Source organism: Tripterygium wilfordii, chromosome 11 (genome assembly GCF_013401445.1).
Source record: "Tripterygium wilfordii isolate XIE 37 chromosome 11, ASM1340144v1, whole genome shotgun sequence".
Taxonomy (NCBI): domain Eukaryota; kingdom Viridiplantae; phylum Streptophyta; class Magnoliopsida; order Celastrales; family Celastraceae; genus Tripterygium; species Tripterygium wilfordii.
In genome coordinates this window covers 8,882,224-8,937,442 of record NC_052242.1, presented here as the reverse complement: position 1 = coordinate 8,937,442, position 55,219 = coordinate 8,882,224, and the positions used below count along the sequence as shown (strand labels likewise).

The 55,219-nt window shown below is 37.4% G+C and overlaps 4 protein-coding genes and 1 non-coding gene across 5 annotated transcripts; 1 reads left to right on the top strand and 4 right to left on the bottom strand.

Moving 5' to 3' along the window:
• Positions 1–11,308: 11,308 nt before the first annotated feature.
• LOC120008749 lies at positions 11,309–12,013 on the bottom strand. Its single transcript, XM_038859125.1, has 2 exons — positions 11,638–12,013; positions 11,309–11,403 (listed from the first exon to the last, which is right to left on the bottom strand). Exons 1-2 carry the CDS (start codon positions 12,011–12,013, stop codon positions 11,309–11,311), a joined length of 471 nt encoding a protein of 156 aa, XP_038715053.1.
• Positions 12,014–13,367: 1,354 nt separating this feature from the next.
• LOC120008748 lies at positions 13,368–13,880 on the bottom strand. Its single transcript, XM_038859123.1, has one exon. It carries the CDS (start codon positions 13,878–13,880, stop codon positions 13,368–13,370), a length of 513 nt encoding a protein of 170 aa, XP_038715051.1.
• Positions 13,881–18,226: 4,346 nt separating this feature from the next.
• On the bottom strand, positions 18,227–19,877 carry LOC120009006 (phosphoenolpyruvate carboxylase kinase 2-like). The gene is made up of 3 exons (XM_038859428.1): positions 19,441–19,877; positions 18,960–19,353; positions 18,227–18,857 (listed from the first exon to the last, which is right to left on the bottom strand). The coding sequence occupies exons 1-3, from the start codon at positions 19,828–19,830 to the stop codon at positions 18,811–18,813; spliced, it is 831 nt and encodes a 276-aa protein (XP_038715356.1). The 5' UTR covers positions 19,831–19,877; the 3' UTR covers positions 18,227–18,810.
• Positions 19,878–25,764: 5,887 nt separating this feature from the next.
• Positions 25,765–25,837, bottom strand: TRNAR-CCG. The gene has a single exon. It is a non-coding gene; the product is annotated as a tRNA-Arg (tRNA).
• Positions 25,838–25,917: 80 nt separating this feature from the next.
• LOC120009536 lies at positions 25,918–39,650 on the top strand. The gene is made up of 10 exons (XM_038860159.1): positions 25,918–26,068; positions 26,397–26,493; positions 26,603–26,707; positions 26,873–26,950; positions 27,988–28,043; positions 33,873–33,930; positions 34,598–34,723; positions 34,851–34,946; positions 38,469–38,540; positions 39,344–39,650. Exons 1-10 carry the CDS (start codon positions 25,956–25,958, stop codon positions 39,404–39,406), a joined length of 864 nt encoding a protein of 287 aa, XP_038716087.1. The 5' UTR covers positions 25,918–25,955; the 3' UTR covers positions 39,407–39,650.
• Positions 39,651–55,219: the final 15,569 nt, after the last annotated feature.

The window sequence follows — 55,219 nt, the reverse complement described above, 5'->3', positions numbered from 1 at the left end:
TATCTCTTTCTTATATTTTTCTTTGTTGATTTCTCTTGTTCCAGGTAACATTCCTGCTCTACCAGATGATCTTAGCCCGACTGTGAATAAAGTTCTTAGTGACTCTTACTCAAGCTCTAGGCCTGGTGGAAAATTTTGGAGATCTGCTCCAGTATTGTTTGGCTACACGTCTTCCTACCGTGGTTTCTCGTGCCTTCCTTCTGGTGTATCTTTGGAGGCAATCTGACAGCATTTTCATATTTCACCCTCCAAATCATGCAAGAGCAAGTGTTCTACAGTATCAACTTCAACTCTATCTCCCGTGGTCTCGATAATAGCTTATATAGAGTCTGAGAGTGAGAAGGATGAAGAGGATGAAGACTGCCCGGATACTTCCAGCAAGTATTCTCTTTCCTTAAGCCATGATACGTCTTTCTTTACTTAATTTTCTTTGTAATTGCATAGTCTTAATTGTGTAGTCTTATACACTTACCACTCCTTTCGTTATAGATGCTCTTCTTACGAGTGGATCTTTGAGAACCGTGTCCATTCCCAATCTGCCTACGCCTAAGTTTAACCCCTGGGTAGTGCATTTGGAACTCCTTAGCCTCTTCTTTCGGCTGAAGTATCTTTTGTCCTCCGTCATTCAAATGTTTGGTAAGTGATCCTCTGAATATCGGATATTTCCCTTTCTCCATTGAGAAACTTCACTCTACTATCTCCAACGACGATAGAGAATTCTTTAATAAACTTCCCAAAGGCGAGGATTTTGGCTTGCATATGCTTCTTGGGGTATTCCTCTTGCTCACTCTTACTTATTAAATATGTGTGTATGTGTGAATTAATTTATACTTACCTTTTCTTTGTCTCTGTCAGGGTTCTTAGATATGCCTTCATTATATCTTCGACTTAAAGCGTCAACTCCTTGAGTCAATGATGAAGCTGTCAGACTCGAAAGCAGGTAAGCTGATTTTGAGAAGATCGTTGAGGAGAAATCCATTCTTGAAAGGAAGCTTGCCAAAAAGAGATGGAGAGGACCCGAGGCGAGCTTTCCAAAACTTTGGCGTAGCAGAGTAACGAAGAGATGGAAAGGACCCAAAGCCAATGAAGGTTGTTGAGGCAAGCATAACAAAGTGCTACGCAAAATACATGAGACTCTTGCCAATGAGTCCAACCAAAAATTTGGACTTGGGCGTGGCTATACCCTCATGGCTCTCGATATTCCTATGGAACATGTTGCTTGGTCGGAGGATTTCTTCTAGTGGCCCCCGTCTGCTCATCCTCGTCCGAATCTAAGAAACATATGTGGTGAACCCGATAGCAAGAATTTCTCAGATCCGGCTCTAGGCGATACTTCGGTCGAGGACCCCCTAGTTAGTAGGGATTTGTGTTTTCCTTTAAGAACTATTCTCTGTTTTTCATTCAGTATTAGCTTAATGATAAGATTTTATTTCTTTGGCATTTTGCACTAGTCTCTTTAACTAGTAATAGAACTTAGCCTCTTCAATATTTTGGTACTAGTCTCTTCAACTAGTAATAAAACTTAGCCTCTTCGGCCTTTTGTTCTAGTTTCTTTAACTGGTAATGATTTTAGCCTCTTCGGCCTTTTGTACTAGCCTCTTTAATTAGTAGTAAAATTTAGCGCCTTCGGCCAAGAGTTAAGACCCACTTAGTCTTTTTCCTTTACTAATGTCTTTAATTAGTAAATTGAAGCAGCCTCTTCGGCGATAAAAGAAATACACATAATCATATGAAGAAAAAGACTTAGTTATTTATTGAAAATAACTAGCCCACAGGCATTACACATAGAATTTCCTTAGGTTGGAGACATTCCAAGTCCCATGAACATTTTTGTCATCCTTCTTGATTAGCTTGTAAGCTCTTTGGCCAACCTTCACTGTGACTTGGAAAGGTCCTTCCTAGTTGGGCCCTAATTTCACATCCATTGGATCCTTAGTCTGGGACAAGACTTTTCGCTGGACAAAGTCTCCAACCTCAAAGCTCTTTGCTTTGACATTCTTATTGTACGACTGTGATAGCACTTGTTGGTAAGCAATTAAGTGGATCATAGCCTGATCCCTTCTTTCTTGTAATAGGTCCAAGTTTCTTCCCATGGCTACATCGTTGTTGCCTTCCTCGAAACTCTGTGTTCTAAGAGTTAGAAGTCCCACTTCTAGGAGAATAACTGCTTCTGATCCATAAGCCAAAGCAAATGGTGATTCTCCTGTGGATCTGCGTGGAGTGGTACGATATGCCCATAGTACTGATGGGAGCTCCTCTACCTATCTTCCTTTCAAAGCCTCCAGCCTCTTCTTAATTCCATCTAAAAATGATCTTGTTGGAAGCCTCCGCTTGGCCATTACATTGCGGGTAAGTAGGGGTTGAGTAAAGATTTTTTATCCCATAACCCCCAGAAATTCCTTTGCCATTGGCGTTGGAGAATTGATTACTGTTGTCACTGATCGAGGCATATGGAATTCCAAACCTAGTTATGATATCCTCCCATACAAACTTTCTTGTTTCAATGTCTCGGATTGAGGCCAAGGGCTTTGTCTCAATCCATTTAGTAAAGTAGTCGGTAGCGGTAATCAAGAATCTTCTATTACCAATAGCTAGTGGCAGCGGCCCTATGATGTCTAACCCCCATTGAGCAAAAAGTCAAGGACTTATAAGAGGACAAAGATCTCCGGCTAGTTGGTGGAGGATAGGTGCAAACGTTTGGCACTTCTCACATTTCTTCACGTACTACGTAGCATCCTTCTGCATATATGGCCACAAGAAGCCTTGGGTGATTGCTCTGAAGGCAAGTAATCTTCCTGCTGCATGTGCTCTGCAGACACCCTCATGAATCTTGTAAAGTAAGTCTTCTACCCTACTTGGGTGGACACATAGTAAGTAATGTCCTGAGAAAGACCTCCTATAGAGTTTTTGATCAGGAGACAACCAGAAGCAGGCTACCTTAACTGTTAACTTCCTTGCCTCCTTCTTATCCTGAGGGAGGATGTTATCCCTTAGGTAAGAAACGATTGGATCCATTCAACTTGACTCCTGTTGCTCTGCGCATCTCATCTCCTCTGGTGAATCCTCTATGCTTTGCCTTTCGAGTATCTACACCTAGATAACCCTCTTCACCCCCAATGGTTGGCAGAAGTCAGGGTTGTCAGGGCATCTGCATGTTCATTCTGCTCCCTTAGGATTTGATTATCTTATAATCTTACAATTGGCCGAGCAACTCTTTAATTTTCTCCAAGTAAGTTGTCATTGTCTCTGTCCTCCCATAATATTGCCTAGTGATTTGGTTAACTACGAGTTGAGAATCTGAGTAGATAACCAACTCATTCGCTCCCAGCCTTAAAGCATCAAGATTCCCTATAACAGAGCCTCGTATTCAGCCTCATTATTTGTTGTTGGAAATGCTAAACTATGGTCATCTCTAGCACTTTTCCTTCTATAGCAACAAGTACAATTCCTGATCTGGACCATCTGGACCCCCTCTGTGTCGAAAAACCATCAACCTGCAACTCCGAAGGATGTGGTGGCGTCACATGCACCGTCCACGTATGGTGTATGCTCTCATGTTGTTGTTCTGCCAGGACTTGTGTTTTGATGAATGTCCTCAGGACAAATTGCAAGTCATACTGTGCCAACTCGACAGACCACTTGGTAACTCTTCCCGATATATCTGTCGTTCCTAACAGAGCCTTCAATGAGTATTATATTATTACCACCATAGGGAATGCTTGAAAGTAGTGGTTCAACTTTCTCGAAGCCATCACTAATGCTAAAAGAAGCTTCTCCAAGGCAGAGTAACCAGTTTCAACATCCAACAATGTTTTGTTGACGTAGTAAATTGGATGTTGGTGATAAGCTCATATATTCTCTCATTTTAGTACTCTTTAAACTTGGTTTTTGTTAGAGGATTGGTTTTAAAAAAGACTTATTACTTTGTTTTCCTCATTTTCAGTTTTCTCGAGCACTTGGATGGTTTTTGATGGAAAAGGGTATATTTTGAGTATTTTGAAGAACCGTCAATTGGAAAATAAAGCTAAGACCTTGACGAATGTTGGAGAATATTTTGGGAATTTTCGGTGAAGCCAATTAACCCAGAATTTGAAGACAAGTTGACCTAAAATATGATCTCGACAGAACTGCACTATCTGTGAAGAAGTGGGTCTAGAAGATTCCACATAATTTTTCTAGAGACGTGTGAGATAGCCCTGGAAAGCTAAGACATCAAACTTCAATTTAGATATTTTTGGAGATTTTTCTAAAGGGCGTAACATGGGAAAAACGTCCGAGACATCCAGCAGTCCAGTTTCCTAATCAAAGAAGAAGTCAATCTCTTTCCTTTTTGTTGGGTTTATTGTTTTGGAAACCAAGGGTAAATTTCCTTGGAGTTTTAGTAATTGTTGTAGAGGAAGTCTAGGGTTTGAGAGAGCTATTTAAGGAGGTCCTCATAGGATTCTGAGGAACTTTTCGGGGGTTCAGACACTCAGATATTCAGCCGACTTTTTTAGTGTGTTCTCCAACCTTTCTTGTGGTTTTCATTCTTGACTATGTGTAACTAAACGCTTTGGCTAGGGCTTGATGAAGTCTTAATATGATTCTCTAGTTTGTTTATTGTTCTTATCTTTGATTGCTCTTTGGATGTTGGATTTCTAATCACCGTGCTATATACTTGTTTGATTGCTTAGATGATTGGCCACCAACTAAGTTTTCAATTAAGTAATTTGATGCAAGCTCACGTAGATACCATACGGGGTTTGGGACCAGCTTCTTGTGATTAGGAATTGGGAACGCCTAGGGTAGATACCATACTCCTAGGGTTTGCATGGCATGTTAATGAATTCTTGAACTTAAGGACATCTTGCATGTTCATATTTGAGTTAGATACCATAACCAAATTGCATGTTAAGATAAAAGGAATTAACCTAGATACCATAGGTAATTCACGCCTTAGTGGATTCGCCAACAACATCGATTGAGTGGATTAAGGATGAGGTAATCAACAACTAGAGAGGATTATTAAGATGGATTCATTGTCCTAGTGCTTTCATAAATTTTCTTTCATAATCAAAATCAACAATTTTGTATTTTCTTTACTTCGTTACTTTGATTTCATCGCTTGCTATCTACAATCAACCATCTCTCAAGAATTGTTTCTTTTGCTAAGTTTAGTATAGTAGTTAATCGTATTGTTTTTCCAATCCTTGTGGTTCGACCTCGTTCTTGCATAACCTATTCTACTACGATCTTGTGCGCTTGCGAGTATTTTAATTTGGGATTTTTGTTTGCTGATTTTAAGTGATCAAAAATTGCTATCAAGTTTTTGACGCCGTTGCCGGGGATTGTGTTATTCAATTTGATTAATTATTTGTGCTTTACTTAGTTTTAATTTTGTTCAATTTTTATGTGCAGTTTACAGAATCAGTGCGTGTTAGCTCGAGTCAACACTCTGTAGCTCGAGCTAAAATAGCTGACAGACAGATTTTTTTTTTTTTTGGAGACGAGCTGATCAAATTTGAACTTGTGATTGAGTTTAACTTGGTGGCATAAGAAAGAAAAAAGGGCTAAGAGAAGAAAGAGAAGAAACTCTTGGGAAAGGTACAATGACTTGTCTCTATGAGATTAATTCTACTTCAGCTTTAGAAGTAGAGGTGGCAAAATTGAGACATGAGCTGAAGCTACTAGCTGGAAAGAAAGAGGTTTGTGCCTTGTGTTCTAGCACTATGCATACTATTAAAACTTGTCCACATAATCCCGTATGATAAGAGGTGACTGCATCCCGAATATATTCACAAAATAGAGTTGGGTACTCTAACATGTACAATACGAGTTGGAGAGATCACCCAAATTTTTCGTGGACAAATCAGCTAGGACAGTCCTCAATGATTCCACAGTTTGATCAACCAACTGAGCCGAAGAAGCCTTGCCTCGAAGATACGTTTGCCCAATTCATGCACGTTACACAAGCTTCAATTCAGAAATTATGTACACAATTGGGACAGCTAGCTAATGTGGTGAATGAAAGGAGTCAAACTGAAGCTAACCCAAGAGTTATGGAGCATGTGAAGGCAATTAGAACTCTTCGTAGTGGCGTATCATATGGGAGAAAAGATGAGCATGTGACTTTGGGGAATAAGAGAATTGAAGTTTCACCAGTTGTGCCTCCAACTTCACAGGAGAAAAGTGACCAATTAATTCCTCCTAGTGCACCACCGATTGCCCCATTGAAGGAGAGAGTTTACATACATCCTCTACCTTTTCCTCAACAGTTTCAGAAGCAAAAGAAAGACAGACACATGCTGGATATCATGGAATTGTTCAAGAAAGTTCACATCAACATTCCACTATTGGATGCAATTAAACAAGTTCCATCATATGCCAGGTTCCTCAAGAATGTTTGCACGAATAAAAGGAAGTTTGCGGAGCATGAGAGGGTGATGCTAAACGAAGAGTGTAGTGCTGTTCTACTTAATAAATTGCCACCAAAGTTGAAAGATCCAGGGAGTTTTACAATCCCTTGCGTTATTGGCAATTTACGATTTGAAAAAGTTTTGATTGATTTGGGTGCTAGTGTTAACTTAATGCCTTTATCTGTTTTTCAGCAACTAGGTGTTGGAGAGATGCAATCAACGTCAATAAGCTTACAACTCGCGGATCGGTCCATCAAATTTCCACTTGGAATTATTGAAGACGTGTTGGTTAAAGTGGACCGTTTCGTACTTCCGGCGGATTTTATTATACTTGATATGGAAGAATGCCGAGAAGTTCCCATCATCATGGGTCGTCCATTCTTGGCAACCGCTGGCACTATTATTGATGTGAAGAAGGGCTTGTTAACCATGAATGTTGAAGGAGAGTCGGCGAAATTTCGAGTATTCAAGGCAATGAACAGACCGGCGGATATGGAGGAGTGCAATCGGCTGGACATTATTGAGAAGCCTACACACACCAATTTTATTTCTCAAGTCGATAATGATGCGCTAAAAACCAGCCTAGAGCATCTAAAGTTAATACAAGCTATTGGTGATGATGTTTTAAACAAGGTAGTTATGTTCAATTCTGCCCCAACTCAGCGACGAAGATGGAGACAAGCTACTGAACTTTTGGGGCCACCTACGAGACGACTTTTGCCCTCCATACAAGAAGCTCCTAAACTGCAACTTAAATTGCTGCCCACTCATGACATGCCAATTGGACTGAAAGAGTTCTCTTCGGGCCACAAAGTCCTTTTGAACAACTCTACGCTCAAGCTATTTCCATGGAAATTACGTTCAAGAAGGCACGGTCCTTTTCAAGTTACTCAAGTTTACCCCAATGGAGCTATTCATAGTCCAAACTTGGAGAGGGACAAAGAGTTTAAAGTTTACATGCATCGTCTCAAACCATATCTTGAAGTTGGCTATGATGCTGCCAAGTCCATCACTTGAATGAATGCATTGCTCTACATCTTGCCTAGACGTTAAATAAAGCGCTTCTTGGGAGGCAACCCAAGCTCTTTTTCATTCTATTTTTTTTTATTTCTTTACTTAGTGCTTAGATATAAATCTTGATATTTTGATTTTGTTTCTTGTAGGATCTATTGGATAAGGTTAAAATTAGCTCGAGCTACGAAACTTTCACTTGATGATTCATTGAGACAGCTGCAGATTTAGCTCGAGCTAAACATTTTTTCTTGGAGGACTTGAATGGAAAGCTTGTCCAAAGACCCCTCAAATATCAGGTTGTATCTGTTCCTTCCCTTCTTATTGTGTGATTGTGATTTTATTGTGATCAATTGCATTGAGGACAATGCACATTTTAAGTGTGGGGGTGGGATACATTATGCATGAGAAAATTTTCGAAAAAAAAAGAAGAAGAAAAATTTATTGTCATGTGTCATCTCTTTTGCAAGTACATATGAAGTAATTTTGTTTTGTTATCACACAGATGAATTCAAGTTAAGAACACGCATTCTTATCTAGGTTTCTTTAAACTGAGTCTTGTTTCATTCTCTCTTTTTAGTTAACAATTACACTTGCACATTACACATGTTTGTGGGGTGTGCCAATTGAGATTAATCATGAATGTTGCTAGTGTTTTAAGAGGAGTTGGAATTTATTCAGTTAGATACCTTGGCATGAAAAAGAAAAAGAAAAAAAAACAGAAAAGAAAAGAAAAATCAATAAGTATATGCAAAATAATTGTGTGTTTGTCTTTGGTTTTTTCTACTGAGTAACCGGGCCTCTTGCCTAGCAAGCAGTGAGTTTCGCGTAAAAAGGTAGAGAGACCGAGATAAATAATTGCATGACAAGCGAAGCCTCGTAGCCCTTTTGACTCGAGTCATTAAACTCGTAGGGGTGTCTCTACACCTAATGCCCTAAGCCAAGTGGTTGGGAGTCATTGGTTGAAAGCTCGTTACATGGGTCAATTAGAAAGCTTAATGAGGTTTAGCATTGCACAAGTCATGAGGAAAAAAATGAAAAAAAATCTGGAAAAAAAAAAGTGAAAAAGAAAAAAAATATATGCCTTGGTATTTCACTTGATGGTTCCAATGATTCTTGTGATACTGCAATACTTGTGTTATGATCAATTGAAAGTCAAATATTCATGTGTGATTCATGCACAAAATACATAATGACACTAATGGAGTAGATGGTATGAGAACTTGGTTGAAGTGGCTGAAGATGTGAACTGTGGAGTTTGAATGCTTGAACTAATTTGTGTGAATACATCTCTAAATTATCTTCTGCTGCTTTTAGATGATGACATTATGATGATTTGTGTAAATAAATGTTTGTGGGTATCATTCTGGTAAACCCTCACGAGACTATAACTCGTCCACTAGGGACACCTAGGGGTTTAAAGGCTTGTTACATACGCTGAATGTAACAGTGATTCCTACGAAAATGAGTTAAGTTTTTTTTAATTTGTTTGATTTATTTTCTTTGCTCTAGGACTAGCAAAAACTAGGTTCGGGGGTATTTGATAAGCTCATATATTCTCTCATTTTAGTGCTCTTTAAACTTGGTTTTTGTTAGAGGATTGGTTTTAAAAAAGACTTATTACTTTGTTTTCCTCATTTTCAGTTTTCTCGAGCACTTGGATGGTTTTTGATGGAAAAGGGTATATTTTGAGTATTTTGAAGAACCGTCAATTGGAGAATAAAGCTAAGACCTTGAAGAATGTTGGAGAATATTTTGGGAATTTTCGGTGAAGCCAATTAACCCAGAATTTGAAGACAAGTTGACCTAAAATATGATCTCGACAGAACTGCACTATCTGTGAAGAAGTGGGTCTAGAAGATTCCACATAATTTTTCTAGAGACGTGTGAGATAGCCCTGGAAAGCTAAGACATCAAACTTCAATTTAGATATTTTTGGAGATTTTTCTAAAGGGCGTAACATGGGAAAAACGTCCGAGACATCCAGCAGTCCAGTTTCCTAATCAAAGAAGAAGTCAATCTCTTTCCTTTTTGTTGGGTTTATTGTTTTGGAAACCAAGGGTAAATTTCCTTGGAGTTTTAGTAATTGTTGTAGAGGAAGTCTAGGGTTTGAGAGAGCTATTTAAGGAGGACTTCATAGGATTCTGAGGAACTTTTCGGGGGTTCAGACACTCAGATATTCAGCCGACTTTTTTAGGGTGTTCTCCAACCTTTCTTGTGGTTTTCATTCTTGACTATGTGTAACTAAACGCTTTGGCTAGGGCTTGATGAAGTCTTAATATGATTCTCTAGTTTGTTTATTGTTCTTATCTTTGATTGCTCTTTGGATGTTGGATTTCTAATCACCGTGCTATATACTTGTTTGATTGCTTAGATGATTGGCCACCAACTAAGTTTTCAATTAAGTAATTTGATGCAAGCTCACGTAGATACCATACGGGGTTTGGGACCAGCTTCTTGTGATTAGGAATTGGGAACGCCTAGGGTAGATAACATACTCCTAGGGTTTGCATGGCATGTTAATGAATTCTTGAACTTAAGGACATCTTGCATGTTCATATTTGAGTTAGATACCATAACCAAATTGCATGTCAAGATAAAAGGAATTAACCTAGATACCATAGGTAATTCACGCCTTAGTGGATTCGCCAACAACATCGATTAAGTGGATTAAGGATGAGGTAATCAACAACTAGAGAGGATTATTAAGATGGATTCATTGTCCTAGTGCTTTCATAAATTTGCTTTCATAATCAAAATCAACAATTTTGTATTTTCTTTACTTCGTTACTTTGATTTCATCGCTTGCTATCTACAATCAACCATCTCTCAAGAATTGTTTCTTTTGCTAAGTTTAGTATAGTAGTTAATCGTATTGTTTGTCCAATCCTTGTGGTTCGACCTCGTTCTTGCATAACCTATTCTACTACGGTCTTGTGCGCTTGCGAGTATTTTAATTTGGGAATTTTGTTTGCTGATTTTAAGTGATCAAAAATTGCTATCAGTTGGCGTTTCCCTTCCTTTCGAAGGATAGTGGGACTGACATCATGATCTGATACTGCCTAGTAAAGTTAAAGTATGTCTCTTTCCCTGGGCGTGGATAGTAGTAGGGGCTTCTGTAAGTAACTTTTGATATCAAGGAAGACCTTCTCGCATTCCCAATCCCATTGGAATGCCCTGCCTAACTTGAGTAGTTGGAAAAAAGGTCGAAACCTATCCGATGCTCTGCTAATGAACCTATTTAATGTCGTTGCCATACTAGTCAGCTTTTAAATCTCCTTTACCTTAGTTGGACGTTCCAGACCTTGGATGGCCTTAACTTGCCTTGGATTAGCCTCAATTTCTCGTCGAGTAATAAGATGACCCAGAAATTTGCCTGTGCTAACCCCGAATACACATTTGTTGCATTCAGCTTTAGATTATTTCTTCTTAAGATATCGAACACCTCCTGGAGATGCATTAAGTGGTCCCACCGGAATTTTCTTTTCACCACCATGTCGTCTATGTACACCTCCATAGTCTTTCCGATCAAAGGGCCGAAAAGCTTCGTCACCATCCTCTAGAATGTAGCACTTGCATTCTTTAAACCAAGAGGCATTACTTGGTAAAAAATATACCTTTGGGTGTAATGAATGAGGTTTTATCCTGATCAGATGGATGCATTGGAATTTGGTGGTACCCCCGGTATGCATCCAAAAAGCTTATCCTTGCCAACCCAGACGTTGTATCCACCAACTGATCAATTTTTGGAAGTTGTAACAAGTCCTTTGGGCATGCCTTGCTCAAATCCATGTAGTCAACATATACCCTCCATTTTCCATCTTTCTTTTGAACCACGACCGTGTTAGAGAGCCAATTTGGGTATTGCACTTCCTTTATAACCCCTTGCTTCTAGTAGGTTCTCAACCTCCCGGACCACTACCATTGTATGTTGAACTGTTGATCTTATTGCCTAGCTTGACATTCAACTTATGGGTGGCTAATTCTGGGTCTACTCCTGGCATCTCATAGAGGGGTACATGGAAATACCGCCACATTCCTCCTCAACACACCAAATAAGGACTCATTTTCTGGTGTGGGAAGGCTAGCCCCAACCAAAAATTATCTATCTGAACTCCTAGGTACTACTTCCACTTTCTCAAGATCTTCCACCGACTTGGTAGCATGTTCCTTCCCAACCTCCTCAAGAACATGAGCCTCTTCTTCCATCAGCATAACTTTTCCTACGGACTTGACTTTTGCCATGAAGTGTTATTTTGATGCAAAGGGTCTCCTCTTATCTCCACCACATTGTCTTCATAAGGGAATTTTTGCATCTGGTGATAAGAGGATGGTACAGCCTCCAGCATATGCAGCCATGTCCTGCCCAAAATTGCATTGTATGTTGAAGGTAAATCAATAACAAGGAAATCTACCTCAACCATAACCGGACCAGCCGTCACTGGCATCCGTATCCTTCCAAGTGGCCAAACTGAAGTCGCATTGAGTCCTATCAAGTGTGATAGAACAGGAATCAAATCAGCCTGTGTTTTCCCCAGCTTCTGAAAGAGGGAATAATACATGATTTCTACAGAACTGCCTTGGTCCACCATTATCCTCTTTACCATTGCTACGTCAATTTCAGGGGTTTAGTGCATATAGGTCACTGAAAGATACCCCCGTTTGCAATTAGGTCTTGCGAAGATAAAATTTTTAATTTAAGTCACTCAATGTTCTAATTTTAATCAATTAGGCCACTCAAGTCCAGTTTCGGCCAATTGTTTGCCGGAATTTGCTGAGTTGTCATATAAATGACACTGTAAAGGCGATTACGTGGATTTTTTTATGATGTGGCACATACATGTCATTTTGGAAAAAAAAATTGAATAAATAATTAAAAAATGAAAAAAACAAGGAAATTAAAATTCTCCAATATTCTCTAGAAATCGTGCTCTATCTAGTTTGAATCGAACTTCTTCATTAACTCATCATTCGGCTTCTGTCCACAAAACATGAATCAAAACCAGAACAATCAAGCCCACACAGCGAAACCTTCATTCCACCGACTATGCTCCATATCCGAAGCTCGACCCAAAAGACGTGGCTTCGGCATCGGAGAATTGGACCAACGTGTCTATGGGTCCATCTAAATCTCAACCCAAACAGGCGAGTGCTAACCAAGGATCGGCACCAATTTTCGGCAGTGCCGCGACCACCATGCCGTCAGAGTCTAATCCCCACGTCACTTTTTCGTGACTTTCATTTTTATTTTAATTTTAAATTCCATATCATTTTTTAATTCCACATGACATTTTTTTTATTTTATATCATATTTCGACAAATTTGTGACATGTCAGCAAATTCCGATGACTAACTGATCGGAATTAGACCCTCATGGCCTAATTGCTTAAAATTGAAACATTGAGTAACCCAATTTAAATTTTTTTTCTTTTGGTAACTTAATTGCAAATCGGGATATCTTTCAGTGACCTATTTGCACTTAACCCCAATTTTCAGAGAGATCACCAAAGCATCATTATGTGGGAAGATCACGTCTGCTACGTCTTCCTTGTTGAAAGTTACTGCGGCTGCCTCCTTTGGTCTCTTTTGTCCCAACTTGGGATCAAAGTCCATACACATGACCTCCTACTGGCATCGGACCCTTCTATACTCCGTTTGCTTCAATCCTTTATTGACAGAAACCTCGGGCATCATTGCGTCAATGAAATTGACCACATAGTGCATAGGATCTTGCTCTTTTGGATGGGGTTCTACCTTCTTCTCTCCAACAGTCTTCTCTTTGTCAATGAATTCTTTGAGATGCCATTATCGCACCAGATCCTCCAATTGCCGCTTAAACTCTCTGCACTCCTCCATTTTATGGTCATTGTCCCTATAGTAAGAACACCATTTGGATTGATTTCGGGCCGACGGATCTCCAGTCATCTTGTTGGGTCACCTAAAGAATGTCTTGTCAGCAATCTAAAGAAGGATTCGGTATACGGGATCTCTAAATATTGTCTTCATCGCTTCGTATGAATTGGGTTTAGGAGCCTTGGACGATTCCTTCTCTTGTCCACTTTTCTCTGGTCTTTTGTTATCTTTCCATTGGGATCCTTCTTGAGTGTTGGGGAACTGACGATCTCTTTGCTTATCTTCCTCCAATTTGACATACTGCTTTATTATATCTTGCAAAGCAGCCATACTTCTTGGTGGCGCCATGGTCAAGCTTTCTTGCAGCTTATGATCCCAAGGCAACCCCAGATGAAAGGTCACAACGACAATTTTCTCATCGCAGTCTTCAATGTCTGCATAGGTATCTGAATACCTTGATGAGTAGGCTCTGAGAGACTCTCCCTTCCTCAGATGCAAGGCAGACAAAGTATCCAAAGTTGACGGATCTATGTTGTTTGCTATGAGCCTAGCCACGAAGATCTGTGCCAACTCCTTCCAGGACGATACTGAGTTTTCTGGAAGCTGATGAAACCACTTCATTGTTGTGGTCTCCAGACTTGATGGGAACATTTTGCACATAAGTTCGTCTTAGCTTCCCAAAAAGCCATCTTGTGCGAGTACACGGATATATGCGCCACAGGATCTGTCTTTTCATCGTAAATGTCAAATGCCGGAGGAGAGAATTTACTTGGGGGATCTTCATGACGCATAGCCCTTGTGAAAGGCGTAGAGGTCATTTTCTTAAGAGTTTGTTCAGCCTTCTTCTGAGCACTCCATAGGACCTCCCTGACATCTTTCTTCAAATTAGCTATCGGTCGGTCTTGGGAAAGGCTCCGACGCCTTGTCCTTCTCAAAGGTAATGGGGATATGTGCCTCGTGCTCCAAGGGGATGGAGTGTGCCTTCTTGTTTCTATGGCTGGACCTCTCCTCTGGTGAGACCTTCCAGTACTCTCACTTTCTCGCTCCCGGACACACTTGGGAATATCATTCTCATCTTCTTGTGCAATACTTCAGATTTCACTTGCCAAGCGTTTACCCTTCCTTCTGATGGATTGAAGCTTCTCCCTCGAGGACTTAGCATGCTCCTGCTTCCACTGGAGGTCTTCTTCTACCAGAATGAGATCTTCCTCCAATTCCACTTCGTAAGGAACTTGCCTCCCTACGTCTTCTTCATGCTGCTTGAGACATGATGCTTTACAGAGAAACTCTTCTTTCCCACTGACGGCGCCAATTGTCGATGCAATTTTTACACCGAGGGAAAAAAGTAATGTAGAAAGAAAGAACGTATAAAATAATACAATAACACAAAGATATACATTGTTTGACAACTTGTGTGTTAATTGTTATTTGATGATTATTTGTTGAAATTGTCAAAGGGGTTCCAATTGGAATTTGGAGACGCAATTCACCCCCCTCTTGTGTTAAGCACAATCCTTCAAGTAAATCTAGATTTTCATTTTAAAAACATATCAAATGCCCATTTATCATTGTCCGATAATTCCATTTATCACATTTCGTGGACGCCCACAAACAAAAACGCAAGAAGTCTACACATGTTTTGTATTTTGTATGGATAATTGAATCATATGTTATGAATCAATTATCCATACAATAAAGAGTTGTTTGAAACAATTATTAATGATGTTGTAATAGAATATTTTCAGAATATGAAAACTCATAAACAACAAATGTAATAAATAAAAATGTAATATTTTATTGTTTAGAACTATTATTATTACTTGATTATTGACACTTGTCAATTCACGTGTGGAAATCAATTTTGGTATAAACAAATCTAAACATCTCGATATGCAAGTAGAAATCTTTCGGTAATTAAATTGAAAATACCCATCTTGATTGAACAGAATCGTAGCATGACTTATGGGGTGATCAGTGCACTTATGATAACAAAGCAGTTCATGCACTTCTCCTTTCACAACTTATTTCTAAATTTCTCTATCTGACCTAATGACTTTCAGTCTGGGCCTGCTTAGTCTTAATTTTTTTTTAATCTTTATTATTTAATTTCTTTTAGTGGTCGCCTTCACTTTTGGACTTTGGTAGAGTTCCAACCAAACAACAATCACATTTAGTTGACAATTTATATCTTTAAAAAATTTCATTAGAAAAAGAGAAGAAAATTGAATTAAGAAAACTATGTTCTAGAATGAATCTAGATCCATCTGGTCCATGCTTACGTTGGAATGCATGCTGGACGGCATAAAGCATTCAATTATGAATTAAGACTAATTGTTTTTTTGTTAGAATTCTTTATTCTTGTGCGCGCATGATGCCCTTAAAGTTGAAGTAGCATGCATGTACGTCACGTATGCAAATATAAATAAATAAACATAAGTTGAAATAATAGAGTAAGGGTGGAGTGTCCCATGTATATATGTGTGTGTATATATGTATATATATAATATGGTCCAATAAGGTATTATATGATATTTAACGTCTTATTAAAGAAAAACAAGATACCTAGACCACAAATATTGAACTTCTTGCTCGCCAAGTTGTTTATGAAAGTGAAAGTAATGAGAGAGAGAGAGAAACGTGATAAATACATATATAATGTGTGTCGTAACCTACATTCCTTCCTAAAGTGGAATATCCTAACATAAGAGCTAAATTTAACTATAGGAGTTTGAATCATAATTTAACTTGCTAAAATACAGTTTTTGATACTCAAGATTCGTTACTTGTTTCCTTATTTATATTGCGTTAGAGGGTTGACATCAACGTATAGAAATAGCGTTTTAGTTTTATTTAATTTATTTCTTTGGACCTTTGGCCTAGACATGATACTGGTAAATGGTGTTTTAGTTTTAGTTGTATTTCTCTTTAATTACTTGTCATATCTAGAAAAAAGAAAACCGTATATGCAATTAGATCAAATTAAATAACACAATATTTAAATATAGAAAGTCTTTCCGTCGACTAGTAGGAGATAAGTTATCAAGTCAGTGAAGAAAGTCCAAAAGGTGGGATTGCAATATCAATTGTTGATTGATCTGCGACTCCACGGATCTACTAATAACGTGAATTACACGTAACCTCTTTTGGATTTGCGGGACTTTAGTTGGTAGTTGGTAGTTGGTGGTCCCAAGAAGAGAATATTGTGTATTATTATATTTACAATTACTTATACTTCTGCAGCAGACATGTCACATGAGAGCCAGCTGGCCCTAATTTATGGACCATGCCACAGGACCTGCTGCGATAGCACTTATTATACATAAATAAGCATTCATAATAATACATAATTTATGTAACATGTCACATGTGATTATGACATGCAAAGTTGTGACATGTGTTATTTTTTGTTATAAAATTATCCTTATTTATGCAAATCAATGTTCACTTTTCTCTCACATGACTGTTTTACCTTCTCTTTTATTAATTGAAATTTTACAACATTTTATTTCAAAAAAAATTACATATTCAGAATCAGCATATAAAAATCTTTCAACAATACTCATTATCGATATGTTTTACCTGATCATTCTTAATTACATTGTTTTCTTAAACAATGTAATAAGATCTAGAACAATGAAAACAATGTAATAACAATCTGGAACACTAAAAACAATGTAATAAAAATCTATGTTGCTACAAAAATAATGGAAATACATTGTTCTTCAAATTAGGTCTTATAATGTGAAATTTAGATAAATTCACATTTTTCAAAGAAGTTTTTTTAAATCATTGTTTTCTATATTCTTAATTAAATTAAATTATTTTTCGAAAATAATGTAATTATTTATATAGCATAAGAAATGTCATTGTTTATTTTAAAAACATTGAAATTATTTATATAGCATGAGAAATTTCATTATTTTATTACATTATGTTTGATCAACACATAGACCTTTATTACATTGTTCCTAACTCTTATTACATTATTTCTTACTCTTATTACATTATTTTTTTTATCAACACATACATTTATTACATTGTTTCAGACTCTTATTTCATTATTTTTTATATAACACACATACCTTTATTACATTTTTTGAGACTCTTATTACATTATTTCAACATTCTATTACATTATTTTGTAAAATAACATTAAAAACACTCAACCAACCCAGTAATTCAATTAAACCTCCACAAATTAATTGGGGTTTTGTTTCTATTACTCTTTCTTGCACCAAAAATATTTTGGTGCACCAACATGGGCACCTATAGCCACTTTGCACCGAACCTCCTTTATGCCATGCAAACGTGGACTCCACTTTGGGTAGATCTGGTCCACTCAGTCTGAGTTTCTTCTCCGTTTCGACTATACATGTTCTATAACAAAAGCATCTTCAATCTCTCCGCAGCTCGAAGACCGATAGCAACAAATCCAGAACTCCAATGTTCTCGTTGAGCTCGAAGTCAGATAGACCAGCCTGAGGAAGTTGCGAATCACAACATTGAGGCCCCTACGGAGGTCGTCAAATCCAAGGATCGTGAGAAGGGCTGGAACTTATGAAATCTCTCATAAATAGTCCAGATCTGAGCCCGTCACACCGAATCTGATCAAATGCAGCTGTCATGAGCCAAACAATGGAGACGTCGAACACCGATGTTTCTGCAACGAAAGAGAGAGAGTGGAGGGGTTGAGTCCTGATTTCTTTTGAGAGAATTGAAAGAGAAGAGGATATTTTTGCCTTAACAAAATATTAATGGGAGAGATAAAATATTTATTTTTAATTCATGTCTACATGACATGCTTATATGCTATGTCATATAGATTATGGATATTTATGTACATTTACTTTAGTGTTTTCGTTTGCCATATGCCCAAGAGTCAAGACATCATTTCCGAATAAGAAAAGCAGAAATTGCACAACAAAAGCATTTGCTTGACGCAAATTCAAAGTTTCCAAAGTCAAAAGAAACATCAACTGCAAGGAATCAGTGTTCCATGTGCTCTGTAAGACACCATCAAATATATATGATACTTACATAAACATGATCTCATACTAAATAAAGTGGCCAATCCATTACATATAGTCTTCATAATCTGAAGCTACATATCCTTGTTCTGCTTTCTCAGTATCCTCGTTAAACATAAACCAAGGCAAAGGAAGGAAAAAAGAAACATCTAGAGGATTAAGGCTTGCCTTTCCTCATCCCCAAAATCCAGTAACCTGGATTCAAAACCCCATCCCCGAGCTTATGTATAAAAAAGGGGGGGAAAGACAGACAGGATTCTCAACCCTTCAAAACTATCTACATACATATATAGTTATACATATGTAGTTATACGTAGTATAATAAAAGCCTAGCATCTGGTCAGTCCTTGAAAGCAGAGCAGCCACATGCGGGAACCATTTGACTAATAAGGAGTCTGGGTCCCTGTGTTGACAAAACTGGGTGGCCATTTCTGGACCTGTCCATAAAGTAGAGCTGATAAGCAGGGTTTTACTTTTATGTTTATGTACAACACTGATAAGTCATTCTGCAAGTAAGGGGTAGATCAGTCCATTGAAGCTGCTTCTCCTCCACTCAACATCCATGGATGTCCTGCATATACCAATACAATAAAACGGAGTAAGCCCTTGATTTTGAAGGGACTCAAATCAAATAAATCAGTCAATACAGAGAAAAATCAAAATTAAAACTTACTGAAAGCCTGGTCTGCTGATAATCTCCTAGAAACATCCCTACAAATCATCTTTCTCATCAGATCCTTCGCTGAAGAAGACACAGCCGGGAAAACCCTTGGAGGAAATCTCAGATTTCCCTTCAAAACCGACTCGAATATCTCCGCTGCGGTCTCTCCGTAAAACGGCGGAATTCCACCCAACAATGTATACAAAACGACACCAGCACTCCATACATCAACCTTCTCGTTGTACTCCCTCCCCATCAGGACTTCCGGCGCCACGTAATACGGCGTCCCAACCACACCACTTACCGTCCCCTCCTCCCCCAACCAATCCGCAGATCCGAAGTCCCCCAGCTTCAATCGACCTCGCGAATCGAAGAAGATGTTATCAGGCTTTATGTCCCGATGAACCTTCACACACAAAATTTCACTCTGTTCAGTAATCAGAAACACAAAGTGAACACACTATTTTTGCCAAATAAAATCAAAATTACTTACAATGTCAAGATTGTGACAGTGAGACAAGGCTACGAGCAACTGTTTGATCATAGACGCCGCCTTGATTTCACAGAAAACAGAGTTAGAGACAACAATTCGATCGTAGAGAGTGTTGGACTCACAGAGCTCCAAAACCAGAGAAAGCGACTCGGTACGGTCGTAGACGTCGTAGATCTGCACAATGTTTGGGTGTGGAGACAGGAGGAACATGATCTTTGCCTCGTTTTGAAGGCACTCGCGGTCGGTAGGATCGGCGAGGAGGTTCTTGTCGATGGTCTTGCAAGCATAGAATTGGTTGCTCGCCGGAGAGAAGCAGCGGTAGATTGTGCCAAATCTGCCGCGCCCGATCTCGTCGCAGATTTGGTAATCGTTCTTCAAGGAGTCGCACATTTTAGTTGGTTCTGTGTTGGGGTTTCAGGTTGAATTTCAACTGGTAATTTTTTTGATTTTATATAGAGAAGACTGAAGAGAGAGAGCAGCGAGGGTATTGTTAAGGGAATATTCGTTCGGCTGGTACGACCACTGAGATTCACCACGTATTGTTATTGACGTAATTAATAGAAATAAATCCGATACTTGTTGAAATATACTATTTTTTTTTATTTTATATTTTCTTAGTTTGAGAATAGAGATGTTGCAAATCAAATTGACTTTTGATTGTCCGGTGTTTGCGGATTCGTAGCTGTTCTTAGAGTGTTTAGTTTAACATTTGTTAGAGCATTTGTAATGGTAATAATTTGTTGGCCATGGATGGTAAAATTTAGAAATATGTTGGGCCATGGATCTTGTTTTTGCTACAACAATACATTTTTGTTGACTGTTTTTTAATGGGACAAATAAGGGGGAATGGTCTTAATTTAGGCTTGCCCCCTTGTTGGCTTCATTTGGGATCCATTTCAATTATCACTCTCACAACTATACAAAAATAAATATTGAGCCACACTTCTATTATACCAATACATTTTTGTTGACTCAGCCACATCACCAAAATACTCAATCATATCAACAAAGCACACTATTGTGGTTGCTCTTATTTTAGAATGAAATAAAAGGGTTTCAACCATTTTTAAGAAAGATCATGTTTGAGACCCACGAAAAGTGACCCCCAAAATACCTCCATTTAATGTGGAGTGTTGGATATAAAGTGAACCCTACATGTACGTTTTTTATCAATGATTATTTTAATGTCACATAGATTTGATGGACTTTTGGGAGTCTCTAGCATTATCCTTTTAAAAACATTTGTGTATAACTTTTATATTCAATGCATCTATAATACTATCCTGTAAAATAACATTTGTGTATAACTTTCTCTTTCCATTATACACTCTCTTTTTTTAAATATCATATGTTTGTTGTTGAAATTGAATATTGGGTATACATATACCTAACTCAGTCGATTGTCAACCAAGTGAACTCTCGCGAATTCTATTGGACACTGCTAAAGTGTTACCTTTTTTTTTGTTTTTCTATTTTTAAATAATTCAAATATTTGACATTTCTTTTATCTTTCAACTAAAGTTTTACAATAATTAAAATACAATCGCCCCGTTTGGCCATGCGTTTCACGTGAATTTTTGGCACCACGTGTGCTTTAATTGAGACGTGCCTCGCTCATGGGCATTTAGCTGTCCATTTGGGTTAGGTGAGACCCCATCGAAGCCTAGCCCAAGACGTGCTTTCACAGTTCAATCAGTTTGCGTGAACTGCGTTACGAAAATAAACACGCCGGCCCAATTACTCGTCTACCCCCATATATTTTCACTAATTCCAAATATGACCTTCGCATCCACAAAACCTAAATCGTACCGTCTACATGAAACCTCTCTGTTGTGCCGCTCTCTCTCGCTAGTATACCACCCCCATCTAGGTTTGTACTATACTCTTCACGCATTCTTGTCAATCAATTGCACTCATACAACCGAATGTTCACCATTTAGCTTAACTGTTCCAGGATCTTCGCGATTTGGATGTTATTTTATCTTGTGTTGGCGAAAGCGTGAGTGTGTAAGATTTGTGAAGGTGAGTCTCACTTTAAAATTAACCTCTTTTTCGATTACACATGAATCAGTTCGATGTTCTTTTTTTGATGTTATGGCAATTTGTTTTTTTCGATTACACATAGTACGCAAGGAATTTGCTCTCGAAATCTATGTCGAACGTCAAATGATGGGCAATAGGCCAAACTCACATTTCATTTGAGATGGTTGGAAGAAGATCATTGCAGATTTTAAACGAAAAATTGGCAGGTCCTATGATCAAATTCAACTGAAAAACAAATGGGATAACTTATATTGCAACATAAACAAATTTGTACTTCGGCTTAAAATGGATTATATATTAGATCTAAAGAAATTGCCCATTTGATATTATTAAAAAAATCATCATTAAAAAACCACTACTTAACAGATATAATAATAATACATAAATAATTATTTATTACATAAATAAGTATTTATTACAATTTATAATAATACATATATCAACTCATCTCACAATATTTTTGTTCATCCAAACACTAAACTACACATCAACTCACCTTATCACAGTTTCTTTAGTGACACGCCAAACATTTTTTCTCAACAAAACTCACCTCACAGTACCACAACTTTTTACTTGACAACACATCACCTCACAGTACAAAAATATAAAACACTCCCAAATGGACCCAATGATTTGATTGAAATACGGATAGCCAATAGTTTAAATCATTTTCCTTATGAAATTTAAATAAAAAAGTCTCTTTATGAAATTTTTAAAAAAATGCTATCTATCTATACAGTATACAATCAAATCTAATATTTTAAAAGATGGTTGTATTTAACTTTGTCTCTCCATTGGTTACTTGTCCATTCTCTTAGTTTTTTTTTTTTTTCCATTTTTAAATAATTCAAATATGGATATTTTTTTTATTTTTTTTCAACAAAATTTGAACTTGTTTAGAATAACTCGATTATGATAAGTTTAATTTATGAAAATTGTTGGTTTTGATTGAAACTATTAGTTAATCCGTGAGCTCCACGGGATAATATTAAATTGAATGAAGATGATATTTTTACTATTTAAATCTAACTGTTAAGATAATTCACAATCTTTTGATTTCATTGAATTCAAATACTAGCCTAAACAAGATTGTATTATGACATTAGACATTATACAAATTTGTTGGTCATATTTCTCTCTGTCTCTATTTTTTTTACTAAGACATCACGTAAATTCGTAGTTTAAATTTTTTACTATTTTAATAAATATTTTTATAGCCTAATAAGTCCTCTACTAATTGAACCTTATTCCATTAAAGACAAATTTAAGTGAAATAAAATTTTAATGCCTCTTTTACCCTTAATATCTATCAGCCATGTCGCCAACTCGTCAAAATTTTGTGCACTCATACCAAACTTCCACTTTACTGAACTAGTGCGACGATCTCTCTCTCTTGCTCAAGCTGTCTCCCTTGCCTTACAGCCATTTTGAAGAGAACTTCCTGGAAATAATTGCTGCCACATGTGCATGTGTAAGGGGCTTTTTTTGTGCCAGAATGTAGTTGGATCAACGCTCACACCTGTTAAAATATTTTCAAAATAATAAAAAAAATGGTTACATTGATAGTTATATACCAATGGACACAACTTCTCTCTTACAACTTCTTTTCAACTTCTTTTGACTTCTCTTGGACACAACCCTTCACAAGAGGTGTGCTTTACTCTTTAAATGGACTAGTCCAAGAGATTAGAAGAGATTCATTCTCAAAAGGTTCTTACACTATACAGAACTTTGGATTCTATTATTGCAAAATAGAATTCAAAGCACTTATTAAAATTCTATCATTTTGGCCACTCTTGGTTGTTATTTCTTTGTACATAAGGTCAAACATCAAACGTTAAATACGAGGTGCTTCATTATATCTTGGGAGTGTATTTGTTGTAATCTTGGGCACACCGATTGGTGGAGGCAAATAACACTTTAAGGAAAGTGTTAATCCGTGTCTTGAAGCAAAATCTGCATTACCGAATTTCCGACAACACCCAAAGGTATTGTGCTCCGGGGGGTCATGGGTCCATGTCTGAGCCTCGTTGGGCTGTCGTACCCTGATAGTTATAGCCTAGCTGGTTAGTCCTCTCGTCCACCTTTTTAAGGTCAAGGGTTTGGGGGGAGACACATGATTAATCCAGATTTTTTTTGACATAATCCTACAGGCCCACAACCTACAAGAACCCATCAAGATCTGATGGCCCAACTGGGTCTAGGCCCAATGGAGCTCCATTATGGGTCCACGCCCTTGGAGCACTATATCTTTGGGGGTGAGTGTGGATCCAACTGCAACTCCAGCCCAAAAATTTCCTTATAACATGGCAGTTACCGAATAAGTCCTCCTCAATATCTAAAATATGACGAGAAGAACTCGATGTCCTCATCGGTAAGGTGCCAAGGTACTCTTGGATCACTTTCTCAAGCCGCCACAAAACTTCAGACGATGAAGGATGGCTCTTTACTTGGTTAAGTAGCAAGATTTGTTGGAGTCGAAAATCGAAGTCATTCCTTCTAAACTTAATTATCAAAAGTGGGATAGTTGGCTCTAACTCTCTATGTCATTGTGGCGGAAAATATCCACCACATTAAAAGGCGTCTTCTAATGTGGTGGATATTTTCCGCCCACTAAAGAACTGTCCACTCTAACCACCTGTGCACCGATTAGTCCATTCCTCCATAGGGTAGGCCGGCCTGCGAGCACATAAACCTTACGGATTTATTTCAAGAAAATATCCCGCCTCCCCCCCTCGAACCCATGACCAACTAGACTTAGTAAGTTGGGTACTTACTCTCCCATCACTAAGAGGTCATGGGTTCCAGTGGGGGGAGGCGAGATATTTTTCTGAAATAAATCAGTGAGGTTTACGTGCTTGCAGATGGCCTACCCCGTAGGTGAATGGACTAATCGATGCACAGGTGGTCAGAGCGGACAGTTCCTTAGTGGGCGGAAAATATCCACCACAGTCATGAACAAGTTATGGAATATTGAGTCCGGGCTAAATTTTTGGACATGTCACCACTACGCGAGGATGGGGTAATTTGACCTGGCCATTGAGTTTCAATAAAAGATTTAGATGAAATCTCAGTTCTTCTGACTTGAATGTAATTTTTTGAAACAAAACATATCGATAATTAGTTTATTGGAAAGAGTTTTTTGCGTTGATCCAAATGTAGTTTTTTTTTTTAATCCGACAAGTATTTTGAGAAATAAAATATTTTGAAATTTTTTAGAGAAAAAATAAAAGCATTTGATGATGTCAGCATGTGTTATAAAAATAAGAATGTGTTATAAAAATAAGAAGTCACGTGTATAACGACTTATTGTTATAAGGACATTCTCATCCAAATTTGTTTGATGGGTTTATTGGAATAATAAATAGGAAAGTGTTCTTATTTGAATAATATCAAGAGACTTATTAGAAAATTGCCCATAATAATATTTTATTTTATTTTATTTAGAATTATATTGCTTTGAGAACGGCAAAATAGTACTTTTCATCCCTCAACTATAGGTCGGGTTTCATTTTCGTTCCTTAGCTTTTTTTTTCCCTTTTTCCTCCCCCAATTATGAAAAAGTACCATGTTTATCCCTCTAATAAATCTGGCCATTGAAAAATCCTACGTGGCATCATATTGTTCATCAGATAAAGTTTTTTCCAACCTCAATCTCACTTGAAAGGACGAAAATGATACATTTTAATAGTTGAGGGACGCAAATGAGAGAAAAAAAAGCTTAGGGATAAAATGAAACTCACCCCATAATTGAGGGACGAAAAATATCTTTTTGCCCTTTGAGAACTCTATTTTTTCTCTTCCCTTTTGTATAGAGTTAGCTAACGAATTCTAATTATTTTAGAATTATATATTTGATATTTTTTTCCCTACTTCAACTAAAATTAAACATATCAACGAGAGGTGGTTCTATTAACAATCGGTTGGGTTAGACATACGTGTGTCTAAGGTTCGATTCCAATGAGAAACTTATTTCTTAATGATATTTAAAAAAAAACATTAAAATTAAACATGTTTAAAGTAATTAAAATACGATAAGCTTCGTTTATGAACAGAGTTGGATTTGATTGAAATACCCATCAAGTCGGTTTTTTTTTAATTCTTATTCTTATTTATGTTATTTAGGTTTTGGGTATAATTTGAAATATTTAATATTTTTATTAGCTTTGTATTTTGAACGTATACAAGAGTATTAACATACGATAATATCATAATAGTTTTGGCACGTATAAATATAATATTAAAGTGTAAATTAATAGTTTTGAAAAAAATTAAAATAGTCGTTCACGGTGGGACTCGAACCCACAATCTCCCGCTCCGGAGGCGAGCGCCTTATCCATTAGGCCACGCGAACTTCTTGAACGGTAACTGGAATTTTACATATTTAATCATTTAAAGAGACATTCTAGCTTACCCTGCTAGAGCCACCAAAACCCGCACCAAACAGAAGGAACTCGCACAAAACATCAGAGATGGCCTCCGCAGTCTCCAACGTCTTTCTCTCCCCAAACCCACAAATTCCCAGAAGGAGCATCAATCTCGCAGCCGCTCACCATGTAACACTTTCTCCGTCTTCTTTTGTCAGGTTTATCTCTTTATCATTCACTTTTCTGATATTTTGTTCTGATTATTTTGTTCTAACGAGTTGCCTGATAGCTAGTTTGGGTTAATCCCATTTTCATTGTTTTTCCTTTCAATTTATTAATGAATTTCTGTTCTTATTATTTTGTTTTCAACTTTTCAATCTTAATTTTGAATAAGGTAATCTATGTGTGGGAACTGGGAACCATGTTTATGTATTTAAATCGTGGAATATGAGTCGCGAAATAGCTTGCGAATGTGATATTTTTCTTATATTCTGTCTATATTGGAACCATTGTGTTACTCCATTAGCTTCTTGTTGCAACTACCAGATTTTCTAGAACCTTTGAATGGAAGAGAAGGGTGATATGTGCTTCTGCATCTGCAGCTGGAAGCTCTAATCCTAACAGTGACCTGAACCCATATGAGGTAGTCAGAGATCACATTCTTTTTACTATCAAACCGAGGAGATTACATGTTTGGTTGATTAATTGGTTATTTAATTCATCAAATTTCTTTTTTTGGGTATGTACTTTAGGTTCTTGGTGTGAGTCCCATTTCGGGATTTGATGCAATCAAGGCAGCCTATACTAAAAAACACAAAGAGGCTGAGCAGAGTGGCGATGAGTCAACTGCTGCTCAAGTAGGTTCAATTGCGCTCAAGGAAATATCCGCTTTTTAAATTATCCTAAATAGATACTATTGATCTTAATGTTTACTTTATGTGTAGGGCATTGGGTTGGGGGATATTATTATCTTCAATTATGACGTTTTCTTACTTGGGGAAGTCTGGGTATTTTTGTTTCAGCTAGAAAGAGCATATGACAAAGTGATGATGGCTCAGTTAACAAACCGGAAAAAGGGTGTGACCTTTGGTCAATTTAAGGTAGAGAAAAAAATGTTGTCTTTGACTTAGTCAAGTCTCTTTAATTGATGATGCAAACCACATGATTTACATAGTCAATTTAATATTAGGATTTTTTTTGAATCGAAAAGAATTTTATTCACGAGGCACCAAAAACGTGAGCCAAGGTTATGAGGAGGCAATGCATCAATTTGTTATTAGAATTGTTGCATGAACTTGAGATTTGTTGATAGATAGCATTGCATGTTATGTTTTAATGTTATTGATGTGTGGCAATTGTAATAATTTTCTGGAGGCCATCTTTCTGGCCTCCTTGTAATTCCTGTCTTGTATCTTCTAGATGCTTAATAAATTTATTTACCATTTGAAAGAAAGAAAAAGAAACGTTGAACATTCTTCGCATTGTTGCTGATATGAGGTTCTTCATGGAGTAACTATCGGTCAAAAGGCATGCCATATTTTTAAGATTGAAAACTTTAACTTCACATCAAGCATATCGTGTTACCAAAATCTTGATTAAGATTGAAAACGTTAACTTCAAAAACTATTATTAGAAACCAATGTCAAGCACATCGTGGTACCAATATCTTTGGAAATATTTGATTATGCTATGAGTTCAGATAATTTTAGCTTTTACAGAGACCCTTTAGGAAAAATGTTCACAAAGGTATTATGAAAATATGGCTCAGAGAAACTGATGAGCAATATGTATTTTGTCTGCATGGATGGAGGCATGTATGTGTATGTGTGTATATTCTGTTGCCATAACTTAACTCTTTTTTTTTAATTTGAAAACAATTTTATTCATATGGCATTAAGCAGGGGCACCAAAGTTACAAGGTCAAGGAGGCAATACATATATAGCCTCAAGAAGATTGTTACAAGAGCACCATAGCTTAACCTCTTGAAGCGGTTTTTGATTGTCATATTGATATATCACATATTTTAGAATTTAACTTTCATTTAGAATGGCTTCAACTTATATCTAAACCGAAGATAATATCTGCATTTACCAAGGGTTTCATACAATACTCATTATCTTTATCTTGAAATTGTAGGTTTCGAAGGACATAAAATATGCCGATAAGCAGCCAATTGTGCCATGGGGGCCAAGGTATAGTCATTTGTCAGTATTGTAAATCATGCTATTGTAGGTTGATCATATTAGCGTATTAGTTGATTATCTCTACTGGAATTCATTAGCGTTGTTGTCATCATGATCATGAAACCCTTAGCTACATGAATCAATTGTGGATTCTCTCTTACCATTTGCTTTGATATGCTCGAAACTCAAATTGTTGCTGAATATTATAGTGAAATGGCTTTATTGACATTTGTATATAAGAGTCTCATTCGAGATGAATGCTTCGTTGTGGTTCACCTTAGATGCTGTAGTAATCCTTATGTATACTTTGAAGTTTGAAAGGGAAGAAGCTACATATTTTGTTGATTTTTTGGATCTTCTTTAGTATGCAACTTGTTGTTAATTAGCTAGACTAATGTGAACTCCACCCCTGATAGAACTGGGTTTACAAAAAAGTATATGAAAAAGGGGGCACGTGGCAAAGCATGATTGGGGCACTTGTTGTTGCCTTATTGGGTTTTACTTTTACTTTGTTTCTGAATTGTGTCGCTGGGTGTTGTTTTTAAGGCTGGCAGGCAGCTGTGTGGAGCAGTCTGGATTTTGGTGGTTTTCTCTGCAAGAGATTAGGAGGTCCTAGTCCCTCGAAGACTAGGGTTTGTGTCCATGTTGCTGTGTTTTTCCATTGTTCAGTTGTAATAAACAGTGTTCTTGAGTGAAATATATCCAGTATCGTTTAATTATTTGGTTTCTATTTCTGGGATCTATCATTGGTATCGAAGCGCCGATCTTGGCTATGGTCAGATCTCGAATGGAAGGAAGAACAGAAGATTTGGAGAAGGATGTGGGCGAGCTTCGAAGCACAGTCGGTGCGCTCAAAACGGATATGGAGACTATGAAGCTTTATATGGCAGAAATGAGGGAATTACTGCGTGTACAGGCAGCTGTGGACAAGGGCAAAGAAAGGCCTGACGGTGAATCCTCCAAGGCTCCTGAGGAGGTTAATCAAACCGACAGACGATCCTCTTTTGACGGTGACCCATCCCGGCGTCGTCTGGAGTTACCGATATTTGCAGGTGAGGATCCTTCTGGATGGTTGTTTCGTGCGGAGCGCTATTTCACTGTAAATCAATTGCTGGATAGTGAGAAGTTAGCCGCTGCAGCGGTATGCTTAGAAGGTAAGGCGTTGGGTTGGTTTCAATGGATGGAAGTCCGTTCTCCGGTTAGAACGTGGTCGGCCTTTCGTTCCGCGGTGCTGCAGCGTTTTCGTAACTCTCAGGTGGGCAGCGACCACGAGTACTTGGCGGCTCAGCGACAGACTACTACGGTGGCAGAATTTAGGGAGCGGTTTGAGCAGATTTCTGCCCCTCTTCGTGATATCAGTGAAGAGATGATGGCTGGTCTCTTCATGAATGGGCTCAAAGAAGATGTTAGGGCTGAAGTTAAACTGAGCCCACCACTTACTTTTTCAGGTCTGATGGATTTGGCCCAGCGGGTTGAGGACAGAAATGAAGCCTTGGTGAGAGTCCAGAAACCTTTTTTCCCTTTTTCAAGGCCTACTCCATCTTCTGGTTATCGTGGTTCTTCCTCCCCTAGTAGTTTTGGTCGACCACCAGATCAGAGTCGCTCTCTATCAGACTCCAAGGTCACGTCACGTGACACCAGATCCTCTCCATTTTCCCCAATAGGTTTGAAGCGTGATATGTTCCGTCGCTTGTCCGAGAAAGAAGCTCAACAACGAAAGGAGAAGGGATTGTGCTTTCGTTGCGACGAAAAGTATCATCCCGGTCATGTTTGCAAGAACAAAGTCCTTCAGGTTCTAATTGTTGATGATGGTTTTGAAAATGCTGATGAAAATGAGGTTATCGAGTACCCAGCACCGGAGCAGAAGCTAGTGGAAGAGGCTGGGGAGAATAATCTGGAAATTTCTATGAACTCTATTATTGGGGTGTCCACTAACAACAGCACTCTCAAGGTTCGGGGGTGGCTCGAAGGGAGGGAGGTGATTGTATTAATCGATAGTGGAGCGTCTCACAATTTTATTTCTTCTGATGTAGTTCAGTTGCTGCATATTCCGGTAGACACCCGAAGGCAATTTACTGTGCAGGTTGGTAATGGGGTTTCTGTGAAGGGTGCAGGGGTTTGTCACCGTGTGGCTTTAATGGTCCAAGGAGTGCGGCTGCAGGAATCATTTCATGTATTAGATCTGGGGAGCGCGGACTTGGTTTTGGGTGTGGCTTGGTTACAAAAATTAGGGGATATTTCTTCCAATTTTCAAACTCTAACAATGAGATTTAATTTGGCTGGACAAAAGATAACTTGGCAGGGTGATCCAACGCTATCAAAGACTGTGGTTTCACTAAAGTCGATGCTTAAATTGCTGAGGAAAGAAGAAGTGGGTTTCCTTATTGAGTTTGGTGCTTGTCATCTTAACATACAGCAAGATGCAGGGCACCAAGAGGGGACACGTCAACAGTCATTACCTTGCGAGTTGCAGGGCCTTCTAACTGAATTTGCTGCAGTATTTTCACCCATTACAGGGCTGCCTATTCCAAGACCCCAGGATCATGCTATTCGTCTCAAAGAAGGTGCTACTCCTCCTAACATAAGGCCTTATCGCTACCCATATTATCAGAAGACGGAGATTGAGAATATTGTTAGGGAAATGTTGGCTGCTGGAATCATCAAACCCAGCATTAGTCCCTACTCTAGCCCAGTCTTATTGGTAAAGAAAAAAGATGGAGGTTGGCGAATGTGTATTGACTATCGGGCGTTGAACAAGCTAACCATTCCCGATAAGTTCCCCATTCCCGTCATTGATGAACTTTTGGATGAACTCAATGGTGCAGCTATTTTTTCTAAACTGGATCTGAAATCGGGTTATCATCAAATCCGTGTCAAGGAAGAAGACACCGAAAAAACAGCTTTCCGCACGCATGAAGGACACTATGAATTTTTGGTCATGCCATTTGGATTGACGAATGCCCCTTCTACTTTTCAATCCTTGATGAACGAGATTTTCAAACCTTTTTTGCGGAAGTTTATTCTTGTTTTTTTTGATGACATTTTGGTGTTCAGCCGGGATTTAGAGTCTCACATTCAGCACTTACGGACAACTCTGGAAATTCTTCATAACAATGCCTTGGTGGTAAATCAGAAAAAGTGTACCTTTGTGCAGAAGCGGGTGGAGTATCTTGGTCATCTCATCTCTGCCCAAGGTGTAGAAGCAGACCCCTCAAAAATTCATAGTATGATCACTTGGCCGCTGCCCACTACCCTAAAGTCTTTGAGAGGATTTTTAGGATTGACCGGTTACTACCGTCGATTTGTGCGTAACTATGGGCTGTTGGCAGCACCTTTGACAGCCCTGTTGAAGAAAAATTCTTTTAGCTGGAATGAAAATGCTCAATCAGCATTTGATGCCCTCAAGGAAGCTATGGTGAGTGTCCCTGTTTTAGCGCTGCCAGATTTTACTAAACCTTTCATTGTTGAGACTGATGCTTCAGGAACAGGAGTAGGGGCAGTTCTTGTACAAGATGGGCATCCCATAGCCTATTTTAGCCAAGCATTATCTCCTAGGGCTCAAGCAAAATCAGTTTACGAGCGAGAGTTGATGGCCATTGTATTAGCCACGCTGAAATGGCGACACTATTTGTTGGGGCGCAGGTTCACGGTGCGAACAGATCAAAGCAGCCTCAAGTTCCTTTTAGACCAGCGTTTGGTGCACGAGGGACAACAAAAATGGATCACGAAGCTTATTGGCTTTGATTTTGTGATACAATATCGCTCTGGCGCTAGTAATAAGGTGGCGGATGCCTTGTCAAGACGCGACGAGTTTCATGCAATCAATTCTAATCCAATACTGGGTGATGGTTCACTTGATGCAAGAAGCTCAAAATCTGGAAATTTCAGGGCAGCAGATGATGCTTTGACCATGGCAGCTCTCTCGGTTTCTTCATACCCTGCCTTAGTTGACCTGCAAGATGAGGTGATGCAAGATCCTTTTCTAAGGGAAATCATTCAGATTCTCACCATTACTCCAGATGCCAAATACCCTTACACTTGGAAGGGGGGATGTTTATTATATCATGGCAGGTTGGTACTCCCTAAGCAGTCTCCTCGCATACCATCCTTGTTGCAGGAGTTCCACTCGACTCCTCAAGGAGGACACTCGGGCTATCTACGTACATTGAAGAGGATCTCCCATGTTTTATATTGGCCAGGAATGTATTCTGATGTTAAACAGTTTGTGGCACAATGTGAAGTTTGCCAGAGACATAAGTACTCTACTCTTCGCCCTCAAGGCCTGCTCCAGCCTCTCCCGATTCCGAAGGCCTCGTGGGAGGACTTATCAATGGATTTTGTTGGTGGTTTACCGCGAGTCCATAGTATTGACACTGTTTTGGTTGTTGTTGATCGTTTTACCAAGTCTGCACACTTCCTCCTACTCGGTCATCCGTATTCAGCAAAGGAGGTGGCTATTTTATTTATGAAAGAGGTGGTAAGGCTGCATGGATTTCCTCATACTATTGTCTCTGATAGAGACCGTGTCTTTGTAAGCCAATTTTGGACTGAATTATTTAAAATTTCTGGAACAACTCTGAAAATGAGCACAGCCTACCATCCGGAGACTGATGGGCAAACTGAAGTTGTAAATCGCTGTATGGAGGAGTACTTAAGGTGCTTTGCTAGTAACCACCCGAGGCAGTGGACCAAGTGGATTCCGTGGGCTGAGTATTGGTACAATACTACGTTCCACCGTTCCGCCGGCATGACTCCCTTTCAAGCGCTGTATGGGCGCCCTCCTCCTGTTCTTCTCAAGCTTACTCATGAACCTTCTCAGGTGGAGGAAGTGAATTTATTGTTGCAGGATAGAGATGCAATGCTGGCACAGTTACACACAAATCTCACTAAGGCACAAAACCGAATGAAACAGTATGTAGATGGGAAACGAAGAGAGGTGTCCTTCCAACCAAGTGATAGGGTGTTTCTGAAACTCCAGCCATATAAGTTTCGTTCCTTGGCCAGGCATCCTTACCACAAACTCAGTCCTAGATACTATGGGCCTTTCACAATTCTGGAGAAGATTGGTGAAGTCGCCTACCGTCTTGATCTCCCTACGCATGCAGCTATTCACCCGATATTTCATGTATCTCAATTACGGAAGGTGTTGTCTCCAGAGATAGTCAGCCAACCTTTGCCTTCCTCTCTAACTGCTGACCTTGAATTGGTGCTGACTCCAGAAGCTGTTGGGCAGATTCGCACACTGATTAATGGACAACAAGAAGTGCTTATCAAGTGGCAAGGTTTTGCTGACTGTGATAATACCTGGGAACCATATGATCTTATCAAGTCCCAATTTCCATCCTTCAACCTTGAGGACAAGGTTGCTCATTTAGGGGGGAGTAATGATAGAACTGGGTTTACAAAAACGTATATGAAAAAGGGGGCACGTGGCAAAGCATGATTGGGGCACTTGTTGTTGCCTTATTGGGTTTTACTTTTACTTTGTTTCTGAATTGTGTCGCTGGGTGTTGTTTTTAAGGCTGGCAGGCAGCTGTGTGGAGCAGTCTGGATTTTGGTGGTTTTCTCTGCAAGAGATTAGGAGGTCCTAGTCCCTCGAAGACTAGGGTTTGTGTCCATGTTGCTGTGTTTTTCCATTGTTCAGTTGTAATAAACAGTGTTCTTGAGTGAAATATATCCAGTATCGTTTAATTATTTGGTTTCTATTTCTGGGATCTATCAACCCCCCCCCTCCAAAAAAAAATATTTTAATTGCGGCTTTTATGTATCTATATTATGTATTTCATATGTTTGCACTTTTGCACTATGACTCTTATCACTTGATGCCTGTGTTATCAGATTCACCAAGTCTAGCAAACAAGATATGCTCATCAACTTGGCAATATCTGCTGTATTTGTAAGTTGGTTATTGTTGAATTATTTGTTCTTAGTTTCTTTGTTTTTCGAAATATTGGCGGTATTTGCCATCAAACACGAGGCCAACTACTGTTTCCTGTATGTTTTCAATCACCAATAACTATTTGTCTGCTATTTATCAATTTATGCGCACACTCACATAAATGAGTTTGAGAACTGACATCATTGTTGGGAAGTACGATAAATTTTCGCTAATAGCACTGTGTAATCTGATTTGTGAACTATATTTAGACTTAGACATATCAAATGTCAGTAATTGGAATTTACTGTCTGATATCATAACTTTCTTATGCGTGTGGAATTAAAAGGAATTGTATTAACATGCAATGGTGATGGGTTGATGCAATAGCATTATACGGCTGCATGCCACTTAATGTCAAATCATAAAAGAACAAGAACACATGGAGTCTTCAAATAGAAGAAACTAGATGATCGGAGAGACTAGCATAATTTTTATATAAATGGGGTCAAATTTTTGCAGTTCTTATGGCTCTTTTACAGTTCAGTTGGTGATGTTGAATTATTTGGTCATGGCATGGCTTCTATAGTGTAGTTGCTTGATCACTAACTCTTCAGTTTTAATAATTGACACATTTCTTTTTTCCTTTTTCTAAAACTATTTCTATCCTCTTCTTCTCTTTCTGCAGACAGTTTGGATTGTTGTCAAGCGTAATGTTGAGTATAAACCTCTTCAATTTTTGGCCTTTGCATTTGTTTATCGGATTTTTGAGAAGTTGAAATCTTTTGAGGCACCTGTATCTACAACATACACAGTAAGTTATACTTAGACTGCCTTTAACATCTTAAGTGATGTCATATGCCGTAAATTTTCTCGACAGTTTGAACCCACCTACAGTACTTTTGAAATCTGTCCAATATTCCGGTTGAACCTGGCTGCAGGAAGAGGGTGAAGATGATGGCCGGGCATTGAGAATGGGAAAACGGCTGCTTCGTTCTCTTGCACTAGTTTTTGGTTGTATTGCCTTCTCCTCAGTGGTATGATAATTTCTCAAATTTTGTTGTATATTTAATTATCTAGTGATAGATTCACGAATATAACCTTTTCCTCTTGGTCGTTCAATAAGCTCTGATATTCGTAAGATGCTAGGACCTTGTATTGGAAACTTAAGAATTTGCTTGTTTGCGCATTGCTGACAAAATTATAAGCTAGCTGAATAATATCCTAATTATTTTGGCTGATGTCTGTTAATATTTACGTGAGATAGGCTTGCACACATCACGCCAGTTGATAAACTTGTGGCAAGCAGGCAAATTTACTCAGCCGCATAAGATTTCTGTTAAAAAAGAGCAACAGCAACCTGTAACTTTAGTGATGGTTTGGAAAATGAGGTCTTTGGTGTATGTTGTTTGAGGATAATAGTCTTTTTTATGTCCCGAACAGGCGGATGATATTGTTTAAGAGGATGAAATCATATCTAGAGTTAATTTGAAGTTGGAAAACATGGTGACATTCCTTGGAATTTAGAAAGCTTAAAAAGTGAAGCCCATTTCTTTGAAATCATACAGAACGTATGAAATGAGGTTAAATAAAAGCCGGAGAGGAAGTGAGGAACCCATTAATAATAGATGGGAAAGAAGTGATAAAACATATGATAATATGATGACAGAAAAATTAATGAGGATGTAGCCAGTAATACTAAAACTGGATGGAAGAAATGGAAGAGTGCATTGGGTCTTGTTTGACCAAAAGGATACCCTTGAATGTAAAGTGAAAGTTCTGTATGTTTGCTGTACCCTTGCACAGTTGCACTTATGTACAATACAGAATGTTTGGTTATTAACTATTAAGATACAATATGACCAAAGAACGACTTGTAGAGAACACAAGGAAGATTAGGAGCAGAGGAGTGACTATTCAATCTAGGGTAGGGATAGTGCCGATTCAAGGTAATGTATGGGAAATTTTTTTAACTTGACTTGACCATGTACAACATAGAGATAGTAGTGGAGACGAGGGAGACTAAAAAGGACATGGATGGAAGTAATTAGAAGAAAATATACGAGCTCTAAGCCTCTAAAGGTTAGTGGAGAGTGGTGTTCTAGAAAGAAATTGATGATTGATAAATAGTGAGGAGTTAGGGTAACATAAATAGTGAGGAGTTAGTCATACGAGGGTATGAAAAGAGTGACCACTTATGTACAATACAGAATGTTTGGTTATTAACTATTAAGATACAATATGACCAAAGAACGACTTGTAGAGAACACAAGGAAGATTAGGAGCAGAGGAGTGACTATTCAATCTAGGGTAGGGATAGTGCCGATTCAAGGTAATGTATGGGAAATTTTTTTAACTTGACTTGACCATGTACAACATAGAGATAGTAGTGGAGACGAGGGAGACTAAAAAGGACATGGATGGAAGAAATTAGAAGAAAATATACGAGCTCTAAGCCTCTAAAGGTTAGTGGAGAGTGGTGTTCTAGAAAGAAATTGATGATTGATAAATAGTGAGGAGTTAGGGTAACATAAATAGTGAGGAGTTAGTCATACGAGGGTATGAAAAGAGTGACTACTTGTTTTTGAGAGAAGTTGGGAGGTGCTAGGCTGCTTGCTCCTCAAAAGGTAGTTGTGGCTTGAGGTCCTTGTTCGATTTCTCCAGTTATATCTTATTGAATTCTCCAGTTATATCTTATTGAATATACTGTTCTTTCCGATTATCATTCACTGTCTTTTGTGTTCTAGGCTTGGTTCTTATCAATGATGAAAGGGATCCAAGTTGTGAATTCCTATTATTGCTCTTTTGAATTGTAGTTAACCCTGAACTGTCGAAGACAAAGGCTTTGGTGACCATGGTGTTTTTTCTTTCCAAAACTAAGCATTTAAATTCTTATTATGATGAATCTGAGTGGTGTTATGATATAATTTAAATTTAAAGTTGCTCGTGCTTCTAGGAATCAATTGTGCATCTTCTTGTGCTCGAGGAGTGCTGGACAAACTCTTAATAGCTTTTAAATTTGGAATATGTTATAGGAAGGAGTTCGTACTCTTAGAAGTTATATGGGATGAAGGTCAAAGGTTAAGAAATAAGTGAGAGCAATTCTGAAAACAATTTCAGAGTTATCGTTCTTATTTATTTGTGTATTTAAGTTCTTATTCATTTAGCTGTTCTTTAATCTCCAGCAAATTAGATGGAAACTCCACATGTGAAGCAAGGATTCATAACCAGCTGTCTAATGGATTTCATAGGATCCAAATTGGCTAACTTGGTTGAAAAGGAACAAACTAATTTTCAATGAATAGGAATCTGATGAAGAACTTTTTATAGATAATTTGCTCTCTTCTATCCAGTTTCTGTTTTCTAGAATCTGTAACAACTTTCTTGACACAATTAGCTTAGTGGGCATGTAATGTATTTTCTTTTGCCAGGCTTTGTAATTCATATTATATCTTTCTATTTGGGTTTCACCTCCTTAGTAGTTCTGAGTAAAAATTTGTTTGCTTTAAAAAAAATAGGGAAGATAGAAGCAACAATTCCATCTGATTTAATAAGTTTGGACATAACAAGTGGGCATTTTTCTTGTTCCACATATTGCTACTTGACCTTTTGGGGTATTGGAAGTTATGAATCTTGTGGTGGCTATATCAGTGTGCTGAGAAAAGTCTTTGTGGAGGCATCCTTCAAACTTTGTATTAAACTATAGAATTTAAATTACAGGAAGCAGTCAATAAATTTTAATTTTCTTTTTTCAAGAGAGTAACGAACTCAATGCACTAAAATACAATAGTATGAAATGCAAAACCCCTGCATCACATCCAAAATGATTAGAGAGTCTTCACTGTTTTTCAATGCATCAAGACAATTTGCTTATTCCCATCAATCCCCAAATTATTTGGTTACATTATTCCTTCACGTAACTCCTGCTTAGCTATGAAGATACCGGTCGTACATAGTTTTTCCGTGACAGATTGCTAAATCTGCATTCTCTTCTGTTTCTTTGAGTTCATGTGAGACTATAATAGAAGTTACACTAATGCTCATTTTTTTTCTTTTCTTTGTTCTCTTTCCTTATTAAACTTTCACCTCTCAAGTCTCGATAATTGGAATGTTTTCTTCTCAAGAGTACTAGCAGCTTACTATTACTGGATTGGGAGATGAAGTTAACCATTTATGAGTTGAAGTGATGATTATCTTTCTCACATAGGCACCTACGGTTTTGTCATTTGTACTAGAGAGGAGGTGAGATTCGGCTACTGAGTCTAGGTCATCTGGAAAAAGCTCAACATGCCAATCCACTGGTGTAGTTAAAGTTTTCTGCTATACACCATTGCAATATTTTGGAACTATACACACTTTGGCAAAAGTCAATTTCTTCCTTGCTTATGATTACCTACTCTATTTTGACTTTGTTTCCTTTCGTGAGAAGGAAAGTTTCTGGTCATACAGATTGCAACCTTTGTTCTCTGATTTCCATGCTCTGAGTGGTGCTTGGGTAACAGTCTATTTAATCATTCTCTTATTTCTCCATCATTGATATTCTTTTGCTGGTCTTGCAGGCTTACACATGTATTTTGAATTTGATTGAGTATGCAGGCAGTTACATACCATCTTTCCTTTACAATAACCAGGTACTGATGTCAAGCTGTTCTCATAAATGTCTTATTATTTTTACTAACTAAGGGTCCGTTTGTTTTCAAGGAAAATCAAGGTTTTGCAAAACTCATAATTTTCTGGAGGGAAAATAGTTAATTTTTCAATATATATTTGATGGAAACATGTAGAGGGAAACTCCTGGTAGGAAAATTATGAGTTTTCCTAAAACTGATTTTCTTTGAAACAAACAAAGCCTCATATCGGCACTCTTTGAGGTAGTACTGTGTGTTGTGGAGATGCAGTTGTGCCCATTTGTTATTTATTTTATCATAAAACAATGAAGAGTGTACTCTTGGCTTAGTGGTAGTTTACTCCTTAGGACTTGAATTAGCGAAAAGTCCCAGATTTGAGTCCCTTCACACAATAATATTCAGTCAGTAAAGATATGGAACAATTATCTCATATAGACAGCACACAATTTAAATGGTTGTGCGAATGAAGTGAAGCAAAGATGTTCATATTGCAGTTTAATATAAAAGCCACGAAATATGCATCTATCTGTGCCTTATGTTAGATAGTTTGTTTGACTCAAGCAACAGTTTGAAGGTTCGTTACAAATTGCCCCCATAGGTTGGCATTGTGCATAGTTCATTGACGAATGTACTCTTCACAGTGCCCTGAATTCTTCTTTCGCTTTGTTCTTTCTACAAAGCTGTTCCAAGGAGAAAACAATGCCAATGTGCTAGCCGCCAAACTCCCTAGCAGCATAGTTTTTGATGTTTTAGTTCAGCAGGTGGATTATATGATGGGCTGAATGTGTTGTTGGATGTGTATGCAGGAAATGCTAGTCACCAGTTCTTCAGCTGTCATGTTGTACATTATGGCATCATATTATCGATGAGGAATCTAGCAAAGAGCCACAAGACGATGCCAAGATCTTGTGGGGAACTGATTTTATCATTGTGTTTTAAATTAGGAAGTCAAAATTTTGTCAAATGAGGTAATAATCTTGTCATGTTGTTGGGGGAAAAAGAGGAGGAAGTGATTTTGGCAATGGTTTGTTGTTATGGTTTAAAATGATTTTGGTAATTAAGGGCCTAGCCAGTAGAAAATAAAACTTAAATCAGAACTTTTTTTAATGACTAGAAAGCAGTAGTTTGAAGATTGAGAGATATAATGAGGGAGAATAAGAGAGTTAAAGAGAGAAGTTCTCATTTTCAGATCAACAATTGGAGATACAACCAACGGTAATTAGCCATTATACGACCTTGGTTACAACGGTCAAGAGACCAGAAGCTGGACAAGAAGAAAAGACCAAAGAAGACATGTAATAAAATATATACGGTCTATGTATGTAATCATTGTTTTGGTAACTTGAGCTATACAAACTTACGCTTTGGATATCTTACATGTGCTTAAATTCATATCGTCAATTTATGTGCACAGAAGTTCTCACCTAACGAAAGAGTAATTTGAGCTAAAACTCAGCGCGCGATGACTATAATATAGGAGCATCCAAGAAGTGTGCTAAAGCCTAGGGGTGGAAGTTTGGTGGTTCGGTTTGGGTTCGATCGGGTTTTAGGAAAACCAAAATAAATCGAACCGTATATTTTGGTTTTCAATTTTCAATTTAAATCGGAAAAACTAATAATAAAGCACTAAACATTATAACATTAGGTTTAACTACATTAAGTAATATTGTAATAATAAAGCGTTAAACATTTAAACTAATAAACTAAAGAGTCTAAACGTATATAACAGTATAACATTAAGTTTAACTACATAACTACATAAGTAACAATAACATTCATATATATATAAGTAAAATAAGCTCGGTTTTCGGTTTTAAACCGAAAATAAAATTCTTAAATCGTACCGAAAACCAAAACTACCTAAAATTTCAAATCGTAACCGAACCGTAAATCGAACGAAACTAAAAATTACGGTTGGTTTTCGATTTGGATCGGTTTTTAACAACCCTACTAAGGCCCAATTTTAATTGAATTTTTATTTTTATTAATCATGTGCTTGTCATGTGACTGTTACATTTTATAAGATCAGGAGACTCCACAATTAGTTTAAATTGTAAAGTTTACAATTAAATCCAATGGTTCGGGAGATGTGCCTCATCATACCACTTTTTTATTTTTTATTTTTAAAACTTGTTTGTCTTTTTTTTCCACCATTAGATGTGAATTGTAGACTCTAAGGAATTGCGGAGCCTTCAAACCAAGTTTATAACCCTAGTATAAAAGCCCCTTTATGTATCTTGGAAAAGGACTTTTTGATGACTTATTTTTTCAGAACCTGAAATGATTGCTATCAGAAGCCTATTTTGTTTCATCTTTGATTCTATTGTTTTTTTCACCATTATTCTACATCAAAAGGGTATTGCTCGCAGTAGAAATCGAACTTCGGATTTCCTGAGTCCATAAGAATTGGCCCTAAAGAGATTTACCTCTCCCAAGTCGTTAAAATCATGTAAACCGATCTAATACAAAATTATGTTAGCATTATCTTCAGCTAGCCAAGAAGATGAAACATGAATAAGCTCGTCTAAACCTTCTTGAATTTTTTTTCCTCGTAAAATGATAGTAAATTTTATATGCTTGGTCATTTCATGGAAAACGGATTGTTTCCTACTTATAAGTTTTATTGTGAAATGCCCAAACCGAACAAGTTAACTTAATGAATTGAACGGCAAAGCAACTAATCTTAACATGTTGGCGTTTTAGAGGGGTTGGTTTCGTGAGGGGAGAAGAGACAGAGAGTGCTATGCACAAAATGGATTTCTATTTTTTATCTCTTTTACACGGCAACTATATAACCATATACATACATAATTCGTGACTTTTTCACATACACAATTATAGAACATCACAATTGCTAAACACATGGACACAATATACACCACATTAGCACACACATGTGGTCACACATATAGGCAGCACGTGTATTCTAACACTCCCCCTTGCTGCATATGTGTGCAAATCTGTAGTCTAAGCTGGATACATCTCCAACCACAACAGTCTCCTCACACAATTACGGGTCTCTCATAGACCCCTCAAACAAGTGTAGCTGCTAGGTTATCACAACGAGATTTTAGGCGTCCCGCCTCCATCGGGCCAAGTGAACAAGACATGTGAAGCTTTACTTTGCTCCACCGGAGGTACCATCAAAGACTACCATTCCACAAAGAGTCTCCACTGCTGACCTTGCGCTACTCAGTATTCTCGACTCAAACAAAGGAACTCTGCCAAGATTTACACATACAAACGAAGAACGAGGAAACACAACACCAAAAGCCCGTGGTTACCATCACTATTTCCAGCAGCTAGCTGAAACAAAAAACACTCCATAACATCACACGGGTTCACAAACACACCATGCCACCATCTCCACTACTCCACCCATTAAATACACACATCAAAAATCAAATACATAAGGCCTTCTCACTCGTCACAGTTCACAATAAACTTGTAGTCACAGTCTCTCCAAAACTGATGATGTTAGACAACTATGAAGGTCCATCACATCATCAAATTAAAACAACATATATAATGAACGTGTTTCCAAAAACCAACACAATCGGATCATGGATCCCACTTCAAATCAACCGAGATGCTTCAATCAATGACAAAAATGAGAGATCTCCGTGGATATAGAGACACATACTGACAAAAACACTCAAAAAAGAACAATATACAAAGTTGCTGCAGCCGCCACCCTCTAGGAGGGTTGGGCGCCGCCAACATAGCACGAGACTCTCACAGGTGCTCTAAGATAGTCGCTCCGATACCATTATTGGCGTTTTAGAGGGGTTGGTTTCGTGAGGGGAGAAGAGACACAGAGTGTTATGCACAAAATGGATTTCCCTTTTTTATCTCTTTTACACGACAACTATATAAATACATACATACATAATTCTTGACTTTTCCATATGCACAATTGCTAAACACATGGACACAATATACACCACACATTAGCACACACATGTGGTCACACATATAGGCAGCACATGTATTCTAACAAAACACTTTAAAGTATCTAAGAATTCGGTGAACAGCTCTGAGATGTTGATCAATAGAAGCATTCATGTACGAGCTAAGATGATTCACAACAAAACTGAAGTATGATCTTGTTAAGAGTAGGTGGTGGCTGGAGGTGGTAGGAAAGCACCTTAAAGTGTGCCACGCACATTTCAGCCTAGAGAGAGAGAAAAGATTGCTCAATTGTGAGAAATGTTTACCGAAAGGAAGAAGAGAGTGGTCGGATCTTCTTGACCGTTGCCAGAAACTCACCAGAGATGGTGGTGGAGGTGAGGTTCTATGGTTGATTTTCTCACAATATGTGAGAAAGAGGTGAACAATTGAGAATTTGTGGGGTAGGCTGGCGTTAGAAAAAGAGGAAGGGCTACGAGCTTTTTGTTTTTTTTTAAATAGTACAGGAAAAATACACGCGATTGGAATCAAACATTGAAACACATATGCCTAATCCAGCCGATTGACAACTGAGCTACCTCTCGTTGGTTACGTGCTTTTTGTTGAGGAAATCAGGAATTCCATAATTCAAGAGATGTGGGACCCAATGGACCAATAAAATCAAGCAAAAATAGGAAATAACAAAAAAAATGACGTAAGGAAGAGACGTGAAACACTTAGAACAAGTCATTGGGTGTCGCACATGAAGAGAACAATAAGGAATTATAGGAGTTAAAGGAAACCAATGAGGAGAAGGGGTACAACTCTGAAGGAAGCTTTTGAAGTCTAGGTTTTTCTTATAAAAGGGGGTTTCTGCACCATCAAAAGGGGGAGTTGGAGAGCCACATTCTCTCTAACTTTTATTCTGTTTTGTAGCATAAGTAGCTAAACCCTTTTTTTAGGAGATGATGTAGCCTATTTGATTGCACTTAATGATACTGGTTTGATTAATTATTGATTTCTTTATACTATGTCGGGTGTTGATTGTTGTGCTTAATATTGATTAAACTGCAATGCTTAGCTACCATCTAGGTTTGATTGTTCTGATACAATTTGAAATAGATGCACATGCTCAAATTGAGAACAAACTTCTTGCAATTTTGACACCATATTTGCCTAGACAAGATACCATAAGCTACGACTTATGTGATCATTATATAAGTTTCCATTGATCTTAATGTGTTGTTGTTTGTTAAACTAGTGTAGATGTCATAGATAGATGCAAATTAAGAATAGATGTAGTAAGTTAGATGTTATGACTATTACATGAGTTAGAGGACTTGATCTTTGGCATACATGAAGTAATTGATAATTGACGACTAAAAGTGTTGGTCTATTATATCTTATTAGAAGGCACCCAAGATGGGTCTAAACCCTCCTAATAAAGTCACAACTGCACATGACAGTTGTAGGAAACTCCCAAGGGGAGTTATAACCCCATAAGGATGCACTTTGTGTGCATACCAACACAAGGAATGAAAATAGATTGTATCTCTTGCAAAAGGCTCTCTCTCACACAAGAAGGATTGCACTTAATCTATGGGCCCCAAGCTACACTCCATATGAATGTGATGTATCTTTGATTAGCATGCATTTGATCTTGGAAAGTTGTCAAGTTTGGATTTTTGTTCATATTTGATGCTTAGATCATCTTATATTGGTATTAGAGCATGCTGTTCACATCTCAGTTCATATATATGTTATAGATTGCATACAATGTGATAGAATGAAAGAAAATATGGTATGCAAGTTTTGATGAAATCCGAAAATTGTGGAAACATGTTAAACCTGAAACTTTGAGGGTAGATATCATTTTGATAATACTTTAAATTCATGATTTCATTGCATATTATGAAAGTATGTAATGAGTGCTTTCCAACAATATATCATACATTAAAATTGGATATGAAATGAGAGATATGCCTCTCGAAATTTGCTAATTTAGAATGCAATTCTGGTACAGTTGTAGAAAACATGACAAATATGAAAGTTTGAGGCCTCGTATTTTTCAAATTATACAATTTTGTGTTTGTTTCTTTACATATTCATAAATGTTGTAATGTAAGCTTTCAAACAATATACTGTATGATAAAATAAAACCTGAAATGAGGAAGATATTGGCCTTCAAAAGTTAGTGGTTTGAAACTAAAAACCTGCAGAAAACTAGGGTTTCTAGAGGTTGAAGATGACCTAAAATGCATAGCCCACTCTCAGGTGAATGAAAATGTCATACCGATAGTTTTTTGACAAATTCGAGTACACCATTAGATTTAGAACGAAAAATCTTGTCGGGTGTGAAAATTTGGTGGCGAACAGTCGTCGAAAAAGCGTTGGGTGGAGCCCACTCCTTTGTCTAGACGCGTGAGTTGACTCTTTTGGTCAATAGACTTGAAGCCAAACAACCTCTTATACACATGGTGGCATGTGGGGGCTTGTGGGACCTCTTCGGGTGGCCATTTTTTTCCCAAAAGATACGAAAAATGCTCAAAGTTGAATTTCTGATTTTTATATAATTTTTAAATAATTTTTTTACCAGAAAAACAAATAATTATTATTTTATAATGTTTTGTCTAGTTAGAAAATTAAAATAAATACTTCTGATTGGTCAAAAATTATGAACATTTTTTTAAAAATTATTTAAGAGCATATAAAACATTGTGAGATATTAAATTATTTTTAATCACAATATGGATGTTGCACTCTCTATTAGCTACCTTACGAGTAAAATTGTACTTTTTTTATCCTGTATTTGTTACAGATACAAAATGCTATTTTTTGTCAGGACTCCAATGAGTGTGAGATCACTAGTTCAACAAGAAAGACTTCAAATGTCTAAAAAGAACTTGAATTCTTCTTGTTGGAACAAGGATGTAGACCTTATGGACCATGTAATTAATATTAATGGTAAGATACAAGCATTATTTTGGAATGGACAAGTAATGTCTGAACATGAAAGAGTAGTAGCATTTTGCAAAACTCTTCCTACAAAATGGAGTAAGGTAGCTGAAGATATTTGGAATTCAAGTGAAATTGTTAAGCGTTGTGCAACGTATAAACGGTTTCTGAGAGAATTCATACGAGAATATTAAAGGAGATGTGCAAAGAGGACATCCGTCCGATGCATGAATTCAATATGGGTTCCTAAACGTAAATTGTATTGCATATAAAATTTATTGAATCTATTCCTGTTATGAGGAAGAAGTTTTATCGTGCATAAATTGTATTTATTTGTACTTTCCGCTGTGCACTCAGAATAATATGAAATGTTATTTCATTACTTTAATCTTTGTGATTATAATATATAAATTGTGTATTTATATATGTGGGATTAATTGAAGTTTATGTAGCTTCTTTTACGAATGATAATGATTTTGCATAAATAATTATATTAATGATATTATTCGCATAGGGTTTACAGAGATGACTGGAAACATAGTGACCTTCCGATTCTAAAATCCCTCGTGAATTTATTAATTAATATAATTAATTATTAGTAAAATAAAAGCATGTAAGTGATTAATTTTTCGTGCATATATGTCTATGTAGAGCTTTATGTTCAACAATAATGGCATCATCTTCGAAGAATATAGTCGCTGATGAACAAGGATGAAAAACTTAATGAAGAAAATTATGAAATTTGCAGAATGAAAATTCAATATGTACTGGAAGAGCAAGAGGCTCTTGAAACCTTAAACAATAAATATAATAAAAGAGACAACAAGAAGGGTCACTTTGTTCGCACGTGTGTAGAGCCAAAGAAGGTACGAACCCTTAGTACACTTGAGAGTGTTGCTTTTGTATCAAGCTCTATCTTTCTAACTGAATCTCGTCCTTTGTGGATTGTAGACTCAGGGGCTACAGACCATGTAGGAAAAGACAGGCATGGCTTCGTTGAATTTCGAAAAATCCCAGTTGGAACAAGGTGGATATATATAGGAAATAATTCACGTGAGGAGAAAGGGATCGATACCTGTCGTTTAGACATGTGTGGTGGTCGACCCCTACTTCTGCATGATGCTCTTTATGCTCCAGGAATTCGGCGAAACCTTGTCTCTATTCTTGTATTAATTAAATTAAGGTTTGAACTACGTTTCTCTAATAACTCTATTGAACTTTGTTTAGGAATAACTTTTATTGGATTTGGATCCTTCCAGGATGGTTTTATTGTACTTAATAATAATGTGGATGTTGTTAATGCTAGTAATTCCTTTTTGCATTATCAAATGATTCTGATATTGATGTGAATGTGTGGCATGCTAGACTTGGTCATATTGGTTAACAACAAATGAATCGTTTAGCCATAGAGGGCTAAATTAACAAAGTTAATTTGCCCACATGTGAGCATTGCCTACCTAGAAAAATAGCAAGGAAATCATTTGGAAAGGCACTAGAGCTGAGGTTCCTTTACAGCTAATCCATTATGATATTTGTGGTCCAATGAATGTAAGAGTTAGGCATGGAGCTGTATAGTTCATCACATTCATAGATGATTTCACTCGATTTGGTGTTGTCTATTTGATTTCTCATAAATCTGAAGCACTAAGTTGTTTCAAAAGATTTATGAACTTGGTAGAAAATCAATTAGACAAGAGAATAATAGCTCTTAGAACCAATCAGGGAGAGAGTACTTATATGATCAGTTCAGAGAACTCTGTGATGAAAAAGGAATATAGCGACAATTGACTATTCTTGCAACCCTAAAACAAAATGGTGTTGCGGAAAGGTGAAATAAAACCTTAATTGAAATGGTTAGGTCTATGATGGGACAAGCGAATTTGTCAATCTCTTTTTAGGGAGATACCTTGTTAACTGCAGCCTATATACTCAATAGAGTACATTCAAATCAGTAGCTTCCACTCCATATGAGTTGTGGATAAGTCGAAAACTTGAATTAAACTTTCTTAAACCTTGGGGTTGTGCTGCCTATACACATGAACCCTCCCATAAATATGGGAAATTGGGTCTAAGAAGGATTAAGACTTCATAAGATACTCTGAACAATCTAAAGGGTATGTGTTTATAGGAGAACAAGAAAGTGAAAGTACAACTAAATTTGAATCATGGGACGTTACATTCTTGGAAGATATCTTTCCTAAGAAGGGCGAGATAGGAAAAGACTTATCTCTATTTGAAACACAAGATCAACGTAATGAGGGCGGTCCTTCAATATAAGATTAATCGTCATCCTCTCATCCAAGTGGAAGCAATATGAGAAGTGGGAATATCATTTCTGACGAGTCTCAATTGCAACCACTCAATGAGTCAATGAGAGAGAATATTGATCCTAGTAGGAGTAACGAAAACAATAATGAGTTATTGACATTGAAGTCGTAAAACAATTCCCTGACGATGTTTTCACATTGAAGGGGAAACTTTTATGGTTACTCCACAAGATGAATATGAGCCAAGGAATGTAAAAGACGCTCCTTCATGCCCTTCTAAGGATAAATGGATTCAAGCAATAGAGGTAGAGATAGAGTCCATGAAATCTAACGAAGTTTGGGAATTGGTTGACTTACCAAGAGGGCACGAAGCTATTGGGACCAAGTGGGTTCTCAAAATCAAGCAAGCGAAAGATATAAAGCTCGCCTTGTGATGAAAGGGTATACTCAACAGGAAGGAATTGATTATGAGGAAACCTTTTCTCCTATAGTGAGATTTACCTTAATTCACCTAATTCTAGCTATAGTGACAAGTTTGGATCTTGAATTATATCAAATGGATGTAAAGACTACCTTCCTCAATGAAAAATTGGAAGAGGAAATCTATATGGAATAACCCGTTGGTTTCATAATAGAAGGCCAAGAAAACAAATTATGTCGATTATTGAATTCGATATATGGCCTTAGGCAGTCTTCTAGATAGTGGTATATACATTTTCATAATGTAATAATGTCATATGATTTCATCATGATTGACGAAGACCACTGTGTATATGTCAAGAGATCCAAAAATAAGTTTGTTATCTTATCATTGTATGTCGATAATATATTAATAGTTTGAAACGATAAGGAGTTTGTCAATGTCATTAACAGTTGGTTGGCTTCTAATTATGAAATGAAAGATCTGGGTGAAGCTACATATATTCTTGGAGTAAAGATTTTGAGAGATTGTTCAAAGAAATTGTTGACTCTATCACAAGAATCTTATAACAAGAAAGTTCTTGAATGATTCAATATGCAAGATTGCAAACCCATTGACACTCCTATAGCAAAAGGCGAAGGATTAAGCCATCTTCTGTGCCCAAAGACTCCACAAGAAAAAGAGCAAATGGAAAAAGTTCCATATGCTAGTTCAATAGGAAGCCTAATGTGCGCAATGATGTGTACAAGCACATTGGAAAGTTGTCAAGAGAATCTTGAGGTATCTAAAAGGTACTGTGGATTATGCATTGTGCTATCAAGGAAGTGATCTGCATCTAGAAGGTTATACTGATGCTAACTGCGAAGGAGATTTGGACTAAAGAAAATCCGCCTCTGGTTTTGTCTTCTTGCTCGACAACGGTTCCATTTCATGGAGTAGCAAGAAGCAAACATGTATAGCCTTGTCCATAATGAAAGTTGAATTTGTAGCATCTTCAATTGCAGGACAAGAAGCCATCTGGCTTAAAAGGTTTTTGGATCATTTGGGAGTAAATGCCAATGCTACAGACGCTGTGTTGGTTTACTATGATAGCCAAACAACAATTGCAGATACAAGAGATCCCAAATATCATAGTAAAACCAAACACATAAATACAAAGTACAATTTCAAAAAAGACATGGTAGCACGAAAAGTGATGAACATCCAGTACATATCTACACATAAGATGGTTATAGATCCAATGACAAAACCAATTCCTAGAGATGTCTTCCTTGGACATGTTAAATCTCTAGGATTACGTAGATCGTGATGTATTGAATCTTCTATATATGTTTCCCAACATGTGCATCAATAAAATGTATCTTTGTGATATATCCCTTGTAAAATTAATCGTATATGCTTAGAATAATACTAAGTGTATTGTTGATCATTTTTTATGAAAAGGTATGTCGAACAAATAGATGATTAGCCCTCTCACACGGGTAATAGCCTCTATTACTTTGAAGAGGAGACAATTTTAAGCTTATTATCTAAGTGATAATGTGAAAGCTCGAAGCTTAAAATACGATTGTTGCCTTAACCAGAGTTAAGATAAGGTCATAATATGTATTATGCCCGAAAGTGAAAAGACCCACGTTTCAATTTACCTGTCTCTAATGCAAGATATGAGTTACTAGAATTTCTTCAGAAAGTATAATGGGAACTCAAGTTAGACATTGTGTGTGTTTCTGAACTATCATTTGTATGGTATTCAATTATTAATTGAAGACATACACTCCAGGGGAAAGGAGACAATACCGTACCACGTATTTCATACTACATGAGCATTGTACGACTTATAAGGTAAATGAAGATATTGATCTCGATTTTCGTAGAGTGTTAGACATTTGAGGTTAATTAGTTTACCTCAAATGAGTAAAATTACGACTTATGTCTATTTCTCAAGATTTTTGGTTCGATGCTTGTTATCATAGAATGTTGTCAATGATCATGAATGATTTGATCTAATGAAACATCTATAGATAAGAAGTTGAACTGAAGATTAAGAGATTCTAGATAAAAGAAAGATCATTTCTTACGTCATATTAACGTTATATTCACAGGTCGACCAATTACGTCATAGTAACACATCATCAATACGAATGGAATGTAATGCCTTTTGGTTTAAAGAATGCACCCTCTGAATTCCAAAAAATTATGAATGATATTTTTAATCCCCATTCTCAATTCATGATTGTTTATATTGATGATGTGTAATCTTCTCCAAAAGCATCAAACAACATTTTTCCCATTTATCAAAATTTTTAAATATCGTCAAAGATAGTGGTTTAGTTGTTTCTAAAGCAAAAATTAAATTGTTTCAAACTCATATTCGATTTCTTGGCCATAATATATATAATGGCACTATTATACCAATAGAAAGATCCATCCAGTTTGCTAATAAATTTCCCGACAAAATCTTAGACAAAACCCAATTACAGCATTTTCTTGAGAGTCTAAATTACGTGGCTAATTTTTATCCAAATTTACAAAAATTATGTAAACCTTTATATGACAGATTAAAGCAAAATCCACCACCTTGGACAAATGTCCATACTGCTGTCATAAAAAGAATTAAAACACATCTCCCAACATTGCCATGTCTCAGTATAGCAGACCCGGATACTCCAAAAATTATTGAAACATATGCTTCTGAGTTAGGATATGGAGGTATCCTCAAGTAAATCAAAAATGAAAGGGAGGAAGTAATACAATTTACTTCCAAAAAATGGAATCCTACTCAACAAAATTATTCTACTATCAAAAAGGAGATATTATCAATTGTTCTTTGTGTGTCAAAATTCCAAAGTGATTTACTCAACCAAAAATTTCTTATTAGAGTTGATTGTCAATCTGCAAAAAATGTTCTCCAAAAAGATGTTCAAAATATTGCTTCAAAACAAATTTTTGCCAGATGGCAAGCTCTTCTTAGTGTGTTTGATTTTGACATTGAATACATTGCAGGAAAAGAAAACAATCTACCTGATTTCCTAACAAGGGAATTTCTCCAAGACAGGTAAACCTTGTTTTGTCCTATCAAAAGGTTTTATGGCAAATCCAAATTTGCATTATATTCTTAACAGATTTGGCACCCCAATTTTTGACCACCAATTCAGTTTAAACCTTGGTGACAAAATTTATCTTGAATTAGAATCAAATGAAATCAATGTTATCTTATCTTATAGTGATGGTTGGGAAGATGCTTGGGCATACCCAATTCTAAATGCTGACAATGTCAGAAAAGAAGTCCTACAGGCCCTTCAAATGTTTTATCTTCCTTATGAACTCCGCAAAGATATTCTCGAAAGAACACTTTTTTCCCAAATTCGAGATCAAATATTATTTGATTTAATATCTGATCATATTGATGATCATCTTTTAAATTTAATTGAAGAAGAAGAACTGTTAGAAGCTGAGGCTAATGACAGTGATTATTATGATTATTTTAATTGGGATCAATGGGAAGAAGAAAATGAAATAGTAGATGAACCCCAATTTTGGGGAAATGAGGATTAAAACCCTCCCAAACCCATTTCAAGTCTGGGAATTAATGACTTGGCTATTCCACTGCAAACGGTCGGTGGTAAAGAAACAATCAAATCCGTTAACAGTTGGAGACTTTACTAAAAAGTCCAAAAATCCCATGCGGTACCTATTCAAATCTAGGTTAAAGATTTGGCTATTCCACCTCAAACGGTTGGTGGTAAAGAAATTATCAAATCTGTTTAAAGCTGGAGATTTTGCTCAAAAATCCAAAAATCGCATTGGGTAAAAATCTCAAAGACCAGTCGCACAACATACTGGCACAAAGCACCTGCAGGGTCTGCATGTTCCTGTCAAAAACAAAAGGCGAAAAAATTATTGAAGTCACTCCAGTCGTCAAAACTACAGGAATCGGGCAGCGATACAGGACAAAGCAAAATCAACAGTGACAAAAAGTGAAAGCTACAGGGATTCGGCGCAAAAGTTAAAGTAGGCCACAATAGTCCAAATAGTTTTTCACTTTTCAATTCAATTGTGATGCTCTCTCCATCTATATAAGGAGAAGACATCTTAGTTTAGGGGAAGGAAAAACGGAGGAGAAAAAACCGGAACCTCAAAAACTCTCTCTTAAACTCTCAAGTTGATAGTCTCTCGGAGTCTCTCCGCAGTAGGTTAGTTTTCAAATAAGCTTCATATATGCTTGCATACATATATGTTTGCATGAGTTATATGCTTCAAATAGATCCTTACAGACAGATATCATAGATATCCCAAAACGTCTGTAAGTTAATTTATGTTTTCAATACACAGATATCCATACAGATATCTGTTTATCAATCATACAGATATCAATTGATATCTGATTATTAATACAAACAAGTTGGCTGGTTTAACCGCCTTCTCTTATCAAATTTATTTATGCAATTTATTGCTTTAAATTACCAATTGCTTGGCTGGTTCTACCGCCTCAATCTTTAAATTATTTATGCTTCCAATATCAAACTGCTGCCACCTCCACCGGATGGTTTAACCACCAATGGATGGTTTTATCCAATTTTTATTTTCTCAATTTATTTTATTAATTCTATGCATTTTATTTGAATGCATTTTAATTAAATTATTTGTTTAAATAATCTGTCATCAAACTGTTTAAATTATTGATTCAATTTTAGTTTTCTTTTATATACTTTTTGTTGTATGTCTACTTTAAGACATATCACAGGCCTCAATTGCCTGTCTTAAGTCTTCTCCCTTAGTCTCCTCTCCGCTTGCCTACGGTCGCTGTCGTCTTGGTATCGGAGCCAGAGGCAAGTGTAGTGTCTAATTAGTGAATGACTATTCACTCGGTCTGGGTTAGTACTGGCCGTGATTGAGTCTATACCGCCGTTCGTACCGGTGTGTTGGTGTGGAGGTGGGAGTGAATGGCAATAAGGTCCGTGAAGACGAAGTAAGACCATTGTGCCCAAATGTGCCCACCACTCCCGGTAATGTTTCAAACGGTATAGACTACAATTTGTAGGTACTGTACCCGAGGGTGAATATGAGTTCCCTCTTTAGATCTATGTCTACCTCCAGCTCAGTTGCTGGTGATGGTATCGTCAACACTGAGGAGATTAATCTTGAAAACTTAGATAGATCAATTGATACTTGGGATATTCCCCGAGTAGAAATAAACAAAATATATAAAAAAGAATCTAAGTTATCAATTTTAAATAGGACAGATTATACAATCAAAACAGAAGAAAGAGATGTGCCTCTCTTTAAAAGCCACAAAACAATTAAATTGTTCACATCAAAATCAATATTAAAACATAAAACAAAATACAATTATCTCCATATTGGCTTAGTCCAAATAGGTGTCAAACCTTTAACCCGTGAAGGTTTAGATACTTCAATCTTATTATGTCTACGTGATTGTAGACTATTAGACTTTAATGATTCCCTCTTAGGAACGGTAGAGACAAGTCTCTGTAGTGGTCCAATCTACTTTGATTGTTACCCAAATTTCACCGTCTCCTTAAGTGATCAAAACTTATTAGATACTTTAACATTAAACATCAAAACTCACAATTATAAGATGGCAAGTGGTTCATGTGATGCTCTGCTCTGCGTACATTGAGGTGCGAGGTGTGGGGGTTACGGTTCTGTGATGAAATACCACATCGGCCAAGGAAGATCTTTGGGTGCAGAATATAACAAGTTGCAGACCTTAAACTATTGTCCAATCTTTTCTGGTATGGGCTAGAGGGATTGGGAACTGCCAGGCTGGGCGTGTTATGGGCCGTCCAGTGGTTGGTGGGGAGATTGGGCTTTAGTGGGTCGGGCTATTACAGTTGGTATCGAAGCCGACCTTGGTGGGTATGTGGGTTTCGTCCCTCGCGTCTAGCCAGGGCGCGGTGCCCGTGTCTGGCGTGACCCACGGGGACGTGGGCTCCTAAGGGGGGTGGACTGTGATGCTCTGCTCTGCGTACATTGTGGTGCGAGGTGTGGGGGTTACGGTTCTGTGATGAAATACCACATCGGCCAAGGAAGATCTTTGGGTGCAGAATATAACAAGTTTCAGACCTTAAACTATTGTCCAATCTTTTCTGGTATGGGCCAAAGGGATTGGGAACTGCCAGGCTGGGAGTGTTATGGGCCGTCCAGTGGTTGGTGGGGAGATTGGGCTTTAGTGGGTCGGGCTGTTACAGTTTTTCACTTTGTACTGTTGCTTTTACTTTATCCTTTATCGCTGCCCGGTTTCTGTAGTTTTGACGACTGGAGTGACTTTAATAATTTTGTCGTCTTTTGTGAATGACAGGAACATGCAGACTCTGCAGGTGGATTTGTGCCAGCTTGCTGAGAACCTGGTCTGGAGTTTTTACGCTGTGGGATTTTTGGACTTTTTAGTAAAGTCTCCAACTACCAACGGATTTGATTGTTCTTTACCACCGACCGTTTGAGGTGGAATAGCCAAATCTGTAACCCAGATTTGAAAAGGCACCACGTGGGATTTTTGGACTTTTTAGTAAAGTCTCCAACTATCAACGGATTTGATTGTTCTTTACCACCGACCTTTTGCAGTGGAATAGTCAAACCATAACTGGGTTTGATCAGGTTTTAATCTTCTAAAAGATAGTCAGAGGTAAAACTTTGAGAAGATTTTTTAGAAGATCTAAAAGAGGACTGACTGGTTTTGGTTTTTAATTCAGAAAGAGTTTTTTGAAGAAATTCAGTTAATTCACTTTCTGAATTTGCCGAAACCAGTTTTGAACTAATAAATGATTTGATCCCCTGGAAGTTCTGATGTTCTTTCACAGGGGTTTTGGGGCCAGTTGTATTTGATGAGAGCCATTCTTTGACATTGTCAGGATGGGCTCTCCAGGGATTAAATTTTCCCACCATTTGCATTTGAAAACACGAATAAGAAATTTTTGGGAAAAGATAACATTTATTTTCCCAACCATCAGCGTAGGAAAAGATAACATTTATTTGATTTGTTTGAAGTTCAAACCGAACTTTGTTATGTTTGGATTGATGGGCAAAAGACCAGTTTGTAAACCCTTTTAAAAGATAATGTATTTGAGTAGCCATGAAAACTTATTTAAAGGGAAAATAAGCTTTACCTGCGTGAATTCTCTGGAGGCAGA

Excerpts from the sequence above, each read along its gene's own strand:
- LOC120008749 (XM_038859125.1), bottom strand. The coding sequence starts at position 12,013 with ATGGTAAAGAGGATAATGGTGGACCAAGGCAGTTCTGTAGAAATCATG. Across the intron at positions 11,404-11,637 it reads CACTTCATGGCAAAAGTCAA|GAGTAGACCCAGAATTAGCC; the intron begins GTCCGTAGGAAA and ends ATGAGATGCCAG.
- LOC120008748 (XM_038859123.1), bottom strand. The coding sequence starts at position 13,880 with ATGAAGTGGTTTCATCAGCTTCCAGAAAACTCAGTATCGTCCTGGAAG.
- LOC120009006 (XM_038859428.1), bottom strand. The coding sequence starts at position 19,830 with ATGTGCGACTCCTTGAAGAACGATTACCAAATCTGCGACGAGATCGGG. Across the intron at positions 19,354-19,440 it reads ACTGTCACAATCTTGACATT|GTTCATCGGGACATAAAGCC; the intron begins GTAAGTAATTTT and ends TTGTGTGTGAAG. Across the intron at positions 18,858-18,959 it reads ATCAGCAGACCAGGCTTTCA|GACATCCATGGATGTTGAGT; the intron begins GTAAGTTTTAAT and ends TGGTATATGCAG.
- LOC120009536 (XM_038860159.1), top strand. The coding sequence starts at position 25,956 with ATGGCCTCCGCAGTCTCCAACGTCTTTCTCTCCCCAAACCCACAAATT. Across the intron at positions 33,931-34,597 it reads TGGCAATATCTGCTGTATTT|ACAGTTTGGATTGTTGTCAA; the intron begins GTAAGTTGGTTA and ends CTCTTTCTGCAG. Across the intron at positions 38,541-39,343 it reads CTTTCCTTTACAATAACCAG|GAAATGCTAGTCACCAGTTC; the intron begins GTACTGATGTCA and ends ATGTGTATGCAG.